The sequence below is a fragment of the Mixophyes fleayi genome, chromosome 1 (assembly GCF_038048845.1).
Source record: "Mixophyes fleayi isolate aMixFle1 chromosome 1, aMixFle1.hap1, whole genome shotgun sequence".
Taxonomy (NCBI): Eukaryota; Metazoa; Chordata; class Amphibia; order Anura; family Limnodynastidae; genus Mixophyes; species Mixophyes fleayi.
The window spans coordinates 444,025,486-444,097,574 of record NC_134402.1 but is presented as its reverse complement, the minus strand read 5'-3'; the positions used below and the strand labels follow the sequence as shown (position 1 = coordinate 444,097,574).

The window sequence follows — 72,089 nt, the reverse complement described above, 5'->3', positions numbered from 1 at the left end:
CTTTGCGGCTGGTTTCTCTATACAGTAGCCCCTGCTTCACCACCAATGACTCTCTCTGTCTGCTTAGCAAAATAGCTTCCTCCGTTTTCAAACTACTCGGGTGGATTCTTTGTCTGTGTTTAACAGACCACCTAACTGCTGCTATAGAGGAGTCATTCTGCTGATCTTCTTTGACTTGGCTTGAACTCAACTTCTGAAGATCACTGAGCTCCATTTGACTCAGCCAGCAATATTGTCTTGGTAGTGCATCTGTCGTTGCCCCTAGAGCTGTTAAGCATTCTTTGACTGGAGGCACGACCACACGTCCCTCGTGACACATCCCCTTCACCTCTGGAGCTGGCAACTCTATCCATTCTTCTTCCTGAGATTCCACAAACCTTCCCGGTAATCTTGACAAAGCATCGGCATCTACATTTCTTCTCCCAGGCCTGTACTTTATTGTGAAATTGTAAATGGCCAGCGCCGCCAACCATCTGTGCCCAGTTGCATCTAGCTTTGCTGTGGTCTGCACATATGTGAGGGGATTGTTGTCTGTATGCACTTCGAATGGTACTCCATACAAGTAGTCGTGAAGTTTGTCAACAACTGCCCACTTAAGGGCCAGGAACTCCAACTTATGCACCGGGTAGTTCCGTTCACTGGGTGAGAGACCTCGACTGATGTAATAGACTGGTCTTAACCTTCCTTCTTGCACTTGGTATAGCACTCCCCCAAGTCCCTCAAAGGAGGCATCTACATGCAGAATGTATGGTAACTCTGGATCGGCATATGCCAGAACAGGCGCTTGAATCAGGCAGGTTTTCAATCCTTCAAAAGCTTGTTCGCAAGCCTCACTCCACCTTTCCCCGAACGCATCATTTACCCGGAACAATGGTTTCTCTTTCCGATGGGAACCTCTTGGAGCAGGATAACCTCGAGTTAGATCTGTAAGAGGCTTGACAAGTTTACTGTAGTTTGGGACAAACCTTCTGTAATAGCCACAGAACCCCAAAAAAGACCTTAATTCCTTCAGTATTGTTGGTCGAGGCCATTCTTTCACCGCTTCTATCTTCGCTGAATCTGTAGAAATTCCTTCCCGATCCACAACATATCCCACATACTTGACCTGGGTTTTACAGAAGCTACACTTGTCAAGGGACAACTTCAACCCTTTCTTTATTAAGCGATCCAATACCTTGAGGAGTCTTTCGTTGTGCTCATTCAATGTTTGGCCAAATACTATCAAATCATCCAAGTATACCAGCACTTCCCTGAAATTCATGTCACCCACAACATCATCCATGCATCGTTGGAAAGTGGCTGGAGCCCCTGATAATCCTTGGGGCAATCTTTTGAACTGAAAGAATCCAACCGGGCAGATGAAGGCGGTTTTCTCAGCATCCTTCTGACTCATCAATATCTGATAGTACCCGCTGCGTAGATCTAGCACAGAAAACCACTTGCTTCCCTGAAGACAATCAAGGGCTTCGTCTATCCTAGGGACAGTGTACTGATCAGGAATCGTGCGCTTGTTTAATGTCCGGTAGTCCACGCACATCCGTATTTTTCCCGTCTTCTTTCTAGCCACCACAATAGGAGAAGCGTAGGGACTCTCAGATCTCTCAATCACATCATTCTCTAGCATCTCCCTTAAATGTTCCCGAATATCATCCAAATCAGCAGGGGCTAGGCGTCTTGACCGTTCTCGGAAAGGTCTGTCGTCCGTTAGCCTTATGTGGTGCTCCACTCCTGTCGCTAGACCTAAATCCCAGTCCCCCGAAGAGAAGGCAGCCTCTCTTTGTAGCATTTGCATAACTAGCCAGTGTCGGTCTTCTTGACTAGCATCACTACCATTAAAGCATTGATCAAAACTTCCTATTTGTAATGTGGTTTCTTTCTGAGATTTTTTTTCCTCTTTCTTCTTATAAGCAGCAAGGCACATAGGATGAATCTTAAGTGTTTTACTATAACTTGCTCCTCCCACCTCTTGGCACCAGTTGGCCAGTATCTCGAACAAATGGGAGTTAGTTCCAATAATCACTGAGACATCTCGAGGTTCTCCTTCGGCCTCAGGACAGACAAGTGCAAGCACGTTCACCTCTTCTTCTATTCCAGCTACTTCCCGTGGGAACTTCAAAGGTACAGTGATGTACCCAAGGTAGGGATAATTCTTGTCACTCAGACCCCAGATGGTCAGTCCACACAATGGCTTTATGGTCAAGTCAGATAGATTATCTCGGTACCACTTCTCGAACACAATGGACACCTGTGAACCACTATCTAGCAAGGCCATACAAGGTCTCCCATTTAGACATGCCGGCACGTGAGGAGAGGGTCCCAGCAATCCTTTGGGCAAAAGACCCCATTCCAGGTGAGAGTTCCCCACAGTGTTAATGTCAGCTTTCTTTAGAGGGCCAGTGTGGGGGTTCCTGGTCCTCCCTTTCAGTTTTCCGAAAGCTTCCTATCCCGGTGGGATGGTGAGGGTGACCACCTTCCTCCCTTCCTCTGAGGACATTGTCTAGCGAGATGCCCAACTTCTCCACAAGTGAAACAATTGTTCTGTTTCCGAGTAGTGTTAGCTTCGAGAACTTGCCGGGGGTGGATGTTCGGGTGCAGTTGCTCGGTAGTGTGGTATTTCAGCATCTGTGCTTGAATCTGCTTCTGCATCTCCAACAACTGAGCAATCTGCTCACCTTGTTTCTCCACAATCTTCATTAACTCAGTGCTGGGAAGGTCAGCCTCGGGCTTTGACTGTACGACCTTGACTTTCTTGGTCACCCTCTCTCGGGATTTAACTATAGCTTCCTCTTGTTTAACATCTTGTATCAACTGAAGAAAAGTAGGTGATGGTTGTCCCAGTTGAGCATTTCTTATCTTCATCGCTACTGGGTCATGGGACAGAGCACCCCGTAACAACTGTTGCATACGCCTGTCGTCTACTTCTGCTAGGGGTATTCCTTTCTTTGACACAATAAGGTGGATCAGCTTGTCCAGCCGATAGATATAATTGGACAATGTCTCCCCTGACTCCTGATAGGTGTGGCGTAGCTGATAGAACAGATCTGTTGCATCCTCTGCCATTCCATATTCCTGATCTAGAGTCGCTAAGTAGTGTCGTGCAGTGGCTTGGGGGTCACTTCTCCGTACAGCTTGGATTAGTTCTCCAGCGGGACCTCGCAGACTTTCAACGATCCGCTGTCTCTTATAGGGTTCGGAGCAATGCCATTCCTCCAGGTATTGGGAAGCCATCTCTTTCCATGCCTCGTAAGTTTCTTCCCCAGTAGGGACTGGTTTTATTCCTGAGAAGAGCCGGAGCCTTCTGTAGCCCCCTTCATGCTGTGACTTTCCTAACTGGTCTACCAGTTTCTGTACAGCAGTGAGGAACAGTTCGCTTTGATCCTCATCAGTTTTCCTAGTACTGGAGGGTGACTGAGAATTCTCTTCCCTGGCCTGAGGGAATACTTGTCGGTTAATATCTCCATCTGGAAGTTCAGCATTAAGAGGTGCTGCGACTAGCTGTTTTGGCTTTAACGGTATCACAATATGCCATTGTTGTTTTTGTGGCCCAGAAACGAGGGAGGGAAGAAAATCTTTATCCAATTCTGCTTGCGTCTCACAGAGGATCAGACTGGTCTTATGCTGATCTCTACCTTTCCATCCAAGGATTTTAGGATGTTCTACCCCATAAATCCTGTGGAGCACATGCAGGACTTCCTCATCTGTCACTCCCTGAGAGTCACCATAGATCCCTAAACATCGAGTTGGGGCCACAGTCTGTTGTTCACACCACAGAAACACTTCTTCTCTTATACTATCCATGACGTCTGTGCTGATGGGTTTCACTGAGTGTGTCTTCAGTATCTCAGCAGTGCCTCCACTGTAACACCCCCTTGTGTATTAAGCATTGTGAGGGTATATATATATATTGAACCACGAAGATGCTTCTCACCTTGGTACTTGGTTTTCAGTGCCTCCACCCGAATCTCTGCTTTCTCTTCTGGGGGGTGTTCAAAAGATACACCAGGGGGAGATTCGGGAAACCCCCTGCCCAGTATTAACACTCTGTGACAAAATGTGTGCTGCAAAAGCCAGCCAGGCACATTTATTTAAATGGAAATCCTAAATGCAGCTTTGTAATTTTATAGAAAAATATACTTTGGTATAATTTGAAATAATAGTGCAAACAATACAATACAGTAATAAAACAATGTGGATGAAAGTGGCGCACCACTTCTTACTATGCACATCAAGTTAACACAAAAAACTCGCAATAAATCAATAACAGCATACAATATAATATAATATATAACAATATAACCATTAACTGTCACAGCTTTATACACATGAAAAAATATATCAGATATCTTACTTGCTCCTGATACTGTGAATATCTTGCAGGGTGAATTTATATATTTTCCCTTATAGCCCTACAATGTACTGCCAAACACACACAGCAGTATTCAAACACACCACACAAATAGAGCAGTGCACTGCAAGTTGGGGCCCTTCTGTATGTATGCAGCATGGCATGGAAACATCATGTGTCCAGTTTGCAGATGTTGGAGGTCTTTAAATCACTTGCAGTGAGGTACAGCAGTCACAGTATGCAGACCCTCCTCTAGCAACAACTGTAAAATCCTTTCTAATTTGTATCCTGGGACTTGTAGTTCCACAAGTGCTGATTAGACACACACTTGGTGCATATTTACCTGCCCACCCATCTATCCCTAACTCTTCAGCCCTTGTGGCCAGATATAGTCCAAACCCCACTTGAACAACAACAGATAGATAAAAATAACCAGTAACTTATCTGCACCAGTGTGTCACAGGTCTGAACTTGATTATCTCCAAAATGGCTGACTTGTAAAAGGTCCTTCTTCAGAGATGCATGCAAACCTCCTCCTACAGCTTCAAACTGTGGCTTCCAGCAGGTTCTGTTCAGAACTGCACCGAGCTTTGATATCTCTGCAGACTGCTCTCTCTGCTCAGATCACTCATCCAGTGCCCTTCTGCCTAGGGTCACCTATCTGAACTGGTCACACAGCTCAGTCTCTCCCAGGATGCTCCTCTCTCCCTCTCTCTCTCCGCCCTCAGGTTTCTCAGTCTTCTTAGGCTCCGCCCCCTCTTCATAACAGCTTTCTGGGAGATGTAGTTCCTTCTCCTTGACTGGTAAATAGCTATATGCATCTCTTTTCTTACTGATGCAAGTGTGATTATTAGCCCCTGGGTGCTCAAGTCCAACTGCAGCATCCCCAGGGGTTACATGTATAAGCAGAGTTTATCCATTCTCTGCTCTTCTATGCACACTAATGCCTGGTTGGTGTGGCCCCGTCACCCTCCCCTTACCCCACTTATCTCTGTCCTGTGAAATTTTTCCAGGGAGTTTGGTATCTTACTCCTCTGGTATATGTGACGGTTGTCTCCAATTTCAATCATTACAGATTCTCTGTACTTAATTGTAATTGTAATGATTTTCTTGTTTTTTTTATGTCTCTTCAGTCTCTGTCTTTATCCCTCCTTCCCCCCCCCCCTTTCCTTTCCCTCCTTCCACCCTCCTCAATCCCTCGAAGCTCCATTTCAGATACACTCTGAGGAAGAATGGTCATCACCATATGAAATCTTATACCAGAATCCTGAAAATCTTGAACTAATGCTGCTCTCTCCGAAAAGATTCGACAATGGTTATGTTAAAATTTATTTCCACGAATTGTAGGGGTTTAAATGTTCCGCAAAAGCGATCTAGCCTTTTACACACATTTCATATAGACAAGGTGGATGTAGCTTTTTTAAAAGAAACCCATTTTAAGAAAGGTATAGCTCCTAAATTTTGTAATCGCCATTATCCAATAGGTGTTTTTAATAATTATTCTTCCAGTAAGACTAGATGTGTAGCGATTCTATTTGCTAAGCGCCTCCGACTAACAGAACTCTCTAACACCATTCTAGAAGAAGGTAGAGTCCTATTGGTTAAAGTTAAGATTTCCAACCAATTATTTACTTTTGTCAACGTGTATGCACCAAATAGTTCCCAAGATTTCTTCATAACTAGAACCCTGTCTCGAATTGGGGATCAACTTGAGGGTATAGTGGTGTTGGGTGGAGATTTGAACTGGGCTTTGAGTCCTCAAATAGACTCTTCCACTGGTGCCCCTAGGTTGTCTCTGAAGGATGCTCGTAGGGTTAGAAAGAAGCTTCATGACCACCAGCTGGCTGACGCTTGGCGTATTTTCCACCCTTCCGATGGGGATTATATATTTTTCTCACATCCCCATTCCTCATGCTCTCGGATTGACTATCTTTTTATTAACCACAAGTTTCTCGATTGGGTTGATGACTCTTGGATAGGGCAAGTGACAGACTCCGATCACGCTCCGGTTTATATGATTATCAATATGGTTGCCCCCACTCCCAGACAATGGATGTGAAAGTTTAACGAGTTACTCTTACAAGATCATTATTGTAAATCCCAATTAGAGTCTTCCCCTGATGAATTTATTTCTATAAATGAAAATGGCGAGACCTTTTAAACTGGTGGTTTGGGAAGCTCACAAATGTTTCATTCAGGGTAAGTGTATACAACTAGGTACTTTTCTCAAAAAACAGAAGGTGGCGGTCAGGGTCGCTCTCCTTTTAGACATTTTAGAGACTGATCACAAGCATTCTCTTTCCCCTGAGACTTTGGTTGAGTTACAAAATAAGCTATATACTCTAAATAAATTGTTGAACGATCGAATGAAATTGGCCTGGGGAAAATGTAGAAATAAATATTTTCAATGGGGTGATAAACCGGGTCGTCTTTTGGCAAGAGCTCTACAAGCCCAAAGATCCCTTACTTATATGCATTCAATACAAGATACTAAGTGAGCCCTGAAACACACAGACAAAAATAAAGCGGGAGCTTTTCGGGAATATTATTCTCATTTATATAACATTCATACCTCTCCTTCAGGTGATGCTGAGGACTCTAGGTTAGAAGAGATAAATAAATATTTAAGGGATATTAGTTTCCCCAGGATCTCTCAAGAAACTAGCGATTTCGTACTATAAAGCTTTCATGGAAAAACTCGTCCCTATTCTTCTAAATGCTTTTAATGATGTATCTAGTGTAAATGGCTTTTCACCCCAGTCTTTAGAAGCTCACATCACGGTCATCCCTAAGGAGGGGAAAAGATCCTGCATTGTGCCCCAGTTATCGCCCGATTTCTTTATTAAACATAGATGTCAAACTGTTTGTCAAATTAATCTCTAATCGTTTAAAAAACACTAATCTGATTTCTAACGACCAGATGGGATTTATTCCTGGAAGAGAGGCGAGAGATAATACAACCAAAATAATTGATCTTATACACGCAGTCTCCATCTCCTTGGTTCCCGCGGTCCCCCTGTCAACAGATGTCGAAAAAGCATTTGACAGGGTGGATTGGTGTTTCATGAGGGGGATTCTAGGACATATGGGAATAGGTCCCTCCTGTCTAAATAGAATTCTAGCTTTATACAGCTCTCCGTCAGCTAAAGTCAGAATAAACGATATTTTATCTGACTCCTTTTCTATCTCTAATGGAACTCGTCAGGGCTGCCCATTATCACCTTTAATTTTTGTTTTATGCATGGAGGCTCTGGCGAGGGCTATTAGGTGTAACCCAGATATTTCGGGCCTACAGATTGGAATAAAAGAATATCGTTTAGCTCTATTCTCTGGCGATTTATTAGCTATAGTCACCAATCCAGTTATATCTCTCCCTAATTAGATGTCTGAATTTTCAAAGTTTGGCCATCTTTCTAACTTTAAAATTAATTATTCCAAATCAAACACGCTCAACCTTTCTGCTCCAGAACAAATGATTGCAGGTCTCAAGGGGGCGTTCCCATTTAAATGGCAAGCATCACACATGCGCTATCTAGGAGTCTCAATTGCAAAAAATAATGAACATATTTTCTGCCTGACTTACTCTCCGTTATTGACTAAAGTTAAAAAAGAACTAGGATCATGGTCCCTTCCGAAGTTTTCTTGGTTTGGCAGAATGAGTATGATAAAAATTAACATATTATCCTAGGTGTTATATATTGTGCAAGCATTACCGATTCAGATTCCGAAAGTATTTATCAAACTAATTAGTAGATTTGTCTGGGGGGAGGAGGAAACCCAGATTCAAACATTCTATTTTATATAGACAAAAGCTTTAAGGAGGAGTTCAGTTGCCTATGTTTCAAAGTTATCTCCAGTCAGTATATGTGAATAGGGTCTTGGAGTGGACTAGAGGGGGGATGCTAAGCAATGGGTGGAATTGGAAGGTGATTCCAGTGGAAAACATTTGAGTACTCTGCCCTGGTTGTCTAAGATCCCTAAGATAAATCACCCTACGGTCAGGCCAACCCTGTTGGTGTGGAATAAAATCCGCACTTGGAGTAGTGTGGCCGCCTTCCCCTCCCCTCTGACCTCTTTCCTGTATAATCCGGATTTTCCTCCTGGCTTGTCCAGGATTTCATTCGACAGATGGTCTAAAGCTGGGATTATCAGCCTCGGCCAGCTGGTGGTCAATGGGAAACTCTGCTCCTTTCAGGAACTCCAATCTACATACTCTCTAGCCTCAAACGAGTATTGGAGATATTTTTAGGTGCTGCACTATGTCAAGTGTATAAGTTATTTTCTTTCCGTCTCTTTAAATAATAAATGAGATGAGCAGGTTTCCAAAATATAATATTTCTATAATTTATTAAAAAGGTATTATACATAGATACAGCCATTCTGGATGACGCAGACATACACCCAGGGTCTCAAATGCCAATTGACACCCTATATTTGAAGAACTTATTCTTTTATAGAATATGAAACTCCTTCTTACTTCAAAACACACCTTCCCAGCTTACATCACTGCTGGCACGCTATCATTAAAATAACATGTTCTATTGGACGGTCATTTATATCCGGCAATATTTGCGAAATACAATGGATCCAAATGTCTTTCTCTGCAACCTTTACGGCAGTATCAGTCATTATAGAACTTGTCTTTAGTAGGACCATCCCATCGATCTGTAAGGGAACCAGAGTGTAAGAGATTTCTCACCATAAAATAGTCTTTAGGTTGTCTCTTCTGTGTGCAGGCCCAAGAACTTCTTCTGGTTGAATGTCTTTGTTCAAGTGTTCTTCTGGACCTTCTGAAGCATCTGCAACTGTTCAGACAACTGTATGACATATTGAGTAGTTAGATTATGATGCAGCTTGAAGTCTGTGGATTAATAACGTATCTTGGCTGAAGTCCAATAACAGTTCATATGGAGAGAGATTGAGAAGAGGTTTAGAAGTGATTCTAATACCATGATAAACTAAAGAAATGCCATTCCTGTTTCTTTAGTAAGCTTAGTTATTCTTACTCCATTTATTATTTCAACTTTCTCTGAAGCTTGAGAATGATTTAGTGTATAAAGTTTGAATATATTCCCATCATATTACACATTCTTTGAAACACTTTTTCTCTGAAATGAGTCCACTCTCTGGGTATACTACATCTACATACAAATTCTGGCAAAATCTTTTTATCAATAAGTTGCACTATGTCTGTGGCAGTTAACTAGGCCTCATCCCACCAACACGTATCAATACCAACTAACACATACTGTAACCCTCTGAAAAAGTTATATTAGGTTACAAATTAGTGTATTGATTTTATTTAATTAAGAGGCGAAATTTTAAAAAACAAATCTCTGACGCAGCTACAAATTTCACAATCTCCCTACGTAAACCACTACACAGATGCTATTTTCAAAGCAAACCAACTATTATTTTCAATGCAACTATTTTCTGATAAAGCTAACATAACACAGATTTTGTTGCCGTATTTCAAATATCAATTATTCTACTTCAAAACAGCAAAGAATTCTCAAAGTTTAAACACACACACATTGTGTTCTATGTGTGACCGGAGATTCGGTTCACACTACATGCCAAAAATATTATGTAATCGCTCTAAAAATATTTTAACATACATTTCATCTGCAAAATCACTATTTCACTATTTAACACACATTAAAGACCTTATTTAAATATTCATCTCATGCCTTTCTGCCGATTAACCCAGCAAAGTCCCTTCCAATCTGGGTGTGACCCTGTCTTTTGCAGTTGCTCACTGTAAAACTGACAAATACTATTTATTTACTTAATACCTCCATATAAGTTCTTTAAACCTTAAATTTAATCTATACATTTTGCAGATTCATAAAACCAACATATTTTCTGACAATATACAGATTTTTTCTCTCCTATCTCCCAGTCGTTCTGAAAATTAAACACACCATTTTCTCATAATGTACTACGCATATTAAAACCAGATGTTTCACTGAACACACACTGAAATCACACCAAACAAATTCTTCTATGCACATTTATAAGATTAAAAAGGACATTTATCTATGCTTTAAAACCACAGGTCCCGGGTTCAAATCCCGGACAAGCCCCCAGCTTTATTTTCTTTCCGTCTCTTTAAATAATAAATGAGATGAGCAGGTTTTCAAAATATAATATTTCTATCATTTATTAAAAAGGTATTATACATAGATACAGTCATACTGGATGAAGCAGACATACGCCCAGGGTCTGAAATGCCAATTGACACCCTATATTTGTAACAGATTCTGGATACTATATTACTAATCTTGATTAGCACTGGCTTACCTGAGGTGCGGAGTCTAACGATCTCCCCGGTGTTCACCAAGAACCGCCGCAAAGCGGGGTGGGCTTCGCTGCCAGGAGTCGCAGGTCGCGGTGCCCAGGTTCGCCTCAAGATGTAGTACAGCGGAGTGAAGCGGTGGTAGCGAAGTCAAACAAGCCGGTTCGGTACACAGGAATGGAGTCAGGCAGAATCAGAAGGCAACTCGGAGTCAACAAGCCAGGTTCGGTACACGGGTCACAAGAATAGGAGAATGGTCAGCAAGCCGGGTCGGTACACAGGGATAGGAGAGCCAGGGAAGTCAAACAGGCAGAGATCAGCACACAGGAGACACTGGAAACTGGAAGACACTGCAATCCACGAAGAGCAGGAGCCAGGAACAGGTAAGTGTTGCTCTGACACTCAGCGAGTGTCAGAGTGAGGTTTTTATACTGAAGGGGATTCAAAATCCCCGCCTCTAGGGTTGTGGTCATGTGACCGCCTCCGGGTGCGGTCACATGGTCCTGAATGCGGAAGTGCGGCTGGACGGAGCGGCGGGGATCAGGTAAGTCCGTGACAGTACCCCCTGCCATAAAGGTGGACTCCGAACACCTAATAGGGTTTCAAAGGACATTTTTTATGGAAGGATTTAAGTAGACGGGGAGCATGTAGATCAATGGCTCTTACCCATGAGCGCTCCTCAGGGCCGTAACCCTTCCAATCTACCAAGAACTGTATGGCACCTTGAACTTTACAAGAATCTAGGATAGTTTTAATCTCGTATTCAACTTGATCCCGATCCACAGCAGGAGGAGGAGTTCTGGATGAGGTGGAGAATCTGTTGATTACCATCGGTTTTAACAAGGAGACATGGAAGACATTGGGTATGCGTAAAGAGGGAGGCAGACTCAATCTAAAGGCTACGGGATTAATAATCTCAGATATAGAAAATGGGCCAATAAACTTGGGAGCAAATTTTTTACTGGGAACCTTTAAACGAATGTTCTGGGTGGATAGCCATACCCTGTCACCAACTGCAAAACTTGGAGTCATTCTTTTCCTTTTATCGTAGAATTTTTTGGAACGAGTAGTTACTTGCTTTAAATTTGTCTTGGTTTGTTCCCAAATATCAGAGAAGTTACGAAACAGAGAGTCCACTGCTGGAACTTCAGAAGATGAGACTTGAGAGAAGGTGGGTAGTCTAGGATGGCAGCCATACAGAACAAAAAAGGGGGAGTTAGAGATGGCCTCATGGAAATGGTTGTTATGGGCGAACTCGGCCCAAGGGAGAAGGTCCACCCAGTTGTCTTGGTTACTAGAGATAAATATTCTTAGAAACTTCTCTAATTCTTGGTTGGTTCTCTCAGTAGCCCCATTGGACTGGGGATGATATGCGGAAGAAAAGTCAAGCTTAATCCCGGATTTATTGCAAAAAGACCGCCAAAATTTTGATATGAATTGTGATCCCCTATCGGAGACAATATGTTGAGGACAGCCATGGAGGCGAAATATTTCTTTAATAAAAATATCGGCTAAGGAGGAGGAAGAAGGAAGGCCTTTGAGAGCAATAAAGTGGGCTGTTTTAGAGAAGCGATCCGTGACCACAAGCACTACAGTACAGGATTTGGAAGGGGGAAGGTCCGTGATAAAATCCATGGAGATCTGTGACCAAGGGTAATCAGGAATGGGTAATGGGAGCAAGCATCCATAAGGCTTCTTCCTAGAGGTCTTGTGTTGAGCACATTTGGAACAAGCAGCAACAAATCTCTTCACATCCTCCAGCAAGGAAGGCCACCAGTAGCTTCGGGACAATAAGTCCCAGGTCTTGCGAATGCCGGCATGCCCAGAGAAGAGTGAGTGATGAGCCCAGTGAAGGAGCCGGGTGCGTAGATGTGGCAAGATGAATGTTTTGCCTGGAGGACAACCCTTTTTCAGGTGTGTAGCTGCCAATACTTGACATGGATTTACAATGAATTTCTTATCTTCCGAGGATTCCATTTCAGCTGGATCAAAAGAGCGAGATAAGGCGTCTGTCTTCGTATTCTTAGATCCCGAGTGAAAAGTGATGTTGAAATCAAAGCGTGAGAAGAATAAGGACCACCTTGCTTGTCGAGGGTTTAGACATCGAGCAGTGCGTAAGTAAAGCAAATTCTTATGGTCGGTATATATGGTGATAGGGAATTGCGCTCCTTCTAGTAAATGCCTCCATTCGGAGAGAGCCAACTTGATGGCCAGGAGCTCTTTGTCGCCAATCCTATAATTCCTCTCAGCAGGTAAAAAGCGACGGGAAAAGAATCCGCAGGGATGAAGTTTTCCAGAAGGACCTCCCTGTGATAGTACGGCTCCTGTGCCAACAGAAGAGGCATCTACCTCCAGGACAAAAGGACGAGAACAATCTGGCTGTTGAAGAATGGGTGCAGATGAAAAGAGAGACTTTAATAATATAAAGGCTTGGATAGCCTCAGAGGACCAAATACCAGCATCAGCAGATTTGCGGGTCAATGCTGTGATGGGAGCCACGAAAGAGGAGTACCCCTTGATAAATTGACGATAATAGTTGGAGAATCCTAGGAAGCGTTGAGTGGCCTTAAGGCCCGAAGGTTGGAGCCAGTCAAGTATGGCTTTCAATTTTGTGGGATCCATCTGTAGACCGGTGCCCGAAATAATATATCCCAGGAAGGGAATTTGTCTCTGCTCGAAGGTGCATTTCTCCAATTTGCAAAATAACTGATTTTTTTGGATACGAGAGAGGACCTCCAATACATGAGTACGATGAGATGCTAGATCTTGAGAAAAGATGAGAATGTCGTCCAAGTAGATGACTACAGATTGGTACAAGAGGTCTTGAAACAGCTCATTCATAAAGCTCTGAAATATGGCTGGGGCATTGCATAGCCCGAAAGGCATGACCAGATATTCAAAGTGGCCGTCTCGGGTGTTAAACGCCGTCTTCCATTCATCCCCCTCCTTAATGCGTATAAGGTTATACGCTCCTCTGAGGTCAAGTTTAGAAAAGATGGTGGCACCCTTAATCCGGTCAAATAATTCAGAAATGAGTGGCAGTGGATACCGATTTTTAACGGTAATGGCATTCAGGCCTCTGTAATCAATGCAAGGGCGGAAGCCCCCATCTTTCTTTTTTATGAAGAAGAAGCCAGCCCCAGCTGGGGAGGCAGACTTGCGGATGAAGCCCCTGTTTAGATTTTCTTGGATGTACTCCTCCATAGCCTTAGACTCCGGGAGGGAAAGGGGGTAAACACGGCCCCTGGGAATGGGTTTACCAGGTATCAGATCAATGCCACAGTCCCAGATTCTGTGAGGGGGAAGTCTAGTGGCCTCTTGTTGACAAAAAACATCAGAGAAGGTTTGGTATGGCTCAGGCAGGAGAGTCACAGGAAATTCTTGGGAACGTCTGGGACTATTCGGAGGAACCACTCTTTGTAGGCAGCGAGAGAAGCAGGACTGTCCCCAGGACAATATGTGACCAGATTTCCAGTCCAAGGTGGGAGAGTGGACACGAAGCCATGGAAGTCCTAGGATGACTGGGTTGGTAGATCTCTGTATTACTAGAAAAGAAATCTTCTCCCGATGAAGTGCTCCTATCTGAAGTAGAAGAGGAATAGTGCGTACCAGGATGGACCCCTCAGGGATTCTTCCCCCATCAATGGCCATCAGAGAGATGGGTTGTTCCAAGGCTTGTGTGGGAACAGCGAATTGTTTAACTACTGTGGCAGAAATAAAATTTCCTGCGGCTCCGGAATCTATAAGAGCCAACTGCGGGAAGGTCTTTTGTCCTAACTGAAGGGAAATGGGAATAGACAGGCAATCATTACTATTGGGAACTGACTGACACTGAGAAAAGAGGCCCAACGATACAGCTCCAGAACTCGTTAGGCCCTGTCGTTTCCCGAGCGTTTGGGACAAGAACTCAGAAGATGGCCACTCTCTCCACAATATAAACACAACTTGTTCCGAAATCTCCTCTCCCTCTCTTCGGCTGATAGGCGGGTCCTCCCAAGTTGCATGGGCTCTTCAGGGGGAAGAACAGGGGTTTGGAAGTTGGGGGCCAAGCGAATCATACTACGCCGCGACTGTTCCTTCTCGGAATTACGTTCCTTGAAACGCAAATCAACTTTGACACAGAGGGAGATAATGTCGTCCAAAGATGTAGGGAGTTCCTGGGATACCAACTCGTCTTTGATTCGGTCTGAAAGGCCCTGCCAGAATGTAGCTACTAGGGCCTCATCATTCCAGCGAAGTTCAGAGGCCATGGTTCTGAAGTGGACCGCATACTGCCCCACAGACTGGTTTCCCTGGCGGAGACGTAGTAAGCCGGAAGCGGCATTGGACACCCTTCCTGGCTCATCAAATATTTTCTTGAAGGTGGACAGAAAGAGGTTGAAGTTATGTAGAATGGGGTCGTCCCTCTCCCATAAGGGGGAAGCCCATGCTAAAGCTTGACCGGACAATAACGAAATCACATAGGCCACTTTCGTTTTTCCGGAGGGGAAGTTCCCAGGTAGAAGCTCGAATTGTATGGAGCATTGATTTAAAAATCCTCTGCAATTTTTAGGGTCTCCATCGAACTTGGGTGGGTTAGGTAACCGTAGCTGCGAGGAAGAAGCTGCTGCTGCGGCCTGAGGTACAGGGGCCACTGCCGGCCCAGGTGATCCACCAGCCACTAGGGTGTTCTGGACAACATCCAACCGAGTGGATAGACTATTGAGGAATTTTAAAAGTTGCTCTTGGTTAGCTTCTTGCTTATCCATCCTTCCTACTAAATGCTCCAACAGATCTTTAGCTGTGGTATCCATGGTCAGAGCAAACTGTAACAGATTCTGGATACTATATTACTAATCTTGATTAGCACTGGCTTACCTGAGGTGCGGAGTCTAACGATCTCCCCGGTGTTCACCAAGAACCGCCGCAAGGCGGGGTGGGCTTCGCTGCCAGGAGTCGCAGGTCGCGGTCCCCAGGTTTGCCTCAAGATGTAGTACAGCGGAGTGAAGCGGTGGTAGCGGAGTCAAACAAGCCGGTTCGGTACACAGGAATGGAGTCAGGCAGAATCAGAAGGCAACTCGGAGTCAACAAGCCAGGTTCGGTACACGGGTCACAAGAATAGGAGAATGGTCAGCAAGCCGGGTCGGTACACAGGGATAGGAGAGCCAGGGAAGTCAAACAGGCAGAGATCAGCACACAGGAGACACTGGAAACTGGAAGACACTGCAATCCACGAAGAGCAGGAGCCAGGAACAGGTAAGTGTTGCTCTGACACTCAGCGAGTGTCAGAGTGAGGTTTTTATACTGAAGGGGATTCAAAATCCCCGCCTCTAGGGTTGTGGTCATGTGACCGCCTCCGGGTGCGGTCACATGGTCCTGAATGCGGAAGTGCGGCTGGACGGAGCGGCGGGGATCAGGTAAGTCCGTGACAATATTTGAATAACTTATTCTTTTATAGAAAATGAAACTCCTTCTTACTTCAAAACACACCTTCCCAGCTTACATCACTGCTGGCACTCTATCATTAAAATAACATGTTCTATTGGACGGTCATTTATTTGGCCATATCCGGCGATGTTTGCGAAATACAATCATATGACAATTATCTAATCTGTTTTGTTCATGAATTGTGCAGTAATGGAAAATTACTAAAAACATGTCTCTCTTTATGCAATTCTGTATTGTGTGTAAGTGTAAGTACAGACCCTAATCTTAAATATATGAGCTTATATGTATTTCTGTTAGTTTTGTTAAAAGTTACTTCGACACTCTGGCTAGGAAACCTGCTCCTTTTGAGGCTTTGTGTTTATCTAAAAATACATCCTCTCATACCATATCAGGGTCTTACAAAATCTTAATGAATGATATATTTCCTACAGGTCCTTGGGAGCGTGATCTAGCACCTTATATATCACAAACCTCATTGCCCAAGATTTATCAAAACACACATAGTTTTCTTTGAGTGCCTCGGTTGATGAAACTCATTATAAACTTCTGACAAGATGGTATAGATGCTCCTCCACACTACATAAACTTCACCGTCAGATGTCCTCATTGTGTTGGAGATGTAATGAGGCTTTTGGCTCTTTGGTGCATATATGGTGGGAATGTCCATGAATCAGACCCTTTTGGGATGAAGTTATTAGGCTCTCTAAGATCATCATTGGTCATGAGGTCCCTGAAGATCCGGGTTTTTGGCTTCTGTCTCTTTCTGATAGTCCCTCATCTAAATACAAGAAATCGCTTTTAAAACATTTAAACAATGCAGCTAGAGCTGTTATTTCTATGCACTGGCGATCTCCTTCCCCCCCTTCAGTTAAAGATTGGTTTACCAGACTGGAGTTTTACATGTCAATGGATGATATTATTTTTTCCATAAACGACAAATACTCAGATTTCACGCCCATTTGGTTTAGCTGGTTGGAGTTTAAGGAAACAGAATAATTTAAGACTTTTTTTGCACTCCCGCTACAATTGATGGAGGGCTACATAAATAACAATAACTATTTTAACTCCTATATTATGTATTTTAATAAAATAAATATAGGGGGGAAGAAAAAAGAAAAAAAAAGGGGTTATATTCACCCTCCTTTTCTATTTATAACATCCTGAGGACTTAGAGGCAGGTGCACCACTCAACCGACTAGATATGTGATTTGACAGTTATTCATATTCCCCGTGAGATTATCAGAGGATATCCTGAAGAGTTTCTCACACTCTTCCCCTCTTCCCCTCTTCCTGTCCCTTACCTTCCTTTCCTTATGTTCTACCCCTATTCGTGACCTTGTCTCCCCCCCCTTTTCTGTCTCTTTACCTGTGTCATGTTGTGTTTATTTGGATGTAAAAAAAAAAAAAAAAAAGAGGAAACATTAAATCTTTGTTTCTTTGCTCTATTTTAATTACCGATGGGTAGGCTTCTAGTATATAGATCTTGCATATTTTTCTCTGGCATTTTCTCATTGTATTATATGTAACTCTATGCATATTTACACTGTTTTAATCGGTCTTATGCATCTGTGTACATCCTCTTTCTAATAAATAAAGAATTTAAAAAAAAAAAGAATTAATTTAACCACAAAGTAATCAATAAGGTGCAGGATACGGACTAACGATTCCTAACAAGATGTTGTAGAACACCAGAGACCTTACATAAAGTCTCACCAGCCTTTAGTAAGACTTGCTGGAGATGTGGACTACCATGAGAAATGTTCCCAAACATAATTTTTGGTCTGGTCTAATCGTACAAAAAAACCCCCAAATAAATAGATAGAATTTACATTCTAATCACACAACAAAAAAAAATGTATTCAATATCTGGTTTAATTTAATATAGTTTACAATGACACACTACTTTTATTCTTTACAAATCTAACAATCATTTTCAAGCTGCTTAGTTGATTGGGATCCTAAGCTATACTTTCTCTGGAAAAGGGAGTCTAAGAAAGAGCATTCATATTTCAGGTGCCGATTCTCATAGATCTTTCTTATAATCATTTATTATCCTTTTAAACTATGTTCTTTATTTTGTTCGTTATTTATGTTTAGCTCCATCTACCCCCCATTCCATACCCTGAACCAAAACGTTCAGGGGCGCAAGCACGGGGGGTTTCTGGTTCTCCAGAAACCCCTCCCCTCCGCGAACTAAAGGTCACTAAACATTGCGCGGCCGCATGCGCAGCAGCTCTCTCTCTCTCTTTATTTTTTTTTGGGGGGGGGAGTAAACCCCCCCCTTAAAAATCCTCCGTTTGCCCCTGACGTTGGTTGCATCCCTTAAACAGAAGCAAGTTTGTATCCTAGCAAAACAGCGCTGCACTGCAGGGGTGCAATTTTAAAATGTGTGGACATTGCCTAAAGCTCTCCAGTGTTTGTGCAAATAAAATGTATTACACCCCTTACATTGCAAAATTGTTTGTACTGGAGCAAAGCATAAGGATATCTTTACAGAGAACTAAGGATCAAATAGGGTTTGAGGTTACTAGAGGTTAAAATATGGGCAGACTGGATGGGCCAAGTGGTTCTTATCTGCCGTCAAAGTCTGTTTCTATGTATCCAAATGTGCTACTGTTGCAAATGCAAATTCTATGGTAACTGCTGATATTTGAGTAGTTGTCAAAACATGTTTAGGAAAAAAAAACATTGCCATGTTTAATTCTGGGCTGCTGTATACACTCTGTGACTGTGTGTGGGGTCCAAAGGGCAGTTTGGTAGTACAGCATTGGATAGTCGTAAGGATCACAATCACAGGAGTATATTTACTAAACTTCAGGTTTGAAAAAGTGGAGATGATGTCAATAGCAACCAATCAGATTCTAGTTATCATTTATTTAGTACATTCTACAAAATGACAGCTAGAATCTGATTGGTTGCTATAGGCAACATTTCCACTCTTTTAAACCCGCAGTTTAGTAAATATACCCCTTAGAGTTATCTTCCTTTCTTATCTTGTAACTTTCTTCAGTCCTCCAAGTGTTGTGGAAAACTAATAAATAAAGTAATGGGATTCAGAGATAAGCGAGTGGAAGTACTTTAGATTGTAAATCAGTATCCAAAGATTAGATTAATTCTTGGGGGGTAAATGTATTAAACTGTGGATCTGTCAAATCACATATTTTTGGCAATTTTGATACCCATATTAAATACGGCAATGTTATTAAAGGGAAAACCTTGTGTATAGACAGTGTGTGTGTATATATATATATATATATATATATATATATAGTCCTTCCTGGCTCACAGGTTACCTCCACCCCATGGTGAAGGGAGTATAGCTAGCACCCATGTGTGACAAAAATATGAAGTCCTAGCCAAGGGTGAATCACACCCTCTCTCAGTTCCCAGCAGAAATCATATTCATCATAGTCAAAATATGACAACAGGCTTCAGGCCACGTCATGAGATATGTTGCGTTCTCAGTCTGAATAGAAGAGCTACAGAGAATAGTATGAACAGTGAGTATACTGTACTAGTAATCAGGTCACAGAAAATCTAAGTATATGCTACTGTACAATGTATCAACCACATGATTATTTGCAATGCTCCTAACAGTACAGCACAAACTTAATATTTAAAGGTGCACCTTTAAAAACAGTTATCAGAGGCATAGCTGTTCAAAGAGGCACTAGGCTTAAAAAAAACAAAAACAAATTAAAACTTAATGGAATTAGAGGCTAAACTTTTCTAGCTGAAAGAACAAAACAAATTGTAGCCTACGAAAACCTTTAAAAAAGAACGAAACTCAATAATGTCACCTGTTAATAATATAGTCATTAATGACAGAACTTTAAAAAAAATATATTTTTGTAAAAAAATATTTTACCCATAAAAACTAGAGTTGCTCAGGCTCGGTTCCCCGAGAACCGAACACACCCGAACTTAGCAGATTCGAATACCGAGCCAGTACTTTCGCCTTTTTTCGTAATTGAAAACAAGGCAAAACGTCAATGTTACGATCTCGGATCTTGCGAGTTTTGGATTCTATAAGTACCGCCCTCCACGGCGATCTAGCGCCATCTCACAGAGGGACACAGAAGGGGTAGCACAGTCTGTAGAGCAGTTGGTCAGCAACATAGGTAGAATAGAAAGAGGGGGGGTAGCAGTGTTCTTCAAAGTCTACAGTGACATTCAGGAGAGCTCCATTGCTTCTAAATCTGCAGTCCCATAATGTACACTGTTATATAGGTAACACACAAAGAGGAGAGCTCCATTGCTAATTGCCATTGCTGAAATACAGATACTAGAGCTGGCAGGCTTGGTGTAAATCTGCAGTCAAATTGAACGTTGTTATATAGGTTACACAAAGAGGAGAGCTCCATTGCTAATTGTCATTGCTGAAATACAAATACTAGGGCTCGCAGGCTTGGTCTTCTAAATCTGCAGTCTTTGTTTGAAAGTGTATGAAAATAATATTATGACCTGTGAGGTCGTCAAAATTGACTGCAAATGACTTAAAATTAGTGCTATTGAGGTTAATAATAATAAGGTAGGAACAAAAAAAGGGCAAAATTGTGTGATTTTAGCATATTTTAGCAAATTTTCTAAAAAATACAGAACCAAAACCAAAACGCACGAGGGCGGTTTTCCCACAACCAAAACACGAAGTTATTCCAGATCCAAAACCAAAACCAGAACACGGGGGTCAGTGAACATCTCTAATAAAAACATTTATTAGGATGTTATTAATTGTCACGGATCAGAGTAGAAATACAGCTGAGGAGTCACGGATAGGTGAAAAACAAACAATGTTTATTGCTGGAGAACAGTTGATGACATAATATCTTGCAGAGTTTACCAGATATACAGCTGATGCAGGTAAATGGGAGGTGAGGAAATATTCCAGGCAGCATGCACAGGGAAATGCACAGATAAGTCCCAGGTACAAATAAGGAACAGGTCAGCAGATTATATGCTGAGATAGATCCCAATGCAGCATAATCACAGGAGCAAGGCAGGAGAAAGAGGGTGCAACAACAGGATCTGACATCAGGATAGGACAACAATAACCAGCCATGTATGCTGGGAGTGACAGGTTTAAGAAGGGACACACCCAGGTGCAAGGAATAATTACAGGGCAGGTTAACCACTGATACAAACAAGTAGTGTACAATAGCAGCACCTCTGGTGAATGAAGGTACTGGTGCAACACACAAAATGAACAAATAATAAAGTCCAAAAGTCCAGGAGGCAGGAGCTGCCAGGCAAAGCAGTAAGCTGTAAGCAGATCGTTACAGTACCCCCTCCCTTAAGGGCGGATTCCAGACGCCCACATTACCAAAAGTGTTTGAAAGTGTCAGAGTCATAGTCCACTATCGGGCATGTAGTGGATAAATCCTCATCCATGGACAACGAAGGTACGGGAACCATGTCCAAGGCATGCAGGAATCCCAAAGTCTCACCTCTCTTCTTTTTACCTTTCTTTTTCTTTGCTTTCTTTTTAGGGACACAGGATTGCTCAAACTGAATAGCACATGCAGGTAGCCTAAAGGGTTGGGCAATTGGAGACAACGAAGTTGGCACAGAAGACATGCAGGGAGTACGGCTGACAAGTGTTGGAGCAAATTCTTCGAACACTGCCTCACAAAAAAGCTGTAAATCGGAAAGGATGGGATCTCTGATATCAATAAAGGGGCTGGCCCATTCCAAAGCTTTTCCTGTAAAGTTGGATAACAGGTAATATACTTGCTTCCGTTGGTTATCTAGGAGGTCAGGTACTGAAGGTAAATAGGATATAAAAAATGTAATCAGAGCATTAAATTGCTGTATATCCCCATTGAAGATAGGTGGTAGTTCAGACTTGGTGGCAGGCCCGGACTGGGCAGCAGGCTTGACAGGAGACTTGGAATGGGCGGCAGGCTTGGCAGCAGGCCCGGACTGGGTGGCAGGCTTGGCAGCAGGCCCGGACTGGGCGGCAGACTTGGGAGCAGGCCCGGACTGGGCGGCAGACTTGGGAGCAGGCCCGGACTGGGCGGCAGACTTGGGAGCAGGCCCGGACTGGGCGGCAGACTTGGGAGCAGGCCCGGACTGGGCGGCAGACTTGGGAGCAGGCCCGGACTGGGCGGCAGACTTGGGAGCAGACCCGGACTGGGCGGCAGACTTGGGAGCAGGCCCAGACTGGGCGGCAGACTTGAGAGCAGGCCCGGACTGGGCAGAAGGCTGGGCAGCAGGCCCGGACTGGGCAGAAGGCTTGGCAGGGACAGCACTTTGAGAAGCTTGAGGGCAGACAGCGCTTTGAGAAGCCTGAGGGCAGACAGCGCTTTGAGAAGCCTGAGGGCAGACAGCGCTTTGAGAAGCCTGAGGGCAGACAGCGCTTTGAGAAGCCTGAGGGCAGACAGCGCTTTGAGAAGCCTGAGGGCAGACAGCGCTTTGAGAAGCCTGAGGGCAGACAGCGCTTTGAGAAGCCTGAGGGCAGACAGCGCCTTGAGAAGCCTGAGAGCAGACAGCACTTTGAGAAGCCTGAGGGCAGACAGCACCAAGTGGTAACTCGGGCTGAACCGCATGGTTGGCAACTCGGGCTGGACCGCATGGACTGGCAACTCAGGCTGGACCGAATGGACTGCCAACTCGGGCTGGACCGCATGGACTGACAACTCTTTTGGAGCAGACTGTAAGGGCAGCGCCCCCTCTGGAGCAGACTGTAAGGGCAGCGCCCCCTCTGGAGCAGACTGTAAGGGCAGCGCCCCCCTGGAGCAGACTGTAAGGGCAGCGCCCCCTCTGGAGAAGACTGTAAGGGCAGCGCCCTCTCTGGAGAAGACTGTAAGGGCAGCGCCCCCTCTGGAGAAGACTGTAACGGCAGCGCCCCCTCTGGAGAAGTCTTTAAGGGCAGCGCCCCCTCTGGAGAAGTCTTTAAGGGCAGCGCCCCCTCTGGAAGAGTCTTTAAGGGCAGCGCCCCCTCTGAAGCAGACTTTAAGAGCAGCGCCCCCTCTGGAGCAGGCTGAAGCTCAGGAACAGAGACAGCGGCTGAAGACTCGGAACTGGAGACAGCGGCTGAAGATTTGGAACTGGAGACAGCGTCTGAAGACTCGGAACTGGAGACAGTCCCAGGTACAAATAAGGAACAGGTCAGCAGACTATATGCTGAGATAGATCCCAATGCAGCATAATCACAGGAGCAAGGCAGGAGAAAGATTCCACAGGGTGCAACAACAGGATCTGACATCAGGATAGGACAACAATAACCAGCCATGTATGCTGGGAGTGACAGGTTTAAGAAGGGACACACCCAGGTGCAAGGAATAATTACAGGGCAGGTTAACCCCTGATACAAACAAGTAGGGCACAATAGCAGCACCTCTGGTGAATGAAGGTACTGCTGCAACACACAAAATGAACAAATAATAAAGTCCAAAAGTCCAGGAGGCAGGAGCTGCCAGGCAAAGCAGTAAGCTATAAGCAGATTGTTACATTATGTCTACTGAACATTAAATGCTTTTTTACAGTAGCTCCTGATTTCAAACATATGTTCTAGCATGCAACAAGACTATCATCACTAATAATCGTCACTCACACGAGATCTGTAGCTGGTACAAGTGATACGTTACAGATCGTCATCCCGATTTTAACAATGATAAACATACAAACTGATGGATTTTCTAAGCTGGTGTGTGCAAAACCGCAGCAAAACCCCATCCAAATTTCCAAAACAAAGGAGGTGGCTGTGGGAGGCGAGATTGTTCACACTGCGTGCTGTTTGAGCTATCTTGCCATTAGGAACATAAGAGGAAGCACCATTGACATACACATTTTGGGGGCAATCATTATGTATTGATTAAGGGGCAAAATTAATTTATAATTAATTTTTGGGGGCAACATTATTGTATTATATCATGGGGAAATATGAATATATAATTATATTAACTGGGCAAAACTATTTGTTTGCTAATGGGGGCAATAATTATTTATGATGCACAGATGTGGCACTACATAGAGGTATATTTACTAAACGGCGGATTTGAAAAAGTGGAGATGTTGACTACAGCAACCAATGAGATTCTAGTTATCATTTATTTAGTACATACTACAAAACGACAGCTAGAATCTGATTGGTTGCTATAGGCAACATCTCCCCTTTTTCAAACCCACAGTTTAGTAAATATACCCCATAGTGTCCCCATGATATAATAATACAGTAATTTTGTCCCAGAACCAGCTCTCTGGTTGATCTGACAATACATTTAACATCTCCTGTTCCCGGCTTATCCTGACTCCTCCTCTGGTTTTCGTTTCAGTACTTCACTCTCCGTCTGTGTACAAGACCTCAGCTCACTTGGCCCATCTTCTCCAAACTGATTCTTACCACACACCCTGTAGTCACCAGCTTATCACGCCAGGGAGCAGTTCAGATCCCCCTGCAGCAAAAGCCAAACCTCTGTTCTGCCAGCACTAACTTTGGTTGGCAATTATGAATCTGCTATCACCAGATCCTAATTCATGACACCAGAGCAGAGTCTATCCAGCAATAGACACAGATCTGTGACGATCAGCTGTCTGCGCAGCTATCCGATTAAGAAGGACTAGACTCATTGGGGGAATATCAGATTTCGAGAGTGAGTACCTTTGTGACGAAAGGAGGGTGATAACCCTGTGAGCATTCGGTTTATCATTTCTCACATAATGTGGATTATAGCAAGTACTTTTTATAGCCCATGCTTTTGTTCCCCAGCTCACAAGACTATCATCATCATCATTTATTTATATAGCGCCACTAATTCCGCAGCGCTGTACAGAGAACTCACTCACATCAGTCCCTGCCTCATTGGGGCTTACAATCTAAACTCCCTAACACACACTCACAAACAGACACACGGACTACGGTCAATTTGTTAGCAGCCAATTAACCTACTAGGTATGTTTTTGGAGTGTGGGAGGAAACCGGAGCACCCGGAGAAAACCCACGCAAGCATGGGGAGAACATACAAACTCCTCACAGATAAGGCCATGGTCAGGAATCAAACTCATGACCCCAGTGCTGTAAGGCAGAAGTGCTAACCACTTAGCCACCGTGCTGCCCATACAACTACAACTGCATTGTCCAATAACATGTGGCTAAGGGGACATTGTAGTTCAGTTTACATATGTATATTGTGTATTGTATATTGATAACTTGCAGTAAGGTTATTCATTGTCTTTTAAAGAGAAGCCAGGGGGATTATGGGTAGGGATCAGGTTGCCATGTGCTGGAGTAGGAAAACTAATTAGTGTCCATTGTTCACACCAGGCTAGTACAGACAGGCTATCTAACAGGGGAGGTTCTCTGGAAGGACAGCTCATCTTCACTGCCCTCTCCAACCCCCCTATTCCAGCACTGACCAATTGATAAGAAGAATAGACCCAGGGGTTTGCCTAGAGAGGGGAAAACACTGTGGAAATTAGACCCTAGATATAAGGAGCCACTCCAAGGGGGGGGGGGGGGGGTGGGGTGTTCATTCTGGGATTTCAATCATGAAGACTGCAAGATTTAGTTTTGAGTTGTCGTTCTCTACTAAAGTCTATATATGCAGCTAAGAGAGATCCACGGGTTGTGAAGTCTGGACAACCAGGTGACTAAAGCTCCTTAAGCTATTGGGGTAAGGGACAGATAATGTGGTAAACCGGCCTGGCATTTATTTACTGTGTGTACATAATATTCTAGTGTTGTTTGTATGACAATAAAGATACTGTTGTATTTTTCTAACTGCATTTTGCCTGAGTGACCATACGAATCCTAGAAGGTACTGGCATAGGAAGGCACCCGTGGGTGGCCAGCCAGAGTGAAGTGGGTAGCATTGGGCCAGATAAACCCGGTATCTTTACAACCTTAAAGAAATCCTCCAAGGACCACACCGTTTGGAAGCATCAAGGGTGAGTGGACCGCTATATACTTTTACCACCGCCTAGATTTGATTCATTACAGATCTTGAGCAATACGACGTTATTACCCATGGATATTACATCACACTGTATGATCTGCTACGAACACTCTATCAATTGGCTATCAAAGCGATATATGATCGCATCTATCTTTTTTCTTTGGCAACATAAACGATCTGTTGGTGATCAAACCAAACTAACATTACATGCTGGCCATCTGTCTAACATACATGCAGGCTATCCGTCTGACTTACCTAACATACAGATCTAAGACATCCTCAACTCTGGATACTGTTTCCCTATAGACTACTATGTTTGCATGCGCATTTGTGTTATCAATACGTATGTTACATAATGGTTATTTATTAACCTGTGCCCATTTGTTTTACATCATACTCTGTTGATTGCCATTGTATCCCAGTGCACTGAATTTTATTGTATTTTGTACAATTTTATTAATATATGCTTATAAAGACAATTTTATTGAAAACATTTAATTTCCTCTCAAATCATAGTTATTTTACTTTGACCCAGAATAGCAATTTTTATACCTCTTAACCTTGCCTCTTCTTCATTCAGGACAGGGGGTGTATCCACATCACAATAGAGGCGTGGCCATATCACAATGGAGGTGTGACCACATTCCAGGGGTGTGGATATTGCTTTTGAAGTGCTAGGCTGACTCATACTCTCTCCATCACCGTAAAACACTCATTAAATGCCGAGCGAGCCAGTGGCAGGTGCGGGTGAGACTCGTTCACCGCTACTCTGCCATGCATGGGTGATACCACCCAACTTTGAAACCGAGGGACAAAGCTGTTCTGATCAGGATGGCTGGACAGAGCCCTCAAGTCAGGACTGTCCCGCCTAAATCGGGATGGTTGAGAGGTATAGTAGTGGCCCACTATTGCTTGCCTTTATGGTAGAGGCAACCCTACAGGAATGGCAATGGTATATGGTAGAGCAGAAACTAAACATTTTAGTTCCCTGGGCAAAACAGAACACTGGCACACCCCCTCCCCCAAACTGTACCTTTATGGGAGTAGATGCTGCCTCTCAGCTGTTAGGCATCGCCGGTGTCCTCTGCTCTGTTGCTGCTTGGCTGGATCCTGGAATATCGGGGTCCTGTTTGGAAAATTGAGTGGAAAGTTGAGCAGTGAGTGAACAATCTAGGCCTCCCTCCCCACAACTGGACAGATATTAAATCAGTAGCCTTTTCTGTTTAAAAAGACCCAAACACCCTTCCACACAATCAGCTCCAGAATTTGATGAATAGCATCTACATTTCCCTCCATATAGTCCCAACATTAAAATATTAGCACCCACATTTAATAAATAAGCCTCCTTCCCCCCAACCAGTCCCGACATTAAATTAATAACATTCCCATTTAATAAACAGACATACCCCTCATCAGTCCAGGCATTAAATTAATAGCATTCCCATTTAATAAACAGACATTTTCTACCTCATCCACCCCCAACATTAAATTAATAACATTCCCATTTAATTAATAGACCTACTTCACCCCTCACCAGCCCCCACCATTAAATTAATAGCATCCCCATTTAATAAATCATATTAATTCTCACCAAACCCAACATTAAATTAAAAACCTCCATATTTGACAAACAGACCCTCACCAGCCCCTACATTAAATTATTAACATTTACATTTAATTCAAATGCCTATTCCCCCACCAGCCCCACAATCAAATTATGGCTTACAAATTTCCCCACATTTGTTAGAAATTATTATTGCTAATGAATACTTTGCGATTTTTTTTTTATATTGCTTATGTTTTCATAGTATGTATTTATGTACTCCAAAGAATCCCCCCTTCTCTCCAACCCCCTGCCCCCTGAATCTCCCTTTATTCTCTCCAGACCCCCGACCCCGCCATACTCTCCGGACTCCCTCCTCACCAGACAACCCCCTATTCTCTCTAGACTCATCATCATCATCATCGTCATCATCATTTATTTATATAGCGCCACTAATTCCGCAGCGCTGTACAGAGAACTCATTCACATCAGTCCCTGCCCCATTGGAGCTTACAGTCTAAATTCCCTACTATAGACACACACTCACACACAGAGACAGACAGACAGAGAGGGAGAGACTAGGGTCAATTTTTTTGATTGCAGCCAATTACCCTACCAGTATGTTTTTGGAGTGTGGGAGGAAACCGGAGCACCCGGAGGAAACCCACGCAAACACAGGGAGAACATACAAACTCCACACAGATAAGGCCATGGTCGGGAATCGAACTCATGACCCCAGTGCTGTGAGGCAGACGTGCTAACCACTAGGCCACTGTGCTGCCCCTACCCCAGACCCCCCATTCTCTCCAGACTCCCTCCTCACCAGACCCCCCCATTCTCTCTAGACTACCTCCTAACCAGACCTCCCCATTCTCTCAGACTCCCTCCTTACCAGACCCCCCATTCTCTCCAGACTACCTCCTCACCAGACCCCCCCATTCTCTCTAGACTACCTCCTCACCAGACCCACCATTTTCTCCAGACTCCCTCCTCACCAGACCCCCCATTCTCTCTAGACTCCCTCCTCACCAGTCCTCCCCATTCTCTCTAGACTCCCTCCTTACCAGACCTCCCCAATTCTCTCCAGACTCCCTCCTTACCAGACCCCCCATTCTCTCCAGACTCGCTCCTCACCAGACCCCCCATTCTCTCCAGACTCCTTGTTTACAAGACCCCCCCATTCTCTCCAGACTCCCTCCTCACCAGACCCCCCTATTCTCTCCAGACTCCCTCCTCACCAGACCCCCCCATTCTCTCCAGACTCCCTCCTCACCAGACCCCCCCATTCTCTCCAGACTCCCTCCTCACCAGACGCCCCATTCTCTCCAGACTCCCTGCTTACCAGACCCCCCCATTCTCTCCAGACTCTCTGCTTACCAGACCCCCCTCATTCTCTCCAGACTCCCTCCTTACCAGACCCCCCATTCTCTCCAGACTCCCTCCTTACCAGACCCCCATTCTCTCCAGACTCCCTCCTCACCAGACCCCCCAATTCTCTCCAGACTCCCTCCTCACCAGACCCCCCCATTCTCTCTAGACTCCCTCCTGACCAGACCTCCCCATTCTCTCCAGACTTCCTCCTTACCAGACCCTCCCATTCTCTCCAGACTCCCTCCTCACCAGACCCTCTCATTCTCTCCAGACTCCCTCCTCACCAGACCCCCCCATTCTCTCCAGACTCCCTCCTAACCAGACGCCCCATTCTCTCCAGACTCCCTCCTCACCAGACTCCCCCATTCTCTCCAGACTCCCTGCTTACCAGACCCCCCCATTCTCTCCAGACTCTCTGCTTACCAGACACCCCCTCATTCTCTCCAGACTCCCTCCTTACCAGACGCCCCATTCTCTCCAGACTCCATCCTCCCCAGACACCCCCATTCTCTCCAGACTCTCTGCTTACCAGACACCCCCTCATTCTCTCCAGACTCCCTCCTTACCAGATGCCCCCATTCCCTCCAGACTCCATCCTCCCCAGACACCCCCATTCTCTCCAGACTCCCTCCTCACCAGACCCCCCCATTCTCTCCAGACTCCCTCCTTACCAGATGCCCCCATTCTCTCCAGACTCCCTCCTCACCAGACCCCCCATTCTCTCCAGACTCTCTGCTTACCAGACACCCCCTCATTCTCTCCAGACTCCCTCCTTACCAGACGCCCCATTCTCTCCAGACTCCATCCTCCCCAGACCCCCCCATTCTCTCCAGACTCTCTGCTTACCAGACACCCCCTCATTCTCTCCAGACTCCCTCCTTACCAGATGCCCCCATTCCCTCCAGACTCCATCCTCCCCAGACACCCCCATTCTCTCCAGACTCCCTCCTCACCAGACCCCCCCATTCTCTCCAGACTCCCTCCTTACCAGATGCCCCCATTCTCTCCAGACTCCCTCCTCACTAGACCCCCCATTCTCTCCAGACTCTCTGCTTACCAGACACCCCCACATTCTCTCCAGACTCCCTCCTTACCAGACCCCCCTATTTTTTCAAGACTGCATCCTCCCCAGACCCCCCATTCTCTCCAGACTCCTTGTTTACAAGACCCCCCCATTCTTTCCAGACTCCCTCCTCACCAGACTTCCCTATTCTCTCCAGACTCCCTCCTCACCAGACCCCCCCATTCTCTCCAGACTCCCTCCTCACCAGACGCCCCATTCTCTCCAGACTCCCTCCTCACCAGACTCCCCAATTCTCTCCAGACTCCCTGCTTACCAGACCCCCCCATTCTCTCCAGACTCTCTGCTTACCAGACACCCCCCCATTCTCTCCAGACTCCCTCCTTACCAGACGCCCCATTCTCTCCAGACTTCCTCCTTACCAGATGCCCCCATTCCCTCCAGACTCCATCCTTACCAGACGCCCCATTCTCTCCAGACTCCCTCCTCACCAGACCCCCCCCATTCTCTCTAGACTCCCTCCTCACCAGTCCTCCCCATTCTCTCCAGACTCCCTCCTTACCAGACCCCCATTCTCTCCAGACTCCCTCCTCACCAGACCCCCCAATTCTCTCCAGACTCCCTCCTCACCAGACCCCCCCATTCTCTCTAGACTCCCTCCTCACCAGACCTCCCCATTCTCTCCAGACTTCCTCCTTACCAGACCCTCCCATTCTCTCCAGACTCCCTCCTCACCAGACCCTCTCATTCTCTCCAGACTCCCTCCTCACCAGACCCCCCAATTCTCTCCAGACTCCCTCCTAACCAGACGCCCCATTCTCTCCAGACTCCCTCCTCACCAGACTCCCCCATTCTCTCCAGACTCCCTGCTTACCAGACCCCCCCATTCTCTCCAGACTCTCTGCTTACCAGACACCCCCTCATTCTCTCCAGACTCCCTCCTTACCAGACGCCCCATTCTCTCCAGACTCCCTCCTTACCAGATGCCCCCATTCCCTCCAGACTCCATCCTCCCCAGACACCCCCATTCTCTCCAGACTCCCTCCTCACCAGACCCCCCCATTCTCTCCAGACTCCCTCCTTACCAGATGCCCCCATTCTCTCCAGACTCCCTCATCACCAGACCCCCCATTCTCTCCAGACTCTCTGCTTACCAGACACCCCCACATTCTCTCCAGACTCCCTCCTTACCAGACCCCCCTATTTTTTCAAGACTGCATCCTCCCCAGACCCCCCATTCTCTCCAGACTCCTTGTTTACAAGACCCCCCCCATTCTCTCCAGACTCCCTCCTCACCAGACCCCCCAATTCTCTCCAGACTCCCTCCTCACCAGACGCCCCATTCTCTCCAGACTCCCTCCTCACCAGACTCCCCAATTCTCTCCAGACTCCCTGCTTACCAGACCCCCCCATTCTCTCCAGACTCTCTGCTTACCAGACACCCCCCCATTCTCTCCAGACTCCCTCCTTACCAGACGCCCCATTCTCTCCAGACTCCCTCCTCACCAGACCCCCCCCATTCTCTCTAGACTCCCTCCTCACCAGTCCTCCCCATTCTCTCCAGACTCCCTCCTTACCAGACCCCCCCATTCTCTCCAGACTCCCTCCTTACCAGAACCCCCATTCTCTCCAGACTCCCTCCTCACCAGACCCCCCCCCATTCTCTCTAGACTTCCTCCTTACCAGACCCTCCCATTCTCTGCAGACTCCCTCCTTACCAGACCCCCCCCATTCTTTAGAGACTCCCTCCTCCCCAGACCCCCCCCATTCTCTCCAGACTCCCTCCTCACCAGACCGCCCTATTCTCTCCAGACTCTCTCCTCACCAGACCCCACCATTCTCTCCAGACTCCCTCCTCACCAGACGCCCCATTCTCTCCAGACTCCCTCCTCACCAGACCCCCCCTTTCTCTCCAGACTCCCTGCTTACCAGACCCCCCCATTCTCTCCAGACTCTCTGCTTACCAGACACCCCCTCATTCTCTCCAGACTCCCTCCTTACCAGACGCCCCATTCTCTCCAGACTCCCTCCTTACCAGATGCCCCCATTCCCTCCAGACTCCATCCTCCCCAGACACCCCCATTCTCTCCAGACTCCCTCCTCTCCAGACCCCCCCATTCTCTCCAGACTCCCTGCTTACCAGACCCCCCCATTCTCTCCAGACTCTCTGCTTACCAGACACCCCCCATTTTTTCCAGACTCCCTCCTTACCAGACGCCCCATTCTCTCCAGACTCCCTCCTTACCAGACGCCCCATTCTCTCCAGACTCCCTCCTTACCATATGCCCCCATTCCCTCCAGACTCCATCCTTAACAGAGGCCCCATTCTCTCCAGACTCCCTCCTTACCAGATGCCCCCATTCTTTCCAGACTCCCTCCTCACCAGACCCCCCCCCATTCTCTCCAGACTTTCTGCTTACCAGACACCCCCCCATTCTCTCCAGACTCCCTCCTTACCAGACCCCCCTATTTTTTCAAGACTGCATCCTCCCCAGACCCCCCCATTCTCTCCAGACTCCTTGTTTACAAGACCCCCCCATTCTCTCCAGACTCCCTCCTCACCAGACTTCCCTATTCTCTCCAGACTCCTTCGTCACCAGACCCCCCCATTCTCTCCAGACTCCCTTATTACCAGACCCCCCATTCTTTCAAGACTCCCTCCTCCCCAGACCCCCCCATTCTCTCCAGACTCCCTCCTCACCAGACCCTCTCATTCTCTCCAGACTCCCTCCTCACCAGACCCCCCCATTCTCTCCAGACTCCCTCCTCACCAGACCCCCCATTCTCTCCAGACTCCCTCCTCACCAGACCCCCCCATTCTCTCTAGACTCCCTCCTCACCAGACCCCCCATTCTCTCCAGACTCCCTCCTCACCAGACCCCCCCATTCTCTCTAGACTCCCTCCTCACCAGACCCCCCATTCTCTCCCGACTCCCTCCTCACCAGACCCCCCCATTCTCTCTAGACTCCCTCCTCACCAGTCCTCCCCATTCTCTACAGACTCCCTCCTTACCAGAACCCCCATTCTCTCCAGACTCCCTCCTCACCAGACCCCCCCATTCTCTCCAGACTCCCTCCTCACCAGACCCCCCCATTCTCTCTAGACTCCCTCCTCACCAGACCTCCCCATTCTCTCCAGACTTCCTCCTTACCAGACCCCCCCATTCTCTCCAGACTCCCTCCTCACCAGACCCTCTCATTCTCTCCAGACTCCCTCCTCACCAGACCCCCCCATTCTCTCCAGACTCCTTGTTTACAAGACCCCCCCATTCTCTCCAGACTCCCTCCTCACCAGACCCCCCTATTCTCTCCAGACTCCCTCCTTACCAGATGCCCCCATTCCCTCCAGACTCCATCCTCCCCAGACACCCCCATTCTCTCCAGACTCCCTCCTCTCCAGACCCCCCCATTCTCTCCAGACTCCCTGCTTACCAGACCCCCCCATTCTCTCCAGACTCTCTGCTTACCAGACACCCCCCATTTTTTCCAGACTCCCTCCTTACCAGACGCCCCATTCTCTCCAGACTCCCTCCTTACCAGACGCCCCATTCTCTCCAGACTCCCTCCTTACCATATGCCCCCATTCCCTCCAGACTCCATCCTTAACAGAGGCCCCATTCTCTCCAGACTCCCTCCTTACCAGATGCCCCCATTCTTTCCAGACTCCCTCCTCACCAGACCCCCCCCCCATTCTCTCCAGACTTTCTGCTTACCAGACACCCCCCCATTCTCTCCAGACTCCCTCCTTACCAGACCCCCCTATTTTTTCAAGACTGCATCCTCCCCAGACCCCCCCATTCTCTCCAGACTCCTTGTTTACAAGACCCCCCCCATTCTCTCCAGACTCCCTCCTCACCAGACTTCCCTATTCTCTCCAGACTCCTTCGTCACCAGACCCCCCCATTCTCTCCAGACTCCCTTATTACCAGACCCCCCATTCTTTCAAGACTCCCTCCTCCCCAGACCCCCCCATTCTCTCCAGACTCCCTCCTCACCAGACCCCCCCATTCTCTCTAGACTCCCTCCTCACCAGACCTCCCCATTCTCTCCAGACTTCCTCCTTACCAGACCCCCCATTCTCTCCAGACTCCCTCCTCACCAGACCCTCTCATTCTCTCCAGACTCCCTCCTCACCAGACCCCCCCATTCTCTCCAGACTCCTTGTTTACAAGACCCCCCCATTCTCTCCAGACTCCCTCCTCACCAGACCCCCCTATTCTCTCCAGACTCCCTCCTTACCAGATGCCCCCATTCCCTCCAGACTCCATCCTCCCCAGACACCCCCATTCTCTCCAGACTCCCTCCTCTCCAGACCCCCCCATTCTCTCCAGACTCCCTGCTTACCAGACCCCCCCATTCTCTCCAGACTCTCTGCTTACCAGACACCCCCCATTTTTTCCAGACTCCCTCCTTACCAGACGCCCCATTCTCTCCAGACTCCCTCCTTACCAGACGCCCCATTCTCTCCAGACTCCCTCCTTACCATATGCCCCCATTCCCTCCAGACTCCATCCTTAACAGAGGCCCCATTCTCTCCAGACTCCCTCCTTACCAGATGCCCCCATTCTTTCCAGACTCCCTCCTCACCAGACCCCCCCCCCATTCTCTCCAGACTTTCTGCTTACCAGACACCCCCCCATTCTCTCCAGACTCCCTCCTTACCAGACCCCCCTATTTTTTCAAGACTGCATCCTCCCCAGACCCCCCCATTCTCTCCAGACTCCTTGTTTACAAGACCCCCCCCATTCTCTCCAGACTCCCTCCTCACCAGACTTCCCTATTCTCTCCAGACTCCTTCGTCACCAGACCCCCCCATTCTCTCCAGACTCCCTTATTACCAGACCCCCCCATTCTTTCAAGACTCCCTCCTCCCCAGACCCCCCCATTCTCTCCAGACTCCCTCCTCACCAGACCCTCTCATTCTCTCCAGACTCCCTCCTCACCAGACCCCCCCATTCTCTCCAGACTCCCTCCTCACCAGACCCCCCATTTTCTCCAGACTCCCTCCTCACCAGACCCCCCCATTCTCTCTAGACTCCCTCCTCACCAGACCCCCCATTCTCTCCAGACTCCCTCCTCACCAGACCCCCCCATTCTCTCTAGACTCCCTCCTCACCAGACCCCCCATTCTCTCCCGACTCCCTCCTCACCAGACCCCCCCATTCTCTCTAGACTCCCTCCTCACCAGTCCTCCCCATTCTCTACAGACTCCCTCCTTACCAGACCCCCCAATTCTCTCCAGACTCCCTCCTTACCAGAACCCCCATTCTCTCCAGACTCCCTCCTCACCAGACCCCCCCATTCTCTCCAGACTCCCTCCTCACCAGACCCCCCCATTCTCTCTAGACTCCCTCCTCACCAGACCTCCCCATTCTCTCCAGACTTCCTCCTTACCAGACCCCCCCATTCTCTCCAGACTCCCTCCTCACCAGACCCTCTCATTCTCTCCAGACTCCCTCCTCACCAGACCCCCCCATTCTCTCCAGACTCCTTGTTTACAAGACCCCCCCATTCTCTCCAGACTCCCTCCTCACCAGACCCCCCTATTCTCTCCAGACTCCCTCCTCACCAGACCCCCCCATTCTCCCCAGACTCCCTCCTCCCCAGACGCCCCATTCTCTCCAGACTCCCTCCTCACCAGACCCCCCCATTCTCTCCAGACTCCCTGCTTACCAGACCCCCCCATTCTCTCCAGACTCTCTGCTTACCAGACACCCCCCCATTCTCTCCAGACTCCCTCCCTACCAGATGCCCCATTCTCTCCAGACTCCCTCCTTACCAGATGCCCCCATTCCCTCCAGACTCCATCCTTACCAGATGCCCCATTCTCTCCAGACTCCCTCCTCACCAGACCCCCCCATTTTCTCTAGACTCCCTCCTCGCCAGTCCTCCCCATTCTCTCCAGACTCCCTCCTTACCAGACCCCCAATTCTCTCCAGACTCCCTCCTTACCAGACCCCCCATTCTCTCCAGACTCCATCCTCACCAAACCTCTCCATTCTCTCCAAACTCCCTCCTCACCAGACCTCCCCATTCTCTCCAGACTTCCTCCTTACCAGACCCCCCCATTCTCTCCAGACTCCCTGCTTACAAGACCCCCCCATTCTCTCCAGACTCCCTCCTCACCAGACCCCCCTATTCTCTCCAGACTCCCTCCTCACCAGACCCCCCTATTCTCTCCAAACTCCCTCCTCACCAGACCTCCCCATTCTCTCCAGACTTCCTCCTTACCAGACCCCCCCATTCTCTCCAGACTCCCTGCTTACAAGACCCCCCATTCTCTCCAGACTCCCTCCTCACCAGACCCCCCTATTCTCTCCAGACTCCCTCCTCACCAGACCCTCTCATTCTCTCCAGACTCCCTCCTCACCAGACCCCCCCATTCTCTCCAGACTCCTTGTTTACAAGACCCCCCCATTCTCTCCAGACTCCCTCCTCACCAGACCCCCCTATTCTCTCCAGACTCCCTCCTCACCAGACCCCCCCATTCTCCCCAGACTCCCTCCTCCCCAGACGCCCCATTCTCTCCAGACTCCCTCCTCACCAGACCCCCCCATTCTCTCCAGACTCCCTGCTTACCAGACCCCCCCATTCTCTCCAGACTCTCTGCTTACCAGACACCCCCCCATTCTCTCCAGACTCCCTCCCTACCAGATGCCCCATTCTCTCCAGACTCCCTCCTTACCAGATGCCCCCATTCCCTCCAGACTCCATCCTTACCAGATGCCCCATTCTCTCCAGACTCCCTCCTCACCAGACCCCCCCATTTTCTCTAGACTCCCTCCTCGCCAGTCCTCCCCATTCTCTCCAGACTCCCTCCTTACCAGACCCCCAATTCTCTCCAGACTCCCTCCTTACCAGACCCCCCATTCTCTCCAGACTCCATCCTCACCAAACCTCTCCATTCTCTCCAAACTCCCTCCTCACCAGACCTCCCCATTCTCTCCAGACTTCCTCCTTACCAGACCCCCCCATTCTCTCCAGACTCCCTGCTTACAAGACCCCCCCATTCTCTCCAGACTCCCTCCTCACCAGACCCCCCTATTCTCTCCAGGCTCCCTCCTCACCAGACCTCCCCATTCTCCCCAGACTCCATCCTTACCAGACGGCCCATTCCCTCTAGACTCCCTTCCTCATTCACTCCAGACATCCTTCAATCCAGTTCTCCCTCCTGTTCTCCCCAGCCCCCTCTTCTCCCCAGCCCCTGCAGTAGCTTAATTACCTGCAGTCTTCTTCTTTCTGTATCTTTTTCCTGTGTCCTCTTGATCCTCCTTCTGTGCCGTATCCTTGTCTCCTGTGTTCTGACAGCGTCCTGACATCGTTATTTGCACATCAGGACGCTGCAGGAGCAGGGAGCAGACACCCTCCTCCTTGAGCCGGCTGTCTTTCAATGGGCAGTGTAGTTTTGCGGTGCTCCCACCGCAGGACTACACTGCCGCTTCATTGGTGAGGATTTGGCATGTAACAGGAGGGTGGGTGCTAGGCCCCCACTTGGTCTTGCGTTCCCAGTGGTTGCACTGCCCGCACCGACCTCATTACGGCCCTGGTATATAGCCGTCACAATTTAACCCTTGTCAAAGTCACTCAGATCCTATACTTGCCCATTTTTACAGCATCCAACACATCAACTCCTAACTGCTTACATCCTGCCTAATATATACACCTTGACATGTGCCATTGTAATGAGATAATCAATGTTATTCACTTCACTTGTCAGTGGTTTTAATGTTGGGGCTGATCGTTGTATGTGCAAAGTGGACTGTAAGACTTTATTGTGCGAATAAAACAAAACAAAAAATCTCTGAATATTTACCTGTCCTGAAGCTCCTGCCATTCAGTGGGGACAAATGAAGTCTATAGCTGGGCATTGCAAACCTTTTGAACTCAGTAATGATTATAAATTTGCAAGTTACTGTGTTCATATCCAGTTTCAAAAAGTGATTCAGCGCACGGAGGACTCAAAACAAACAATATGACACAGAAAAAAATGTTACAGCTCTTTTGAGAGATAGTAGCAGAAAAAAGTTAGCGATCTTACCCTGCTCTTTCCCTACGAGGGTGAATGTCTTTCCCACGCTGGTATAATGGCGATGGTTCCCTCACTGTAGCGATGGTTCTTTAATAAACGATGTTTCCAAAAGAGTGGAGAAAGTTGATGCCGACACTATCCAGCTACAAATCCGTATTGCCGTCCGCAGTGGAACGCAGATGGACCGCGCGATCACCTTAGCTACTTCCTGTACATACCGGATTTGTAGCTGGATAGTGTCGGCATCAACTTTCTCCACTCTTTTGGAAACATCGTTTATTAAAGAACCATCGCTACAGTGAGGGAACCATCGCCATTATACCAGCGTGGGAAAGACATTCACCCTCGTAGGGAAAGAGCAGGGTAAGATCGCTAACTTTTTTCTGCTACTATCTCTCAAAAGAGCTGTAACATTTTTTTCTGTGTCATATTGTTTGTTTTGAGTCCTCCGTGCGCTGAATCACTTTTTGAAATTTCATACAATATATCTATTCAGCAGCAGGAAGTTCTAACATTAGAGAAGCGCCGATAATTTTTATTGCGTTCATATCCAGTGCCGTCAGCATCATGAAGTAGCAGAGGGGGGACTAAGGACAGAGAACTGAATACAACCGCCCCCTGACAATGACAAGAGCTGTAGAACACGCGATCTACACTGTACTAGATAGTGTATCTAGAAAACACTCAGAGATAGTATAGATACAGAATATTTACAGAATAGACCCTTACATATATTTGACACATATAATTTAACTTTTTTCATTGTATTTACTTTTCTTTCCTTTTCAGCTTTATCATCAACTATTTTTTTCCAAGCAAAATAAAGGACGTTTATCTAATACAGGTCCATACATATGTGTGGTGTACAACTACAAATTTAGGACAGCGTATGACAGTGTCATCTATAAATAAAGAATGTTCTGCTCCAATTATTTACCTACTGCCATTACTGAGGCTGAATTAGTTAACTGAGAAAAATACATTTCTTCCTAATGAATTCATTAATTTAGCCTGGTTAACTTCAATAGAATTATTTTGTACAAGGTTGATGGGGTCACGTTAGAGGGTCTGAGTACAGATTTTCATTAAAGTTTTTTTTTAAAAACAAAACAATTATTTCAGCCAAACTTATTGCAATTGGAAGATTGATGTAATATCAGTAGCAGAATATTGCAACACCATGAAGTGTCTTGGGGCTAGATTTACTAAGCTGCAGGTTTGAAAAAGTGGGGATGTTGCCTATGGCAACCAATCAGATTCTAGCTGTCTTTTTGTAGAAGGTACTAAATAAATGAAAGCTAGAATCTGATTGGTTGCTATAGGCAACATCCCCATTCTTTCAAACCCGCAGCTTAGTAAATCTAGCCCTTGGCCTGAGTTTGGTGAGTATGTTTGCACTTCCCATATGTGAAATTCAGAATACTAGTACAGCCTAGATAAAATAAGATCTAGTTTCACGTTTTCATAAAAACTGGTCTCAATAAACTGAGGGAGTAATTCCTCACTGATATCACCTATGCACAAAGTGAACAACTTCTAATCATGCACTGGGTCGACCTTGGCCAATCACTGATGAGGATCAATTAAATAAAAAAATGTATTTATTGCCGTTGTTGTATGAAAGTTACACCCATCATTAGTTATGGCAACATAGTCTTGGCAGATCACCAGATAGATGTGGCACACAATCCTTATATAAGCAGTAGATCAGTCTGTGACATTACATTCTGCCTATAACCGCTGAACAAGCTGAGAAAACTCTCCAGTGACCAGTTTTAAGGATGACGCAGTTAGAAAAGGCCATGGTAATGATGATTGATGTCTTTGACAAATATGCCTCTACTGAGGGCAACAAAAACACCTTAACCAAAGGGGAAGTAAAGAGTTTAATGGAGAAAGAATTGCCGGGGATGCTCCAGGTAAGATTCTTGATAAATTACGTACAATATAAGTATACACACATATGCGTAGACATTTATCTTTAGAAGGACACTGTTACTGTTTTTGGTATTTATGTTGTGTGCTCTTGAAGTCAAACTAACTCCATAAAATAACAGGGCTTCAATCATCCAGTATTTAAATATGCTGCAGCGACAGACTGTAATGTTAAGGAGAAGTCAGGTGTATGGTGGTCTGTCCTTCGGAGTTCTTCTTTAATATTCCCATCTTTGGTTCAGAAGCTCCAATATATTTTATGAAAATAAGCTTACATGTCAGTGGCTAAGGATGGGAGATGCACAGGAATATGGCAGCCTTCTGTGATCAAATCCTGAATCACTTTCTGACTAACCAGAACTGTTCTCGGAAGGTTGGTGAAGGTCTCCCACCTCTGGAACATATATTTCTGGGTTTAAGTCTACTTAACCTGTCCATTGTATCAAATATCTCTGGGTAAATTGTGTAGTGTAAAATCAGGGTAAAAAAAACCTGTTTAAAGTCTGGAAAAAGTGTAAAATCAGGGAATGTAAAATTTTGGGGGTTTAATTGCACCATATTAATTGTAGAGATGAGCGCACTCGGATTTATGAAATCCGAGCCCACCCGAACGTTGCCGATCCGAGTCGGATCCGAGACAGATCCGGGTATTGGCGCCAAATTCAAATCTGAAACTGAGGCTCTGACTCATAATCCCGTTGTCGGATCTCGCGATACTCGGATCCTATAAATTCCCCGCTAGTCGCCGCCATCTTCACTCGGGCATTGATCAGGGTAGAGGGAGGGTGTGTTAGGTGGTCCTCTGTCCTGCTATATCTCGTGCTGTTCAGTTAAGTTCTGTGCTGTGCTGTGCTGTGCTATGCTGTGCTGTGCTCAGTCCAGTGGTGCTGTGTCCTGTGCTCTGTCCTTCTGAGGTCAGTGGTGCTGCTGGGTCCTGTGCTGTGTCCTGTTCAGTCCGTGGTGCTGTGTCCTGTGCTCTCTGCTTCTAAGGGCATAGTTATTTCCCCAATATTCCAAAGTGTTTAAAAAAATAAAAAAAAGTTATTTAAAAAAAATACAAAAAACTAATTACATTTTTTTTTAATTACAACAAAATTTGCACAACCAATCCTGCAGTATAAGCAGGCCCGGAGCTCCCATTAGGCAAGGTTAGGCAGTTGCCTAGGGCGCCGGGCTCTGGTGGGCGCCACAGGATTGAAATTACTTTAAAACTGTGCGACAATCGCTGACCATACCTTTCACGGCCGCCGCACAGCTTCAGATAGATCCACGGGGAGGGGCTATGGACCACCACTGCCGCCCTCCCCTCCAACAGCTGATGGGGCGCTCCGTCTCCTCCCCTCCACTCACTGACTGTCAGGCGTGACATCATCTTCACGGCCCGAAAGTGTCAGTGAGGGACGGGACCCGGCAGAGAGGACCAGCTTTATGGAGTTAAGGTAAGTAAAGACGTGGGGGGGGTGGATTTTGAAAGTGTGCCTAGGGCGCCAAGGACCCTAGCACTGGCCCTGAGTATAAGCCCATTGGTACTGCAATAATACCAAGTTCACACATTCAGCAGTTAAAGTCCAGTGGTTCTGCAATATTACAAAGTTCACACATTCTGCAGTATCAGTCCAGTGGTGCTGTGTCCTGTGCTCTGTCCTGCTGAGTTCAGTAGTGCTGCTGGGTCCTGCGCTGTGTCCTGTTCAGTCCAGTGGTGCTGTGTCCTGTGCTCTGTGCTTCTAAGGGCATAGTTATTTCCCCATGATTCCCAAGTTTTTAAAAAATAAAAAAAAAGTTATAAAACAAATTAAAATAAAAAAAACAGTGGTACTGCTATTACAAAGTTCACTGATTCAGCAGTGTATAAGTCCAGTGGTACTGCTATTACAAAGTTCACTGATTCAGCAGTGTATAAGTCCAGTGGTACTGCTATTACAAAGTTCACTGATTCAGCAGTATAAGTCCAGTGGTACTGCTATTACAAAGTTCACTGATTCAGCAGTGTATAAGTCCAGTGCTACTGCTATTACAAAGTTCACTGATTCAGCAGTATAAGTCCAGTGGTACTGATATATTACAAAGTTCACTGATTCAGCAGTATAAGTCCAGTACTACTCTCCTGTGCCGCATATAATTTTTAAAGGCTTTGCCGAGTGTGTGTGGCTTAGGGGTACGCTCTCTTGTGCTACATATAATGGAAAACCAAAATTTGGAGGATAAAGTAGGGAAAGATCAAGACCCACTTCCTCCTAATGCTGAAGCTGCTGCCACTAGTCATGACATAGATGATGAAATGCCATCAACGTCGTCTGGCAAGCCCGATGCCCAATCTCCTAGTACAGGGCATGTAAAATCCAAAAAGCCCAAGTTCTCAAAAAATAGCAAAAAGAGAAACTTAAAATCATCTGAGGAGAAACGTAAAGTTGGCAATATGCCATTTACGACACGTAGTGGCAAGGAACGGCTTAGGCCCTGGCCCGTGTTCATGACTAGTGGTCCAGCTTCACCCAAGGATCTAAGCCCTCCTCCCCCCCCCTACAAAAAATTTAAGAGAGTTATGCTGTCAGCAACAACAACAAAACAGCAAAGAACTCTGCCTTCTAAACAGATGACATCACAAATCCCCAAGGCGAGTCCAAGGGTGCTGTTGGTTGTGAACCCTGACCTTCCCATCACTGTACGGGAAGAGGTGACTCCATCCAGCATTTGCAGAACGCCCTCTGCATATGCTGGAAGGATCACCCACAATCCAGTTACAGATTTGGCTAATGAAGGTGTGAATGTTGTACACTGGGAGGAGGATATTGATGTAGCTGGCGCTGAGGAGGATGTTGATGATTATGATGCAGACAGATACCAAATTGCCTTTCTCAATTTCTATTTCTATTCTAGATTATATAACGGCTGAAAAGTTTTCTGTTTTACTCCTAGTGGAGAGGGGATCTGATGCAGACAGATACCAAACTGCCTTTGTCCATTTCTTTGTATATTTGAATTTCTAGTTCTACAGTCTATGCAGGCTGCTTTATTTATATTCAACTACAAGTGTAGGGCGGGGGGGGGGGGGGGGGCATAGATAGCCACCAAAGTAACGTGGTCCATTTAATTTCACTTTCTAGCTCCACAGTCTGTGCAGCCTGCTTTTTTTTAATCTTCAAAGTATTTATATTTACAAGCCTTGCAATCTAAATTAACTAGAGTGTCACAAATCGGGATCTTAGCCGCACTTACCTCATCCGCCGCTGTCATATCACGGCTACCTGGGTCCCTTCTGGTCATCTGCAGCATTCCCGTTCTCCACACCTTCATTTGTAAACAAACACATACTGTCTGTCCTGCTGCATGGGCGTGGCCATCTTGGATGCAGTCAGGTGATCAGTCCAAACCAACCAGATTCAGAAGCTGTGATCACATGAACTGATCAGCCAATAGTTGTTTGGGACATCCTATTTAAACCTGCTGCTGTGATCTGTTCATTGCCAGAACAACACACTTCTCTCCAGAGGATAGTTCTTGGCTCCAGTGTTCCTGACTGCATTACAAGTGCAGTAATCCTGTCTGCACTCCTAAGTGCAGTGTTCCTGACTGCATTACAAGTGCAGTGTTCCTGACTGCATTACAAGTGCAGTGTTCCTGACTGCATTACAAGTGCAGTGTTCCTGACTGCATTACAAGTGCAGTAATCCTGTCTGCACTCCTAAGTGCAGTGTTCCTGACTGCATTACAAGTGCAGTGTTCCTGACTGCATTACAAGTGCAGTGTTCCTGACTGCATTACAAGTGCAGTGTTCCTGACTGCATTACAAGTGCAGTGTTCCTGTCTACATTTCCAGACTGCTAATTCCCCTGCTATATTCTACAATCAGCACGAACATGAGCAAGAAGTTCATCCAGGCTGCTAAGTTCTGTTTCACTCCTGCTCCAGCTAGTCCCAAGGGTCCCGAATCGGATCAAGAAATTCAGACGACCGTGACAGTTTGTTCTGGCCAAATGGATCCGCTAGGGGAACATACCCCGAGGGAGGACTCTGTCCAAATATTAGCTGAACGCATTGAGAGACAAGAAACTAACCAGGGGCAAATTTTGAGATTGCTGCAGGATGTTTCTACACGTATGGATACCTTGCAGTTATTCCGCAGTCAACCATCCCATACTCCACCTGAGCCAGTAATACCTGCTTCACTACTTACTTCATCCAGACTCCATCTTCCCACGCCAGCTAAATACAATGGCGATCCGAAGAATTGCCGCGGGTTTCTCAACCAGTGTAGTATACACTTTGAATTACAACCCGGAAATTTCCCCACTGCACGTACCAAAACTGCTTATATTGTTTCGCTACTATCAGGGCAAGCTCTGGCATGGGCATCACCGCTCTGGGAAAAATCTGACCCAATTTTATTTGACATTGATAGCTTCCTGTCTACCTTCCGCAGAATATTCGACGAGCCTGGAAGAACAACGTCAGCCGCTTTAGATATTCTGCGCCTTCGGCAAGGGCAGCAGTCTGTGGGCCAATATGCCGTTCAATTTCAAACACTTTCCTCTGAACTATCTTGGAATAACGATGCTCTTGTTGCGGTTTTCTGGCAGGGCCTGTCTGACCACATTAAGGATGTATTAGCGTCTCGGGACTTACCTACAACGCTAGACCAATTGATTACCACCTGCAATCGGGTTGATCTTTGGTTCAGAGAAAGAGCTCTAGAAAAGAGGAAGCTGAAACACCCCAAGTTCCACCCTATTCAACGGGTCCGTGTACCGTCTCCTTTCCCTGAAGGACCCATGCAATTAGGCAAAGCACGTCTTTTACCCACCGAGCGAGAACGGCGAGTTAGAGAGAAACTTTGCTTATACTGTGCCAGTTCCGGACATCTGTTACATCATTGTCCTCGTAAGCCGGGTAAACACAACCTCCTAGCTGACGATGAGGAAGTGAGCCTAGGAGTGGCTCTTCGCTCCCCACAAGGCAAGGATTGTATTATCCCAGTCACTCTGAAACACGCTCAAGGCTCCCAATACATTTCAGCCCTGCTGGATTCTGGAGCAGCTGGGAATTTCATGTCTGCCAGATTAGCTGCTGAACTAGCCATTCCACTAGAGAAAATTCCAGTGACCATCTTTCTCTCTGCGGTTGACGGTAGCCGTATTCCAGGGGGTACCATTACGCATCAGACTTCTCCAGTGACGCTCCAAATAGGAGTTCTGCATTCCGAGTCTCTTACCTTTTTGGTCATCCCAGAAGCCACTAGCCCTGTGGTTCTCGGGTTTCCATGGCTTCAAACGCATAACCCCCATATTGACTGGTCGACTCCACAAATCCTGGCGTGGGCTCCAACTTGTTTCGGGTCCTGTTTACAACGTGTTCTTCCACATTGCTCCACCTCTGATAAGGAAGTTTTGCCAGTTCCTTCTGCCTACCAAGAGTTCACAGACGTTTTCAGTAAGCAGGCCGCTGAAACTCTACCACCTCATCGGGATTGGGACTGTCCCATTGATCTTGTTCCGGGTAAAACCCCACCGCGTGGCAGAGTCTACCCTCTTTCTATCCCTGAGACAAAATCTATGTCTGAATATGTAAAAGAGAACTTGGAAAGGGGCTTTATTCGCCCATCCTCTTCACCGGCAGGAGCCGGGTTCTTTTTTGTAAAAAAAAAAAGATGGTGGATTACGTCCCTGCATCGATTACCGAGGTCTCAACGACATTACCATCAAGAACCGGTATCCTCTGCCCCTCATCACAGAGTTATTTGACAGAGTCAAAGGTGCGCAAATATTTACGAAGTTGGATCTCCGCGGGGCCTACAATTTGATCCGTATCAGGCGTGGCGATGAATGGAAAACCGCCTTTAACACCAGGGATGGGCACTACGAATATCTTGTCATGCCATTCGGTCTGAGCAATGCCCCAGCGGTTTTTCAGAATTTCATAAACGAAATCTTTCGGGACTTACTGTACCATACTATTGTGGTATATTTGGACGATATCCTCGTTTTCTCCTCTGATATCCAGTCCCATCACAGACATGTTAAAGAGGTCCTCAGCCGTCTCAGAAGGAATAAACTGTATTGCAAGCTTGAAAAATGCACCTTCGAAGTTGAATCCATTCCATTCTTGGGGTATATCATCTCGGGCACCGGTCTCCGTATGGACCCAGAGAAGGTGCAAGCTATTCTTAACTGGCCTCAACCATCTACACTAAAGGCAGTACAGCGATTTCTGGGATTTGCTAACTACTATCGAAAATTTATTCGTGGCTACTCTACTGTAGTAGCACCACTCACCGCCCTCACCAGAAAAGGAGCTAATCCTGCCAAGTGGTCTGAAGAAGCCCAATCTGCTTTTCAACTTCTGAAACAAGCATTTATTTCTGCTCCCATACTGAGGCAACCAGATTTAACCTGTCCATTCTACTTGGAAGTTGATGCCTCATCTGTCGGAGTAGGGGCAGTTCTCTCCCAAAAACCAGCTGATGAGCAATGGCATCCCTGCGGGTTCTTCTCCCGAAAATTTTTACCAGCTGAACGAAATTATGCCATAGGGGACAAAGAGCTGCTTGCCATCAAATTGGCGCTTGAAGAGTGGAGACATTTACTTGAGGGAGCTCGTTATCCTGTCACAATATACACGGATCACAAGAATCTGCTCTACCTTAAAACTGCACAGTGCATGAATCCACGTCAGGCCCGATGGGCACTATTCTTTTCTCGATTTGATATCCATGTCACCTTCCGTCCCGGTTCCAAAAATCGCAAGGCCGATGCTCTGTCACGTTCTATGGTAAAAGAAGAAGATTCCATCATTGTGGATCCACGGCCTATTATCAACCCACTCAGCATCGCAGTCAGTAGACCCGACAATACACCTCCCCAGGGGAAAACTTTTGTTCCTGAGAATCTGCGTAAAAAATTGCTCCAATGGGCACATTGTTCCAGATTTGCCGGTCATGCTGGCATCCGCAAAACTCAATCTTTCATATTGAGAAGCTACTGGTGGCCTACGCTTCATCAGGATGTTCAGCAATTTGTTTCCGCATGTGGCAGCTGTGCCCAACATAAAAGTTCAAGACAATCTTCAGCTGGTCAACTTTTGCCTCTGCCTATTCCCACCAAACCCTGGACCCATATTTCTATGGACTTTGTTTCTGATTTGCCCAATTCTAATAATTTCAATACCATCTGGGTCATCGTTGACCGATTCTCTAAAATGGCGCATTTTGTTCCTCTCCGTGGACTCCCATCAGCACCTATCCTGGCTCAGCAATTTATAAAGGAGATCTTCCGTTTGCATGGGTGTCCTGAAGAAATCGTCTCAGATAGAGGAGTTCAGTTTGTGGCGAAATTCTGGAGATCCTTGTGCCAAGCACTACAGATCAAACTAAACTTCTCTTCGGCCTATCATCCCCAATCCAACGGGCAAACGGAAAGAGTTAATCAAGACCTAGAAACATTTCTCCGTTTGTACATATCCTCTTCTCAAGACGACTGGGTAGATCTGCTTCCTTGGGCAGAATTTGCTCATAATAATCATTATCACGAATCCTCTGCTTCCACTCCATTTCATACGGTCTATGGCCTACACCCCAGGGTACCCTTGTTTACTCCACTTCCTACAGCCTCAGTACCTGCCTCTGAAGTTTTCCTAAAGAATTTTTCAGGCCACTGGCGCCAGGTACGGGAATCTCTACTTAAAGCGTCCCAACGCTACAAAATTCAGGCCGACAAAAAGCGACGAGCCATTCCAAGCTTGAAACCCGGAGACAGAGTCTGGCTGTCTACTCGCAATCTACGCCTCAGAGTTCCATCTATGAAATTCGCTCCTCGCTTTATTGGACCGTTTAACATCTCCCGAGTCATCAATCCAGTGTCCTACAAATTACATCTACCATCTTACCTCAGGGTACCCAACACCTTCCATATCTCTCTCTTGAAACCACTGGTGCTAAATCGGTTTTATACACCCAAACTGGTTTCTCCTGAAGTGCAGACTGAACATGGTGACGAATATGAAATTAAAGAGGTCTTGGACTCTCGGTTTCGACATAAAACCTTACAATATCTAGTCGACTGGAAAGGCTATGGTCCAGAAGAGAGGGCCTGGATCAAAGCTTCTGATGTTCACGCTCCATCTCTCATCAAAAAATTTCACCGCAAGTTTCCAACTAAGCCCCAATCTAAGTGTCCAGTGGCCACTCGTAAGGGAGGGGGTACTGTCACAAATCGGGATCTTAGCCGCACTTACCTCATCCGCCGCTGTCATATCACGGCTACCTGGGTCCCTTCTGGTCATCTGCAGCATTCCCGTTCTCCACACCTTCATTTGTAAACAAACACATACTGTCTGTCCTGCTGCATGGGCGCGGCCATCTTGGATGCAGTCAGGTGATCAGTCCAAACCAACCAGATTCAGAAGCTGTGATCACATGAACTGATCAGCCAATAGTTGTTTGGGACATCCTATTTAAACCTGCTGCTGTGATCTGTTCATTGCCAGAACAACACACTTCTCTCCAGAGGATAGTTCTTGGCTCCAGTGTTCCTGACTGCATTACAAGTGCAGTGTTCCTGACTGCATTACAAGTGCAGTGTTCCTGACTGCATTACAAGTGCAGTAATCCTGTCTGCATTACAAGTGCAGTGTTCCTGACTGAATTACAAGTGCAGTGTTCCTGACTGCATTACAAGTGCAGTGTTCCTGTCTACATTTCCAGACTGCTAATTCCCCTGCTATATTCTACAATCAGCACGAACATGAGCAAGAAGTTCATCCAGGCTGCTAAGTTCTGTTTCACTCCTGCTCCAGCTAGTCCCAAGGGTCCCGAATCGGATCAAGAAATTCAGACGACCGTGACATAGAGGTAGTGACGTGGTAGAACTCCAAAAGGCAGTTTGGAAGCCCCTGTACAAACTGGCTCTATTTTTTAACTGAGTTGTCCCCCCTCCAGTGTGTACTCGGAAAGAGTTTTTAGTGCAGCGGGGAACCTGGTCAGTGAGCGGCGAAGGAGGTTGCTTCCTCACAACGTTAAAAAAATGATGTTTATAAAAATGAATATTCAATTCCTCAATGAAGTACAGCACTGCCCTCCAGACAGTACAGAGGGACTGTGGTTGTGGAGTCCAGCGGGGACGAATTTATAATGTGTGAGGAGGAGGAAGTACACACTGTAGGGGGAGAGGAATCAGAGGTTGAGGATGAGGACGACATCTTTCCTCAGTAGAGCCTGTTTAGTTTGTACAGGGAGAGATGAATTGTTTTATTGGTGTGGGGGCCCAAACAAACCAATCATTTCAGCCACAGTTGTTTGGTAGGCCCTGTCGCTGAAATGATTGGTTTGTTAAAGTGTGCATGTCCTATTTCAACAACATAAGGGTGGGTGGGAGGGCCCAAGGACAATTCCATCTTGCAACTTTTTTTTTGGCATTATGTGACCATTCAACAGTCGTTTGCCATGTTCAAAAAGTAAAAGAAAATGCCAACAAATTCAATAAATTAAATCAAAAGTTAAATGCCCTGTCATTATTTAAAACAAGAGGTTTTGACGTGCTAGAATTAGTGTAGTGTTAAGATGTTATAAACACTACACTTGGAAATTGGAGGAGGTATTGTGGCCCCGGTATCAAATTGGGTACCGGGGCCACCCCACTACGCAGTCCAGATACTTGTTTGGTGGAATTCAGACCAGTTGAGGGTGTATTTATTTTATTGTGGCCCCGGTATCAAATTGGGTACCGGGGCCACCCCACTACGCAGTCCAGATACTTGTTTGGTGGAATTCAGACCAGTTGAGGGTGTATTTATTTTATTGTGGCCCCTGTATCAAATTGGGTACCGGGGCCACCCCACTACGCAGTCCAGATACTTGTTTGGTGGAATTCAGACCAGTTGAGGGTTTTATTATTATATTGTGGGGACCACTCTATCTATACCACACTACAACTCTATACCACTCTGTTTAATACTTTAATTCTATTTAATACTTTAATTCTATTACTAATTCCCATAAAGAGGAACTGCCGCTTCTATTTAATACTTTAATTCTATTAGTAGTTACCATAAAGAGGAACAAAATAAACCAATTTTACCAAAAGTATAATATGACTTACAAACACTACACTTGAAAGATGGTGCCTTTAAATGAAAAAGTCAGTCTTCATTGCACGACTATGTGCAACAGGGACAGTTTTTTGGTTTACAAAGTCAACCAATAACACTTCGACCCTGTCTGTCTTTAACATACTTGATGGGATCTCAATGACGAATGGTCTGTACCATGTTTGGAGGAGGTATTGTGGCCCCGGTACCAAATTGGGTACCGGGGCCACTCCACTATGCAGTCCAGATAGAGGTGTATCAGATATTAAACAACGTTGACTGTTGCTGCAAAAATTTTAAATAATATTGTGGGGAACACTACACTACGCAGTCCATAAACTTTTTGGGTGGAATTCAGACCTGTGTAGGGTTTTTTAATAATATTGTGGTGACCCACTCCTCTACGCAGTCCAGGTACATTATTGGTGCGAATCATACAAGTTCAGGGTTTTTAATTTATATTGTGGTGACCCACTCCTCTACGCAGTCCAGGTACATTATTGGTGCGAATCATACAAGTTCAGGGTTTTTAATTTATATTGTGGTGACCCACTCCTCTACGCAGTCCAGGTACATTATTGGTGCGAATCATACAAGTTCAGGGTTTTTAATTTATATTGTGGTGACCCACTCCTCTACGCAGTCCAGGTACATTTATGGTGCGAATCATACAAGTTGATGGTTTTCTTATTATATATATTGTGGTGACCCACTCCTCTACGCAGTCCAAATACATTTAATGGTGCGAATCATAAAAGTTTAGGGTTTTTAATATATATTGTGGTGACCCACTCCTCTACGCAGTCCAGGTACATTTATTGGTGCGAATCATAAAAGTTCAGGGTTTTTAATATATATTGTGGTGACCCACTCCTCTACGCAGTCCAGGTACATTTATTAGTGCGAATCATACAAGTTCAGGGTTTTTAATATATATTGTGGTGACCCACTCTACGCAGTCCAGGTACATTTATTGGTGCGAATCATAAAAGTTCAGGGTTTTTAATATATATTGTGGTGACCCACTCCTCTACACAGTCCAGGTACATTTATTGGTGCGAATCATACAAGTTGATGGTTTTCTTATTATATATATTGTGGTGACCCACTCCTCTACGCAGTCCAGGTACATTTATTGCTGCGAATCATACAAGTTGATGGTTTTCTTATTATATATATTGTGGTGACCCACTCCTCTACGCAGTCCAGATACATTTATTGCTGCGAATCATACAAGTTCAGGGTTTTTAATATATATTGTGGTGACCCACTCCTCTACGCAGTCCAGGTACATTTATTGGTGCGAATCATAAAAGTTCAGGGTTTTTAATATATATTGTGGTGACCCACTCCTCTACGCAGTCCAGGTATTTTATTCGGTGCGATTTATACCAGTTGATGGTTTTCTTATTATATTGTGGGGACCACTCCACTACGCAGTCCAGAAAGATACCTCGTTGCAACGTTTTGGACTAATAACTATATTTTGAGGTGTTCAGAATACACTGTAAATTAGTGGAAATGCTTGTTATTGAATGTTATTGAGGTTAATAATAGCGTAGGAGTGAAAATAAGCGCAAAAACTTGATTTTTAAACTTTTTATGTTTTTTTCAAAAAAAATCCGAATCCAAAACCTTAAATCCGAACCGAGACCTTTCGTCAAGTGTTTTGCGAGACAAATCCGAACCCCAAAAATAATGAAAATCCGGATCCAAAACACAAAACACGAGACCTCAAAAGTCGCCGGTGCACATCCCTAATTAATTGTTATTATGTATGAACAATTTAAGCCTATAAAACACAAATTTGTATTAATAAGGCAATATAAAAATAATGAACTGTATAGATCAGAAGCTTAGGAAAATGCAACCTACTTAATGTTAAATAAGCTTAAATTATGGTTTGGTTGTAAATTCCCCTGAAGGCAGCAGAATCATAAAACATCACTGCCAACAGGCGTTACAAGAGTCATTTCTTAAAAATTAAGAGCGCCGACTGTAATATACTATACATCTCAGCCTGGTATAAATATTGGTTTTGCCCCTTTAAACTCATTTGTCCCTATCTGCCATCATTGCCTATCAAATATTACATATACAAAGTGGCCACACCTGGGACAATCTTGCTCCTCAATCTAAGATTCAAGAGACAGGATCATCTTTTAATTTGGCCACACATGATTGGCTAAATTAGATGGGATGGGGTCCTAAAGTGGACCCCACACACTGCTATATCAGACAATTAGCCCATTATAGCATTGTGTAGGGCCCCAAAAAATCAGCATGAGATTATACTACAGCACCATTCAAAATGCACATATTGGTTATTTTATACACATATATGCTGTATATAATAAAATAATCATATTAGGTGCTGATTATGTTCTCTATGTCCCTTTGCTAAACGTGACCATGAGCAGCTTTGCAAATGTTATGACTATATCTGGATATTGTGTTTTGTTTGTGACTTGGAAGAAACTTGTGAAAGCAGACTGAATAGTTATTCATTCACAGATCTGGTTTAAGATAAAGCTACTGAGTGTGTAGGGAATTCCCCGTGTCATCCACAACCCTGAAGGTAGTGGAAGAGACTGTGACGTCACTGTGGTCGAGCTTAGTGATGTATTACACTTTTGTTTGTGTGTATGTTTGTGTGTGTGCTGTTAACCAAAGGACATACTTGTCATAGAAAAGAAGCACATTTGGAGAATATTTATAAAATTGCTGATTGAGATTTGACAGGAGAGGGCTGTCAAATATTAGCTTGGGAGAGACGGAGACGTGGCTCAGCAGCCTATTAGGAACATTTTATAGGAACAAAAATAAGGTAGCCAAGTGTCCCAGCCCACGGTAGCCCACTATGGGACCGGCCCCAGGGGGCAGATGTCCCCCTGCCCCCCAGTCCCGAAAAGAGAGGTTTATATGGGATAGTTTATGCACTTCTATCTGTGCTATGTTTTTTGTTTTTTTTTATAAATCCCTACTATGTACTCAATTTTAAATTTACAGAAATAGACTGTGAGCATCCCATGGTATTCACTAGCTCACTAGGAAGTGGGCAGGATGCGGGAGAATGGACTGCTCTCCCGGGAGTCCGGAGACCTATCTGAAATTCAGGAGTCTCCCGTACATTCTGATGAGAGTGGGCAAGTATGACTTAATGTGACTAGAGAATTTTACTGCCTGGGCCTGAGGTGGCAAAAAGCTACGGTGTCCTTTAGGAATAGAGCTCATTTTTTAACATTGCATTTAGATGTTAAAAGTTGCACTTCCATGGACTGTAGGAGGATGTCAAACCTCCCAACATTTCAATCCCCGACCATGGGAAAGGGGGCGTGGCTGCATTGCAATGGGTCATGCCCCTAGCGGACTACCTAACAGCACTAGACTGACCATTAGCTTCCAATGTTCCCATCTGTGTGACAAACATGACCCTGTGCGGGACAACGGGACAGAGCCCTAAAATCAGCCCTGTCCCACCGAAATCAGAACAGTTGGGAGGAATGGGATGTTTTATCCAGTATAATTATGTAATTAAGCGCTCAGGCAACCAGTATGAATTTAGCAGCCAATGTGATAATTTGTATTAATTTGTGAATGCAAAGTAATCACATGTTGGGAAAACATCAGACCTCATCATTTATGTACTTTTCATATATTGTTATGTCAATTATAAATGCGTTACAACTAGAGCTTCAAGAAAGTGATTTCATCCATGTGTGATACAATGTACAAGTGAAAGCACTGGATTTTCCCAATACGTGGGTCCGTGGGTTGAACCTTTTACCACAATTTCCACATTCATTGTATATTCTATATATGTATAACGGTTGTCTATATCTGTTCTGAAAAAGACAGCTCATCTTGCTCTACAGAGGGAAGGCTTCTGCATTACTAGAACTTGTCCGGATCAGATTAGGGGAAAGGTCACATACAGCTGGGCTTAGGGCTGCAGAGGATAGGTGAGGGGGTAGCATTTCGTACGTCATTGGGCTTTTTTGTATATTTATTATTCCAACATAATTATATTACATGCATATAACAATGGATTGTAACTAGGCTGCATCGTGTCTATTATCTTACCCCGAAGGCATGTAGAGGTAGTTGGGACAACAAACATCTATGTCACTGATATGATGTGACGTGGCACCGAAGAAATGCCTAAACTGGTCATACAGTAGTCTATTCAGTATTTCTGGTCTGAAGGACACTTCATCATCATCATCATCATCATCATCAACATTTATTATATAGCACCAGCAAATTCTTTAGCGCTTTAATCTACTCCGGCGCTTTCCTCTCATGTAACAGCTACAGTGGGTCTAAATAATCAGGCTTGCTTCATCCACTTATGCTTCACTTCCTGCAGTTCTTATCTTTTATTTACTGCAAATATTTTACTACTTATTTATCAGCTTAAGGTGACTTATGTTATAAATAGTGGTGGAACTACCATGGGTGCAGGGTATGCAGCTGCTACGGGCCACGAAGGTAAGAGGTGGCCAATGATGCAGAACGGAATTCTCATCTTAGCAGAAGGTGAATGTACTGCACCACACAAAGTTCCATCTCTGCTTTTTTCAGAGCAGAGCGTGGGCCTGGTTTGCAAGATTTGCTATGGGGAAAGGTCTGGAACTGTTCCACCCCTGTATTATACTTATAAACCAATGTTATAGCTGCCAGGCTTTTACACCTCAAACAACTTTTTTCAATCTACAGGTTCAGCACAGTTAATGCAGTTCCCACATGCAGCAATTTTGACCCCCTGACAAACCTTGTGTGACAGGATCAGTTTCTACTTTATTCAGACAACAGTGGTAATCTGGCGACCGGATTTTCAGGCATGCCCAAATCGAATATGATTGAATCATTGTTGGGCATGTGGTTGTTTGAGCTTGCCTTTATCGGACCTCTTTATTTATCAGCATAAAATTATTTAGTAATGAAAATAATAAACATGGTATAAATTCAGAAAATACTGTTGAACTGTGTTTTATAAATTCTAGTATTTTAATTTGCTAGTAACATCTATAGGTCAGTTTGAACTACCAGATAATTGTCTAAACTCTAATAAAATGTCTTGTTCTATTTTAGAAAGCAAAAGATAAAGATGCTTGTGACAAAATTATGAAGCACCTGGATGAAAATGGCAACAGTGAATTGGATTTCAAGGAATTTATTGCCCTTGTGGCTGCACTGACCATTATAGGACACGAAAGATTTGGAAATAAGCCGCAAAAAAAATGATTTAAACCAGTCATGGTGTACTATTGTTAAATAATAGACTTCTGTAGTCAATCTGATATATGTTTCTAAGTATTTTTTTACAGGACTTTATAATAGACACACAGCTTTAATATAGAATACGAACAATATAAAAAGCATCAAAACAGACTATGGAAACATTATACTAACAAAAGAGTTTGCTCTTTGAGCTGCAAAATAATTAATGGTCTGACCCAGTGTTCCTGGGGATTTTTTTTTTAAATGACCACCAACAAAAAATAAACCTTTTGGAAAATGTCCCACTTTAGTAGATCAGAACATTTAAGAGTAATTGTCCTCCCTTTCACTGTGAAATGTGTTCTTTAAAATCATATTTTTTTCTCCAATAAATACCTTCTAACCTGTTCAGTAAAACCCCCTCTTTCCATTTCCATCAACCAAAGTACTTACTATTACTACTAAATATTATTATTATTATTATTATTATTATTATTGCTCCATCTTCAGTTTCAAATGCTCACTGGCCTCCTCATTCGTGATGTGATAGTTTAATAATATTGTAAAACATAGTTAATTTGTTTAATTTCCATTTAAATATAATTCACAAACAATCTCCATTCCATTCTTTGGGCCCGATTCATCAAGTTACGGAAACACAACCGTAAGTGTGTTGCATACTTTGAGTGATGCTAGTGAAATAAGTACCTTAAACTGCAAAAACACACCCTCCTGTGGTCTTCTACACTTAAGGGACGGAAATAAGTAGCGCAAACACAATAAAACACACACACCTGCGGATCTTAAAACAAGGTACAAGCACAAGCGATGGGTCTCAAGCAATTGACGTAAAGCTAAGCAATGTATACGTCACGTCCAATGTGGGAGGTCTGAACAGTTTGTTTACACAGAACAAAACACAAAGCCTGAGGCTTATTTTCACGGGCTAGCTCTATTACTCATTAATCACTGGCAAATAACAATGATGTGGTACACTCTGAATGATGGTTTTAGTTTGCTAGTAATTACACACTTTTAACAAACACATTGCTGAAGATCTTTCTGTGTTTAGGATTTCAAGTCGCCGTATAGTACGCAAAATGCATGGACATGGCTACATTAAAAGCACATGAATAAGGAATATATCAAAATGTATGTTGTGTAAATCCATCTACCTTTTCAGGAAAATGCATTGCATACTCTTCCATAAGTTTAAGTGAAGCCCTAAGCTGAGGGCAATTAAAATTTCGTGCTATATTTCATCAGCACTGCATTAGGGGTTAAACATGTGTCAGCCAGCCTATCACTCCTAGGGGAGTGGTTTTTCCAGGAGGGCATAAATTATCTGGGAACTGGGGGCTGGCTCGCTCTTTGTCCTGGATGTCAGATACCTCCCTCCCGCCCGGCATAAGCTGGTTATACTAAATTTAAGTCCTTGTTTTAGGACAAGGCGCAGTGGGTAGGAGAGCAATGCAGTCAGCGGCTAATCGAAGGTACTACCGTTTAATTGGCCGCACGTCACTGCCCCTTTTGCAGTAACCTGACTCTTGGCCTCTGGGGCGGAGGATATCCGGTCGTATGCGACAATGTGAGTCCAGAAGGGGGCAGTCACGATGACGCCAAGTTTAGTACCGACCAATCGTAAAGACTTGGGATCCGTAAAGTCTTGGGACAGCGGTATTGTTTCACCTTACGCTGTATTGGTTTAAAGTTTAGTCGTTAGCTGACTGCTTCGCTCTCGTCGCCATTCAGAGTTTTAAAATAAAATTCTTCCACAAAATAAATACGCCCCTTTTTTGCCAAACTTATATCTGGTGTCCGTGTTGTTATTTTTAGATAAGAAGGTATTAAATGTTTAATCATTAAGGTATAAGTGCAAGGATAAAAGGTATTAGCACTGAACATTTTAAGGAAACACACACACACACACACACACACACACACACACACAAGAGTGTATACAACCTGCACACAGAATAAGGTTTTCTGTCTGGATTAGAACTCATGAATGACTTTATGGAAAGTGCGACAGCTACCCACCTGAGATGTGAAAAAACACAGAGAACACCAACAATACAGCTTGCTGCTACACAGACAACTGACACTTGATAGTACTCTTCATTATTCACACAAATTACTCACAAAATACCCATCTCACAGGTAGCTCTCTGGTTAGTACTTTGGATTCACAACACAGCAGCCATGAGTTCAAATACCAAGCATACCCAGAACTATTGTGTGGACTGCAATCATTATGCTAACAAGAAACGCAGGAACTTCACAGAATGGTTTCTTTTTTTTATTTTGATTTGCTATACTCGCTCAACCACATTCTAAAAAATGCCCTCATATGTCTCCTGTATTGTAAGAAAATAGTTTTTTGGGGTGAACTTTAGAAAAGCCTCAGGGCTCACACTTTACATGCACATTATTATGTGCATGCTGACATTTATTACTGCAAATAGACTAAGAGTGGGAGGGGGGTTATAGGGGACAGCCTCCTTGGAGTTAAATGCAACATTGCTTGCAGACCGACTTTCATCTGGATCCACGGCGTACACGTTATGTGATGTACTCAGCTTTATCCAAACTGAACGCTCACCACACTCCAGTACCAAGGACCTTTGCATCGCTTGCACTTCTGCCTTACACCACTGAGGTCATAAAGGGCTCACCGTGTATGCTCCGTAAACCTTACATCAACCTTATAATTCTAAACCTTTGCATGCAAATAAACACACGGAGACTTGTATAAGTTATTAAAAATTGCCAGAAATTTTATTATGATTTTAATTTTAACTAGACCTATGGTGGCGGAGAAAGGGCACTGCGAAACAACTCTCAAGCTGACAAACACTATCACGTGTGGACTGGCGCAAACCGCCGTACGTCCACCACCACGGGGAACAAATCCCAACATAACTTTTGCGCTGAGTTGGCGTCAGAGTGACTGCCCCCTTTAAAACTCACTCTGCCCTCCCTCACCGAGTCGAACAGGGACCCTCCTCACCGAAGGGCCAAAAAGGGAGTTACTGGTGCCTCAACGGGGGGCAGTGACCTACGACAACTACCAGTGCGCCCACAAATCAGCCGCTGAACGCAGTGCCTTCCTACCCCGCTGCGCCCCACAGACGCCGCAGCCCGCCACCACTAATCTAAACACGCCGAAACTCCACCGCACATGCTATCTATAAACAACCCCATACCTTCCTCCGTTAGATGTACGCCATCACTTCTAAAACATTGAGGTGACTCTACCCCTAATCCCGGGTGATTGATAACTACACCTCCCATGGACCGCACTACTTTCCTAATGGCGCTATTCAGTTTCCTGACCATAACTGTCATCTTTTTTAAGGGGATAGTTGTTCTCCATGCCAGCCGGGGGATTAATGCCAACCAACCAATGATGATATGTGGCCATGCCTCGTGAATTTGCCTAAGGTCTTCCCGAATCGAAATAATGAGCTCCAGAGACTTTCCTTTCCCCAGGTCATTGCCTCCCGCATGCACTACTAAAATATTTGGCGGGCCATGCTGTTTAATTAGCCTCGCCAACCATGGAACCAAATCAGGCCAACCTAATCCCCTTCTACCCAACCATCTTATTACGGTGCCTTCGTGATTCGGCATACTGTTAGACCTGGGGTGTCCAGCGGCCCAGAACACAAAGGAATGACCCATGATCCACACCATCTTAGTTGTAACACCATCACCTGGAATCAGAAAAACATTGTTACAAACATGCCACCATAATTTGGAAGACAGGCCAGGCATAGCATAAAAGCATGAGAAGGATAGTATAGGGGAAAACCGTACAACAGAGGGGGATCAGGGAAGAGGAACACAAATGGGGAGCAGGCCACCCAGACGAAGGTAAACAACACCCGGAAAAACCCCGGCAGCACACCACTAATCAGGACTTACGCCCAGGGAAACCCGGGTGAAAATCCCTTCGCGCCCCCGCTTCAAAGCGACGAGCGGAAAAGCCCAGGGTAGCCCACCAAATGGAGGGAGAAGGTGGGGTAGGGGAGGGCAGTGGGGGTGGTTAGGGTAACAATAAGAGAGTGAAATTGTAGAAAAAGAAAAACTGCAAGGCAACCTTTTGATTAGTGGAACAAAACATTTAAACATCAACATTGTCAATCCTGACATAAGATTTATAAGCCGTGGATTTCCAGCGGACCAGAGCTTTTATCGTCTCAGTGGAGGATCCCGCCAAAGCAGCAGACGTGGCCGCCCCGATCTTGAACGAATGCGTTCCGTACATAGAACTGCTAGATTTAATGACTGTAGGAACTTCTGCATAATGGCCGAAAATTGATATTTCGTCATGGGCATGCCGTTATGGTGACATAAAAACAAACGAGCCTGAGGTCTCATATTCATAAACCGTGACACTAAATTAACCGGGCAGATGTTACCATTAGGCTGCCTATTTAACTGAACCCATGCTCCCCTGCCACTCTGATCAGTTTTAGATCTAATTATTTTACCTGAAACCACCCCTCCGCATAAGCTGACATGCTCTGCATTCCAACCTGACTCTTGATGCCCCCTGGATTTAGCCACCAATTCAGATACCAGAAAAGCACCGAAAAAGCCATAGAGAACGCAGTGCTAAATAAGGTCTTCTCATATTCATCAACTGCAATCCCTCCCAGGGTCCCTATCAACTGGTCCAGAATATTGTTGGTGATAGGCAAGCGCGCATCCGCCTGTGAGGGTCTAGCCCTAGCCCACCCCTTTAGGGCCTTACTGATCATGAACCCCTTTGTGACATCCGTGTAACCTTGCAGCCTGGCCATGAAAGATATCCCCGCCAAAGTAGACGCCATAGAGGCTCTAGATTCCCCTTTGGAATAGCTCTCCCACATAAATGCTAACATAGCATCACGCTGACCTGCCTCAGATTGATCTTTTGCCCGCTGAATAGTGACCACCATCTCCATGATACCTGATACGTCCTCAGGGTGGAAGGGGCTACCGCCTGTTCTACGAGCCCCCTTATGCCGGCTTGATGATCTGCCAAACACAAGAGGGACACGGAATACCAACATTGTCCGCCTGGGGAGCCATACTACGAAACTTGCTCCATTGTCCTCGGGACAAAGCATCGGCCAAACTATTTTGCACCCCTGGTACATGTCTAGCCCTGAAAGAAATATCGTACTGCAGGCAGCGCAACACTAGGTGGCGCAGCAGAGATATTGCACGATGGGAGGATGCGCTTTGTTTATTGATCGACTGGACCACCCCCAAACCGTCGCACCAGAAAACGATGTGCCTCCCCCGCAACGTGGACGCCCACAGTTCAATTGCCACGACAATAGGAAATAGCTCCAGGACCAACAAATTTTTGGTAATTCCTACCCTATGCCACTCCTCCGGCCAGCTTTCCGCGCACCAATGCCCGTCCAGGTAAGCACCGAAGCCGCATGCTCCGGAAGCATCCGTAAACAGGTCAATATTAACGTTTGTTACGGGTGGTGAAGGCCATATTCGTGTCCCGTTGAAATCACTGAGGAAGGTGAGCCAAATCTGCAAATCGTCCTTGATGACCCTAGAGAGACGCACGGCCGCATGCGGCCTGCTCCTCCCTGCAGTGGCTCTGTAGCTTTCTACAGAAAACTCTACCCATGGGAATCACATGGCAGGCAAAGTTGAACCTCCCTAACAGGGACTGAACCTGTCTGAGCGGGCTGGAGCTGGATTCCAACGCTTCTGCAATAGCTTCGCACATCTTGGACACTTTATCAGTTGGGAGCCTGCAAATCCCGGCCACCGTGTCGATCTCAATTCCAAGGAACGAGAGACACGTGGCTGGACCCTCCGTTTTATCCGCGACAATGGGAACGCCTAGCACCCTAAAGAGAGCCTCAGTGGAAAAAAGCGTATCCCGACAACAAGTGGAATCAGGAGGCCCGATAACTAGGAAGTCATCAAGATAGTGTGCGATCCACCGACACCCCGTTCCCGCCTGAATGCACCAATGCAAGGAGCCACCGAACTTCTCAAATAGCGCACAGGATATCGAACATCCCATAGGCAGACAGCGATCGATATAGTATCCACCACGATGCCGAAAAACCCATGAATCGATACGACTCCGGGTGAAGGGGCAGTAACCGAAAAGCCGACTCAATGTCGATCTTAGCTAACAGGGCTCCCCTCCCACATTCCTGCACCAGTGCCAGTGCGGATTCAAACGATTGATAATTTACGGAACTAAGGGTGGCGTCTATAGCGTCGTTCCCTGACAAGCCAGCCGGGTACGACAAGTGCTGTATCAACCTGAATTTACCCGCTGTCTTTTTGGGTACTACCCCTACCGGGGACAGAATAAGATTTTGAATGGGAGGAAGCGGGAAAGGGCCCACCATGCGACCCAGACCAACCTCCTTCGCGATTTTAGTGTCTAGGACTTCCGGGAGAGCGAGCGCCGATTTCAAATTGATCGGCGTCGCCGTAGAAATGCTGCCCTGCACTGGTAATTTAAAACCTATGTGAAAACCGTCATGTATGAGAGAAGCGGTGTCTCTGGGAACCAAGCGAGCCATTTGTCCAGCTCAGCCGAATCAATTGGCGATGGACCCCTGACTCGGCACAGCTGGGTTTGCACCTCTTCCACTACCCCCACTCCGTCGGGCCTTTGCACATTCGGTGGCTGGATGCTGACCTCCGCATGCCGTGCAATTGTGTTTAAATCGGCATGATGTGCCTCGCTGGCAGGCGCCTGCATTGAAATCAAAACATCGACCTTTTGTGGGGAGGGTTGCTTGAACCCTCCCCGGCCCTTAAAACCTCCTGCCCGTGTAACCCTCGGCCCCTTGACTGCTCGGTCTCATGAGTTCCAGCCAGGTGTCTATGTCTTTTGACCCCAGCGGGAGCTTCTCGCGACCGCTCATCCGCCCGCAGAAGGGCTCGTCATATGCTCCCCAGATTGAGGGGCCATCTTTTAACGCCATCCCGCTAATAAGATGCATATATCTCCACAACTCATCCTGCTCACCGGGCCTAGTTTCCAGGTAAATAGTAGCAAAAATAGAGAAGGAATTCGACCATCTAGTAAACAATCTGAACCTATCCTCCCCCATTCCGGACCTTTCAAAAGCCGCGGCAAGAGCCTTCTTTCCCTCCCCTGTCAGGGCGAACATGTCCACACACTTTCCGCGTCTAATCCTATCCCGTACACTCGGCCTAATACCGTGGGTTATCTCTAGGGTTTCAACCTGCCCTAAATCACTCCTAGCCACCATCCGGTCTTCGCCCCCCGACTGCGGTGCCTGTTTGCTGCGTTTACCTAGCAATTTAGTTTCCAATAGCTTGATGAGTTTTCTGGGCCTATCGCCCGAATCTGAGGAACCACTGCTCGTGGAAAGAACCGGTGACCCTAACAACTGTACATCGTGTGTGGTACCAGAAACGGACTCACCATGAGGAGCAGGATTCCCGGCCGCGACTGGTGCCTCCACAACACTGGCTGACCCCGGCTGGGCATCTGTTGATCCCGGGACTGGTTCCACACGAATCCCTGCCGACCTCTGGTCTCGAGACTCGGACCCGGAACGACCTCCACCGACAGCCCTCATCTCCTGGTTCGCGACCACAGGCTCTGAAACACAAAGTGGAGCAGTAAGCTGAGATCTGGGAAGGTAGTCCAGACGCCGCCGCGCCAATCCCAAGGCTGGGCCAGAGGGATCTAATCTGGAAGGCAAAATAGGTGACGGGCTATAGTAACCCCCCGATATGACCCGACGCTGAGGGGGGACCTCGTCGTACGGGGCCCGGTATGGTTCCTCGAAAAACCCACTTGGTCTGGACTGGGTGCGCCTCGGAGGGGACCATTGAGACGTATTACCGCCGCTGGAATGATGGTAATCGTATGCTAGATTATCTCGCGTGGGACCTGGCCTACATTGACTGGTGCTGGCATACGCTCCAGACGGCGATGGGGCCCGCCGGGACCTGTACGTCCACTCGCCTGTTGCTGGAAGAACGTGGCGGGAAAGAGAGGGCCTCACAGGCGCCGAGGGGCTGTCCCCAAAAACTTCCATGTTCCCCCTACTGGGCCTATCTGATCCCACGTGCCTTTGTCCCAGCCTGACACTCTGGACCCTGTCCGTCCCCGGTGTGTATGGTCTAAATGGGCCCATGTCAAACAAAGGAGCCCCCCCATGGTGAGCCCCCCAAGAAGAACCCCTGCCACTGTGGGGTAAAAAGGGGCTGGGCGGGAAATGCAACTGATGAGGGGCAGGGGGATTATAGGTCTGCATGTCCCCCCTGCGGGCCGAGATGGGTGGTGTGATGGGGCACTGGATAAACACCCCCAAGCCGGATCCCTTTTCCTCAACCAGCGGGCCGCTACCTACCCCCACTCTACCCTCCCCAGCACTGCCCCTGGATGGGGAAACATATGCAGCCTGGGCTGATGCAGGCATGACTCCAGCTGTATGTGACACAGGGGCACCCGCAGGCATATCCCCCCCACCGCTGCCGCTGGCTGAGGAGACCACAGCAGAGCAGGCTGGCGGCCTGGGTCTGCGCATGCGCGACCCAGATGCTGCCGCCGGCCGGGTCGAGCGACCCCGCCGCCCGTTATCAAGCACCGTTGTGCCAGAGGACCCTGGTGAGGAAGCGTGAGCCAGAATACTGGACTCACGCTGTGGAGGAGGAGGGGGACCCGCGGCCGCCGCCGGGAGAGAAGGGGGTGGGGTGGGGCCTACAAAATGGCGCTCAGTGCTCCGGGGAGAGGGGGACCTGTAACGGACAGGGCGGGAGGTGGGGCGGCGTGGACGGGGCATGATGGAAACGCTGGTGGGGGAGAAAGCTAAAATGAAGGGGAGAAAACGGACAAGGAACAAAAAATTAACTAAAGGAAAAAAGGGGGGGAAGGGGGGAATAAACAGGGGAAAAAAGAAACAGGTGAAGGAGAGGGAGGGAAACAAGGGAAGGCAGAAGGAAATGATTGAACACAGAGGGCAGGAGGAAAAGCTGACAAGAAAAGGAGAGGGAAAAGGCAAAGATAGGAAAAGAAACAGGTACTTATCTGCTCTCTCTCTCTGATGTCTTCCTTCCCAGGCAATCTTGTGCTGTGGAATGAACCAGAACAGGAAGTGCAGCCTCCTATATCAATCAAGGTCCCTCCCACTGGATTACACATTGGTCGGGCCAACCCATGTTAACACCTTCAGGTATTTGTACAGCTTACTACAAACCCTGTCGCCCTTTAAGTGCATTCGTCCTATTCAGCCTCATTTGTCATGAGTTCAAGTCACAAACATGGACTCATCTGTGTACAGTTTTGATGTTCTCTTCAATGTGTGACTGGCTTTGCTTTGACACTTGAAGCTAACCTTGGTCTATCACTACAATGGCACATGATTTGGGGAACTAGTTAATGAGCTATGGCATTTGACATATACCTTTTGGAATGATTCTTGCCTCCAGGGCACATTATTTATGTGTCTGCTATTACTACAGATGGCCTAGCTCTTGGAGGGGTTGATTGGTTGTGGAGGGCACATGTTCCTTTGGCTGACATGGAATTAGCAAATGGAAACCTTTTTTCTTCAGCTACTGCTTGTGCTTGGATGTGATTTCACCATCTTCTTGTCTTGCAAAATACTATAGGCAGCACCGGTTCAGCATGGTGGCTTATTATTTAGCACCTCTGACTCCCTGTGCTGGTGTCATGAGGTGGGTTCCTGACCATTGCCTTATGTGTATGGAGTTACTGTTCTTCCCATGTTAGTGTGGATTTCATTACAAAATACACTTTGGGCTAGATTTACTAAGTTGCGGGTTTGAAAAAGTGGGGATGTTGCCAATAGCAACCAATCAGATACTAGCTTTCATTTATTTAGTACATTCTACAAAATGACAGCTAGAATCTGAGTGGTTGCTATAGGCAACATCCCCACTTTTTCAAACCCGCAGCTTAGTAAATCTAGCCCTTTGTGTATCTTCATTAGCTAATAGCCACAATTAGTAGGGCTATAGAAATGTTGACATGATGATGGATTTGTGTCAAAAATCTGTTAGTCTTTTTGGAATCCATATCCATTCTTTATTGACCTTAGACCCACATGTTGTGCATTTGTAATAGATTAATATAGACACACACACCAATGATTTAGTTTGTCAACTTTTGATTATTGGAAGAAAATTACAAAAAATAAAACTATTTACATTTCGCCCAAAAACTATTTACATATTAGTTACCCATACAAATATACACATGCCCTTTTTTTTTTTTTATCTATTTTTGTTGTAAATTTTTCTTTTTTTCTTGACCTGCAGTTCTGTGGCCGATGGGGGGATGGGGTGAAAAGTCCAAACTTCCTCCATGTGTGCTGTAAAACAAATAAATAAACAAATAATTCCATGGCACATTAATTTTCAAAGCAGACAGGACTTACTACAGATGTGTGCTGTTACATTACTTTCAAATGTTAGGCCTCTAGATACAAGTGCATTGGGCCGCACAATAGACATTGATAAGGCTTTGGTGTACTACTTTCTGGTGTGCCCTGGGGAGAGGGGCGTGGACAGGGTGGTCTTAACAGCATTATAGGTCCCAGGGCAAAGCACTACAGTGGGGCACTACCTACACAACCACTCACAGGAATTAAAAACAAATTGGTTAAGATTAGAAATCCCCAAAAATAGAATAATATACTGACAAGTTGACAAGGCTATTCGGGCCCATCTGTTTGTGTCGCCCCTGCCCTGCATGCCCATGTGTTAATATGGCTCTGACTGTGTTTTTCTGGTTTAAATAAATTCAAATTTGTAGGGCCATTATGATTTTAACCTGGCCTCTGCCACATTGTCATCCTCCTCCTCCTCCTGCCTGGCCTCAGGCACATTGTCATCCTCCTCCTCCTCCTGCCTGGCCTCAGGCACATTGTCATCCTCCTCCTCCTTCTGCCTGGCCTCAGGCACATTGTCATCCTCCTCCTCCTCCTGCCTGGCCTCAGGCACATTGTCATCCTCCTCCTCCTCCTGCCTGGCCTCAGGCACATTGTCATCCTCCTCCTCCTCCTGCCTGGCCTCAGGCACATTGTCATCCTCCTCCTCCTCCTGCCTGGCCTCAGGCACATTGCCATCCTCCTCCTCCTCCTGCCTGGCCTCAGGCACATTGCCATCCTCCTTCTCCTCCTGCCTGGCCTCAGGCACATTGTTATCCTCCTCCTCCTCCTGCCTGGCCTCTGCCACATTGTCATCCTCCTCCTCCTCCTGCCTGGCCTCAGGCACATTGTCATCCTCCTCCTCCTCCTGCCTGGCCTCAGGCACATTGTCATCCTCCTCCTCCTCCTGCCTGGCCTCAGGCACATTGGCAGCCTCCTCCTCCTCCTGCCTGGCCTCAGGCACATTGGCAGCCTCCTCCTCCTCCTCCTCCTGCCTGGCCGTAGACACCTCCTCCTCCTCTTCATCGTCCTCCTCGACCACTGCCTGCCGGCGTTGCCGCCGTTCCCAACGTGCCCGGACCTAGAAAAGATCGCCGACCTCATGTTTTATCTTCTCTGCTACTCTGCAATATTCCGCGCTCTGATTGGTTCTCTGAGCACGTATGGACGCGCTCACGTCTCACGCGGATCTTTCAGAAACCTGTGCGTGTAATGGCTGCCTCTGCCACCAAAAACATGGCGCCCGTCGTGGGTGAGACGGGTACTCAGTGCTCTGCAATTACTAAGAGAGTGTACACCTGCTTTATTAACCAACTCATGCTTTAAAACCCACCTGGACTTTGCGTTCAGTCCTGTTCATTTGCTTTGCCAGAGCAGGACCACCAGAATTTCTCTAATCATTTTTTTGGTGGTGCATTTTCCAATTTCAACAACCAGTAAGTATCAAATATATATATATATATATATATATATATATATATATATATATATATATATATATATATATATATATATACATATACATATATACACCAAATGTAAGGACATAATGGAGCCAGCTTTTAACAATAAAATATGTGTGCCGTTGCTACAAATAAAAAGTATAAACCAGAAGCCCTTTGCCTCCAAATTTACATGGAAAGTATATCATTTCATGTTACTCTGCTAATTACCTTCTCCCTAACAAACACGCTAATAAGTTCATTATAGCATTAATGGTCACATGACTCCAAATGTATCTAGTCACTTATTTTGAAAATTCCAACAAATTATACATTTGTAGTACACACTCTTAATCCTGGTGGTGGCTGAATTTGACAATAACCTTAAATTTCTAATCACATTGTTGGGTTTCCACACAGAAAATTTGAATGTGATATAAGTGACTTTACTGTGTTGACAACGTGATAAACAATGTTATGAATTTGAAAGTGTAGAGTGGTAGTATTAGCAGAATGTAGAAGTAGTTATTGTAGGCCAATGAGTTAAAAAGACAGTGGCCTAAGTCACTGCTGGTGATATATTGAACCAACAATGTTTATTAGATTAAGGGACATGTGCTTGATACATAGGTTGGAGTTTGCTAAATGCTACCTTTAAGGGGCTGGAGGGGCTTACAAACTTTAATTGCACCTGACTGTTTGCATTGTCAATAAATACACCTTTTCTTTTCAATAGCAATATGGCTGATGCAGACCCCAGTGGCGAACAGGCCCCAGTGGCGAACAGGCCCCAGTGGCGAACAGGCCCCAGTGGCGAACAGGCCCCAGGGCTGCCAATTAGAAGAAAGCATATTTTTACACAACAGGAGCTGGAAGTACTAGTGGATCAAGTTATGCTGAAATTTCATTCAGAAGACCGGCAGCTAACTGGTCATGAGCGCCAACGCCACTGGCACGAAATAACTGCCTCTATAAATGAGATATCGCCTTACGTGCGTCGAACGCAGGTAAGTCCAGAAACGGTACTAAGCAAATGTTTGTCCTAAAGCCCTATTTAAGTTGTATGACTGTGTATAGTAGTTTTTTAATATATATATATATATATATATATATATATATATATATATATATGTATATGTATGTAGACTGTGACATAGTAGTAGTTAGTCAACTGTGAGCTTCATCCACCTTGTGTCTATAAAGCATTTATCTATCAGGCCCTTAGTTGAAATAAAATTTCAGCATGCCACTTGTTCACATTAACATGTACAGTTTTCAACATTATCCACGCTGGAAACGGACCACACATTTTACAGGTGTTTTTGTTAATAAATTTGGTGTGAATAGCAAAAGTACACAGTGAAGTTTTTTTGGGGTTGTTAAGTAGCTATTTGAGGCCATAATCTTTGTCTTTTACACAGATGGGCAGACTATAAAGGGCGGCTGAGAGGCAAGCTTGTGCGGGCGCACAAACATGCCCAAGGGACTGGTGGAGGTCCTCCCATGGAGATTGTCTTAACACCCCTTGAAGAGCGTGCAAGGGCAGCAATTGCTATGGTGGAGATTGTTGGGGTGGGTGACACAGACACTGGCTATAGCCCACCCTGAACAGGAGAGGGCGCTCCAATAGGTACATGATGAGTTCCCTTATTTAATGTCTGTTAATGTTTGTGTCTGTCTGTGCAAATGTGTCAACTCTGAGAAAGTGTCTGATGTCAAACTTTATTTGCACAATGTCTTTGCCTATCACATTGTAGGAAATGAAATGTACACACTGAAGACAAAATGTCTCAATATGTATGATTTTTAGACAAATGTTGCACCATAAGTGGCAATGTCTGCTTTTGAGGACTGTCAAGGCCTGGTAGCAAATTCTATGTAAGCTTACACTTTACCAATGCTACATCACGCGTGGATAATTATTACTAGAAACAAAAATATTACCGTTACAGTTTTGATTTAATATCTTATTTTTTTTTTCTCTATCTACAGATTGTGGACACCAGGCTGCTCTAGATGTGCAGGAGGAGGTTGCCCGTGATGTGGAGGACCCTCAGCCATATCCGGGTGAACATGTAAGGGTGCAGACACTCTCACTCGCATCGCATTCAGGATCTTAACTTGAGAAACTTCTTCTTTAAGTCTCATGTCCGAAACCATGTTACAATACAAGTGCTGCAAAATTGTGGTTGGTTATGCACACATTTTAAAATCTGACTGTTTTAGCATGTAGCTCACAAATATTACCTTTACATTTCAGTGTACAAAACACTATCAAGTATTTGTGTGTTACATTAAAAAACAGACATTATTTAACTTGTGTGCTAAACCAAACACTATTTTGCACCCCTTGCATTGTAACATGGTTTCGGACAGGAGACTTAAAGAAGTTTCTCAAGTTAAGATCCTGAATGAATCAGGGCCCTTATGTCTATCTCTAAGTTTCAGTCTATGACCACTAACTATTTAGTGGTGTCGTACCGGACAAAGCAATCATGCATGACATTAATTTCTCCATAGTCGACACAATGTTTTAATATTTAATGTAAACATGGAAAGGATCTGCAGAGCAAAGCTATAAAGCAGCACACATGTACATCACTTATCCGGATTAGAAATCTATAACATTTCAACTAGTGTTATGTGAATGGCAGCCATAATAGGGCAGCCATAATGTGTAACAGATTCTGGATACTATATTACTAATCTTGATTAGCGCTGGCTTACCTGAGGTGCGGAGTCTAACGATCTCCCCGGTGTTCACCAAGAACCGCCGCAAGGCGGGGTGGGCTTCGCTGCCAGGAGTCGCAGGTCGCGGTCCCCAGGTTCGCCTCAAGATGTAGTACAGCGGAGTGAAGCGGTGGTAGCGGAGTCAACAAGCCGGTTCGGTACACAGGACTGGAGTCAGGCAGAATCAGAAGGCAACTCGGAGTCAACAAGCCAGGTTCGGTACACGGGTCACAAGAATAGGAGAATGGTCAGCAAGCCGGGTCGGTACACAGGGATTAGAGAGCCAGGGAAGTCAAACAGGCAGAGATCAGCACACAGGAGACACTGGAAACAGGAAGACACTGCAATCCACGAAGAGCAGGAGCCAGGAACAGGTAAGTGTTGCTCTGACACTCAGCGAGTGTCAGAGTGAGGTTTTTATACAGAAGGGGATTCAAAATCCCCGCCTCTAGGTTGTGGTCATGTGACCACCTCCGGGTGCGGTCACATGGTCCTGAATGCGGAAGTGCGGCTGGACGGAGCGGCGGGGATAAGGTAAGTCCGTAACAGTACCCCCTGCCATAAAGGTGGACTCCGAACACCTAATAGGGTTTCAAAGGAAATTCTTTATGGAAGGATTTAAGTAGACGGGGAGCATGTAGGTCAATGGCTCTTACCCATGAGCGCTCCTCAGGGCCGTAACCCTTCCAATCCACCAAGAACTGTATGGCACCTTGAACTTTACGAGAATCTAGGATAGTTTTAATCTCGTATTCAACTTGATCCCGATCCACAGCAGGAGGAGGAGTTCTGGATGAGGTGGAGAATCTGTTGGTTACCATCGGTTTTAACAAGGAGACATGGAAGACATTGGGTATGCATAAGGAGGGAGGCAGACTCAATCTAAAGGCTATGGGATTAATAATCTCAGATATAGCAAATGGGCCAATAAACTTGGGAGCAAATTTTTTACTGGGAACCTTTAAACGAATGTTCTGGGTGGATAGCCATACCCTGTCACCAACTGCAAAACTTGGAGTCATTCTTCTCCTTTTATCGTAGAATTTTTTGGAACGAGTAGTTGCTTGTTTTAAGTTTGTCTTGGTTTGTTCCCAAATATCAGAGAAGTTACGAACCAGAGAGTCCACTGCTGGAACTTCAGAAGATGAGACTTGAGAGAAGGTGGGTAGTCTAGGATGGCAGCCATACAGAACAAAAAAGGGGGAGTTAGAGATGGCCTCATGAAAATGGTTGTTATGGGCGAACTCGGCCCAAGGGAGAAGGTCCACCCAGTTGTCTTGGTTACTAGAGATAAATATTCTTAGAAACTTCTCTAATTCTTGGTTGGTTCTCTCAGTAGCCCCATTGGACTGGGGATGATATGCGGAAGAGAAGTCAAGCTTAATCCCGGATTTATTGCAAAAAGACCGCCAAAATTTTGATATGAATTGTGATCCCCTATCGGAGACAATATGTTGAGGACAGCCATGGAGGCGAAATATTTCTTTAATAAAAATATCGGCTAAGGAGGAGGAAGAAGGAAGGCCTTTGAGAGCAATAAAGTGAGCTGTTTTAGAGAAGCGATCCGTGACCACAAGCACTACAGTACAGGATTTGGAAGGGGGAAGGTCCGTGATAAAATCCATGGAGATCTGTGACCAAGGGTAATCAGGAATGGGTAATGGGAGCAAGCATCCATAAGGCTTCTTCCTAGAGGTCTTGTGTTGAGCACATTTGGAACAAGCAGCAACAAATTTCTTCACATCCTCCAGCAAGGAAGGCCACCAGTAGCTTCGGGACAATAAGTCCCAGGTCTTGCGAATGCCGGCATGCCCAGAGAAGAGTGAGTGATGAGCCCAGTGAAGGAGCCGGGTGCGTAGATGTGGCAAGATGAATGTTTTGCCTGGAGGGCAGCCCTTTTTCAGGTGTGTAGCTGCCAATACTTGACATGGATTTACAATGAATTTCTTATCCTCCGAGGATTCCATGTCAGCTGGATCAAAAGAGCGAGATAAGGCGTCTGCCTTCGTGTTCTTAGATCCTGAGTGAAAAGTGATGTTGAAATCAAAGCGTGAGAAGAATAAGGACCACCTTGCTTGTCGAGGATTTAGACATCGGGCAGTGCGTAAGTAAAGCAAATTCTTATGGTCGGTATATATGGTGATAGGGAATTGTGCTCCTTCTAGTAAATGTCTCCATTCGGAGAGAGCCAATTTAATGGCCAGGAGCTCTTTGTCGCCAATCCCATAATTCCTCTCAGCAGGTAAAAAGCGACGGGAAAAGAATCCGCAGGGATGAAGTTTTCCAGAAGGACCTCGCTGTGATAGTACGGCTCCTGTGCCAACAGAAGAGGCATCTACCTCC

General features: G+C 45.9%; 2 protein-coding genes and 2 long non-coding RNA genes across 4 annotated transcripts; 2 read left to right on the top strand and 2 right to left on the bottom strand.

Moving 5' to 3' along the window:
- Nucleotides 1–8,723: 8,723 nt before the first annotated feature.
- On the bottom strand, nt 8,724–37,198 carry LOC142109926 (uncharacterized). The gene is made up of 3 exons (XR_012680463.1): nt 37,121–37,198; nt 26,997–27,089; nt 8,724–9,230 (listed from the first exon to the last, which is right to left on the bottom strand). It is a non-coding gene; the product is annotated as an uncharacterized LOC142109926 (long non-coding RNA).
- A 2,438-nt stretch (nt 37,199–39,636) lies between these two features.
- On the top strand, nt 39,637–55,569 carry LOC142101321 (protein S100-P-like). The gene is made up of 2 exons (XM_075185712.1): nt 39,637–39,846; nt 55,034–55,569. Exons 1-2 carry the CDS (start codon nt 39,709–39,711, stop codon nt 55,184–55,186), a joined length of 291 nt encoding a protein of 96 aa, XP_075041813.1. The 5' UTR covers nt 39,637–39,708; the 3' UTR covers nt 55,187–55,569.
- Nucleotides 55,570–59,466: 3,897 nt separating this feature from the next.
- Nucleotides 59,467–63,499, bottom strand: LOC142101316 (uncharacterized). Its single transcript, XM_075185698.1, has 2 exons — nt 62,598–63,499; nt 59,467–60,187 (listed from the first exon to the last, which is right to left on the bottom strand). The coding sequence occupies exons 1-2, from the start codon at nt 63,436–63,438 to the stop codon at nt 60,045–60,047; spliced, it is 984 nt and encodes a 327-aa protein (XP_075041799.1). The 5' UTR covers nt 63,439–63,499; the 3' UTR covers nt 59,467–60,044.
- A 4,094-nt stretch (nt 63,500–67,593) lies between these two features.
- LOC142109915 (uncharacterized) lies at nt 67,594–69,117 on the top strand. Its single transcript, XR_012680461.1, has 3 exons — nt 67,594–68,023; nt 68,438–68,646; nt 69,009–69,117. It is a non-coding gene; the product is annotated as an uncharacterized LOC142109915 (long non-coding RNA).
- The last annotated feature ends 2,972 nt before the right edge of the window (nt 69,118–72,089 follow it).

Bases quoted from the DNA above. Each gene is read 5' to 3' on its own strand.
- LOC142101321 (XM_075185712.1), top strand. From the start codon at position 39,709: ATGACGCAGTTAGAAAAGGCCATGGTAATGATGATTGATGTCTTTGAC. The intron at 39,847-55,033 runs GTAAGATTCTTG...GTTCTATTTTAG, and splicing joins AATTGCCGGGGATGCTCCAG to AAAGCAAAAGATAAAGATGC.
- LOC142101316 (XM_075185698.1), bottom strand. From the start codon at position 63,438: ATGCAGACCTATAATCCCCCTGCCCCTCATCAGTTGCATTTCCCGCCC. The intron at 60,188-62,597 runs GTGAGTCCGTTT...TGTGTTTGGCAG, and splicing joins CGGGAATCCTGCTCCTCATG to ATCATCAAGCCGGCATAAGG.